The following is a 72,089-nucleotide window of genomic DNA, read 5'->3' as shown; positions in this document are numbered from 1 at the left end:
TTTCCCTTTCCTCCCTCCCCCTACCCCCCTTAAAATTAGAAAATGCTTTGATTCTTAATGTTGACATCAGTAGTCTACAATTATATTTCCTCATGCATTTTGTTCCTATTTTCTGCTGGTGCCGCCTTGTTGTTGTATATCTTTTTATTCCAATAAAGCTTTCAAACCTAAAAAAAACAAACAGACATGTGACTCAGGACATTTGAACTAAACTTCCATGACATCTAAAAGTGCGTTGAATTGCACCTGCGATTTTTAAGTACTTGTGCTTGGGGTTGTGTGATAATGAGGCTATGGGCTTTACCTACCAGAAGACGATGCCACACCTTCTATTGAGGTTAGCGAAGGTGTAGTATCATAACATAAATGGTTATTGTGGGACCTCATAATCTATTGGAATAACACCTGAGGCCATATTGCAATGGGGGCGTAATGGACGTGTGTGCCCACTTTGTGCACACTAGGAACTTTGGTATTCTAAAATCGGCCGCAAATGCTTGTGTGACTCCTTCTGTAATACTGAAAGCGCTGGTACACGTGTGCCATCGCTATTGTGAGACACTGACAGTCTGCCATGAAAAGGTGGCATGCTGTCAGTGTGCCCCAGAGAGCAGCCATCAGGATTGGGGTGAGGGGGTCTCATGGACCCACAGATGCCCCTTGCAGGTGGGTTCAGTCACTCACTGCACCAGTGTGCAAGGGGAGTTCTCTCCTCTCATGAAAGTGCAAGTGGGTTGCTGCCTGCACAGTGAAACACGGAAAGGCTTGTAAACACCCCTTCATATTTCACTTCAATGCATTGCCCCCAGGGCAGCTCCAGTGTGATGCCCTGAGGGCAGCGCATTTACCATACTAGGGTGCACTTTCACCATTTTCATCCGGCGCACCTGTTTAAAGGTGCGATGTGCGCAAACAGAAAAAGTGTGCCCTTTTAGTAGTACGGGCTCTGTAGTTTGCAGCATGTTAGTAAGTGAAAAAACTTGACATTCGCTATGTTGTTCCAGGCATTTTATTGGAAACATTCTTCTACATATCTAGTTCTGCATGCCCTGTTAATGGCAGAAATTCGTCCTCCCTGAACGCTAGAGAAGGTACAATATTTGGTAGCAGTTTTGCAAGGGCTATATGGAGGTAAGCTGCCAGCTGACCTTTGAGGGTATATTATTGTGCGACCTGGGAGCATAAATGGTTGTACTGAAGCAGGATCTGATTATCAAAAAGGAGAACAGCGAGGCTTGGCAATCAGGAACAGTTTAAGTTTAATTAAAAAATAACGGCCGGGAACAGCAGTCACATCTCTTACAGTTGAATGCTGGAATTAAGTTTGCATTAGGTACATAGCATGGTTTATACTGTACGGTGGGTGCAATAAGATGAAGCTTGTCCCCCTTTGGGCAGGAAATACTGGTACAGTGGGTCATACATTGTGTGCTTAGATACTTGATCCCACTCTGATAGAAGAGGCCATCAGTACCAACTGGAGGTCACATTCTGAGGTGGTCCAGGTGGCCAGGTGTGTTATCTAGGGTGATGCTGACTATAAGGTGGTCACTGTTGGGGGAAAGCATTGTCTGCTGCATTTTACGCTGCATTTTTAAACTTTGTTTGTTGCACTTCTGCTGCACTTTTAAAACTTTGCTGCTCTACTGGCTAATTTTAATTCATTGCTCTGTTGCACTCACCTGTTCAAAATTCGCTCGTTGCACTGATCACTTTGTTTGCCAGCGCCCCAATCCACCACGGGTTTTCCCGCTTGCTGTGGAGGGCGCCGGCACAGATTGTTGGTCTCCTTCTCATTGGAGACTCAGGGTCACGCGCTAGCCTCCCCTACAGGCGCCGTCCTATTTAATCCTCATGACTTCCTCCGTGCTCAGCGGACGCGCGCAGCGGGCGTGCGCCGAAGTCGCGCCAAAGTCCAGCCCGTCTGTGCCCGTCCGCGCTGAGCCCGCGCCTGGGGCCTGGGAGGCAGGACCCTAAATGGTCGACGCTCAAGTAGGTTTATGCTATTCTAGACAATTTATGGATGCCCTTAAACCATTACTAAAGCCCTGCCATCATTCATTTACACCTGAGGCTCTTTTAAGCGGGACTGGCTGTGGATGTTGTAGCAGTGGGTACAGAGATGATAATTGTCGGTCTGCACCATCCTGTTTGGTCGTCCCTAAGCCCTGTTCGAACACTATCTCGGAAAGAGGTTTTCTTATCAACGCCAGGTCTCTAATAAAAAACAATATTGCCTTCAGTGATTTTATTTCTGCCAGGAAACCCACTTGGGTTTTTATCACAGAGACCCTTGGCGTCTGATTCTTCGGGACCAGATCTGACAGATGCCATTCCCACTGGGTACGCCCTCGCTAGGTTGGATAGGATTGGTCGTCGTGGAGGAGGCCTAGGAATCTTATATAAAGATACTCTCACATATCGTACTGAGGCTCTGTCTTCCCCTTCTGACGCCTTTTAGGCTCTGTATTTTTCTATCAATTCCACCCCGTCCATTTCTTTCTCCGGCCTCCTGTGTTACAGACCTCCGGGCCCTAGATCCTCCTTTAGTCAGGATATGATCAAGTTGTTAGAGCCATTTGTTGAGAGGTCCAATATCACCCTTCTTGGTGATTTTAATTTTCATATGGAAAGCATGGAATCCAGTGATACTAAGATTTTACTGGACACTCTGGGCTCCTTTGACCTTACGCAGCGGGTGGTAGGCCCAACCCATTTGGCCGGGCACACCCTAGATGGAGTCTTCTCTAATGATCCCAGGTTGGAGGTGGGCTCTCCTGTCCACCTTGCCTGGTCTGACCACTTGGCTGTCCCTTTGGAGCTGTCTTTTTTGGACATATCTCCCCTTTTCCTGCACACTAAGAAGTGGGAACCTAGGAGGAACCTTAAAAACATCAATAATGAGTCCCTCTTTCCTTACCTGAACAAACTTAGGCCCGCTGAACTGCAGGATGACAATTCTGCTGCTCTCAAACTGGCAAGCACCTTCTCAGGGGATTTAGAGATCCTGCCCCCCTTTAAGAAACATTACTCTGCGAGAAAGAACCACTCAGCCCCCTGGGTCTCAGACAGACTTAGGCTGTTGAGACAAGGGTGTCGTAAACAGGAGAGGCGCTGGAGGACTAAGTTGGATCCCCTAGAGAAGGAATCACATAAACTCCTCCTAAAAGACTATAAATTAGCTGTTATGGAGGAAAAGAGGGATTATTTTTCTAAAATTACCGTTTCACTCAGCTCTTCCAGAGATCTTTTTAAAATCATAGATTCCCTTTCCTCCCTTCAGGGAGCCGATCCTATAGTAGAATCCCAAGATCTGTGTGATAACATCTCGGTCTTTTTCCACTCTAAGATCGTGGATATTTATAGTTCCCTCGAATTATCTAATCAGAGTATGATTCCTGCCGACACTCTAGCTTCACCCAGAGCTCCTAGCACATCTGGTGGACCCCCACCCAGTTTCCTGTCCTTTCCCCTACTCACTCCCGAGATGACAACTCAGCTCTTGGACAACACCAAATCGGGGTCCCCCCTGGATCCTTGCCCGCTTAAAGTTCTCAAAGCTTGGCGGGATGTTGTGACTCTCCCTCTCATGAATGTCATGAATCGTGCTATTTCTGAAGGAGTATTTCCATCCTCCTGGAAAATGGCGATCCTTAAACCTCTACTTAAGAAGCCCACTCTAGACCCAGGAGTTTTGAAAAATTTCCGCCCCATTTTTCTCCTCCCTGCCCCGGCTAAGATGTTGGAATTCCACCTAAATCGACATCTTAGCTCCTTTCTTCAGAATTCGGCCCTTCTTGATATCTCCCAACATGGTTTCAGGAGTTCTAACAGTACTGAGACGGCCCTAACAGCAGTGGTTAACAATATCCGCTCTCAGGTCGATAAGGGCCACACCACCCTTTTGATCCTACTAGACCTGACGGTGGCTTTTGACACCCTATCTCCCTCTATTTTGATCTCTCGCCTTAGGGAGATTGAGGTTGGAGGCCCTGCCCTGAGCCTCCTGTCTTCTTTTCTTACTGAAAGAGAACAGAGGGTGAAGCTGGGCCAGTTTCTTTCCACCCCGAAGCCTGTACATTGTGGGGTCCCTCAGGGCTCCTCGTTGAGCCCTACTTTATTTAATATCTATGTGACCCCACTTGCCAGGATAGTTGGATCTTTCGGGGCTGGAAGTACTTTCATATGCCGATGACTCCCAAATAATGGTCTCTCTTTTGCAGCCTGTGAAGGACTCTGCTTTGAACTTCAGGAACTGCATGGAGGCGGTGTCTCAGTGGATGATTCAGAACTTCCTGAAACTGAACGGGGAGAAGACGCAGGTGTTGATCTTTGGGAGTAGTCAGGATGTCTGGTCTAACGACTGGTGGCCGGCCTCTTTCGGGGACTGCCCTCCCCCTCGTCAGTTTGCTAAGAACCTAGGGGTTCTGATGGACTCCACACTTTCCTTTGACCGTCAGGTCAGTAGGACTGTCTCCACCTGTTGTGGCATCATCAGGGTCCTCAGAAAAATTGCTCACTACCTGTCCCCTGACGCCCGGAAACTGGCCACTGTGGCCTTAGTCTCTTCGAGACTTGACTACTGTAATGCCCTTTACGTAGGCATTAACAAGAGTCTTATTCATCGCCTTCAGATGGTTCAGAACGCGGCCGCAAAGATGGTTCTTAACCTCCCTAGATGTGCCTCGGCATCGGCAGCCCGTAAAAGGATACAATGACTTCCAATCCAGTCTAGGATTTCCTTTAAGATTCTTTGTCTTGCCTATGGGGCTCTCCATGGCACAGGTGCTGAGGGTCTTAGGTCACTTATACATCCGTATGCTCCCTGTCGATCTCTTCGCTCCTCTAGCAAAAATCTTCTTGAGGTACCTAAGTTCAAAAAGGCCAAATGGGGAGGTAGAGCGTTTTCCATGGTTGCACCCAGATTATGGAACACCCTCCCCCCCTGAGCTCTTGAGGCAAACCTCTCTTGCACTGTTTTGCCGAGCGTTGAAAACCTGGTTTTTCTCTGAAGCGTAAGATCTCCCCTGGTTCACTACTCTCTATCCGACCTGCTTATGCGCCTTGACGCCCTTGGGCAAAGTTGCGCTTTAGAAGACTCCATTCATCCATTCATTCAAGGTACTGTTTGGGCTTTACCTGAGGAATGCAACTGACTTGCTGCTCTGGCATTGTATCCTTGGGCTGAATGCAGGCTCTCTGTTGTGCCTTTATTTCTGTTTATGAGTGTGTACATCTGACTCATTTCTTTAGGTATTACATCCTGGGGCCAAATGTGATTTACTGCTGCAGTTTTCCAGGTGTGTTTGAGGCTTGTTCCATTTCTGGTGTTTCCATCACAGGAAGTGCCAGGGGTGAACAGGTGGCAGCTGTGTTATGCTGATCTGATAAAGGGTCACTCAGAAATCGTTCTGTGGTATGCTGAGCTCCTGAAAGTGGGACTTTTCTATAAACTGATCTGATGCTAACTGTTGCATGGGAACCCACACGTGCCACCCATGGAATGCCACCTTGAACACATGGGCACTCTAAGTAGCTCATGAAGCATCATTGCATTATTTTGGCCAACTTACCAACACAAATCTTGATTTTGCGATGGAAAGTAAATACCACCAAAACATTTTGTGCTGGGTTTGTATTATAAAAGTAGTGGAACCAGAGCAAAATGTTAGTAAACCTTGGCCTTTGTGTATAGTAGATCCCTAGTCCAGCTGCACTACAGTAGCTGAACAGTATTTGCCCAAGTGGCAAGTACATAGGCAAATTACTCTCTTTGTAGAGGGGTTCATATTGGAGGTGTTCTCACTGGTGTTCTCACTGGTGTTTTCTCACTGGTGCTCAAAAGTGTCCCATTTCTCTTCCATACTGGGTGTTTATTACCATCAGGATAAGGAGGTCCAGTGTATGGGTAGGGCACACCAACCTTGGCACCTTTTCCAATTCAAGTTGGATGATCTCTAAAACATTACCAGGATGTGAATGTCCACTACCCCATTCAGCCAATAAAACAGTCTATCATACCTCAACAAGCAGTGATTCAGTGAAGTGTGTCATCCTGGTGTGAAATGTTCTTTTCCTTACTGATAACCCTGGGCGGAACACCACGCTACGCTCGCGTAGTGTGCGTATTTTGTACAACTACGCGCTAGGCAAATTGCACGTAGCACAGTGAAAGGTCGGTACACTGTCAGTAAGTAACCCTGGGCGTATAATGGATAACTGTGGCTCACTTGGTGCCCTTCTGAATTCCCAACTATTCCCTAGGAAGCATTAGGACTAGATTTCAGGTGGTGCTTAAACATTACACCAAAACCAGCACCTGCTCTCCCTGGGAAGCCTTAGTTCAAAATCCATGCCATCACCAGCATTTCAATTTTTTAATACCCAAAAATTTTGGGGTACCTTTTAATTATGTTGGAATTTTTGCAAATGATTTGTTTTCTTCTGTCTGTATATTTGAGTTGCTGAAAGCAGGTCAGTGCGTGTTTGATTAATCGTTTTTCACACTCATGAGTGACACACTCTATTTGCTCTCGTTTACGGGCGACCTGATAGTTTGTGCGGTAAGTTAGACTTCATGAGCCTCAGTACCTACCTGGCCTCTTCATTGTATGACACCTGTGCAAACCACTGTTTGGTAAGTCAGCTTTTATGACTGCTGGATTTTCACCCTATAAGTTTCGGTAGATCAAAGCTGCTGATATTTATTGGGTAAAAAAGGTTTGGTAAACTCCAGGACACGTAGGTTTTTTTGTGCCAAAATCAGCCTCTGGGGGAAATTCGTAATTGCTGTTATCACATAAAAAAAATTACTTCCCCAGGTTATAATTTTATTTCAGGTACGATAAATACCGATGCACAGACTGACTCGCAATCGAGGCCACGTCTCTTATTACTGCATTTGTAACGCGATTACGCCCCAGTACCGTAAATCAGCCATGTCGATAAATCATCAAATTAACGTCCATTTAGCCCGTTTTTAGGTCTCGACCTGCGTAGGCTACGCATGCGCAGTCTCGCCGGCGAGATCATATGTTTCTCAGTGTGGGGCTTGAACCCGCCCCTCTTCTCAATTGGCTGGCTTCCTGAACGGAGGCCAGCCATTGGAGGAGAGGGGCGTCTGTCCATTTAAGCCCTGTCTTTTTGGGATTCGGGGTGTGTTTTACATTCCAGCCAATAAGAAGAGGAGAGAAAGAAAACCTGCCCCAGTTGGAAAATGACGGGGCGTTTCTCCGAGGCATTTCTGCCTCACCTCGGAGAAACATGGTGGTGTGCATGGCGTTGTCCGTCGCGCTAGGAGCCGCAGCTCTCTTTAGTATTATTTTATCTGCCTGCTGTGCCATCGAAGCGCTTGCGCTCGTGTCTGTTAGCCCCCTTGCACTCACCCAATTTCTGATTCCGGATATATCTCGCTGTTGCTGCGGGCCGAACCCTACCCCACGTCCCGCTTTGGCAGCCAGTGCATACAGCCCAACAACATCATGGGCATCGAGAACATCTGCGAGCTGGCCGCCCACATGCTCTTCAGTGCCGTGGAGTGGGCCCGGAACATCCCCTTCTACCCCGACCTGCAGGTCACGTACCAGGTGGCCCTGCTGCGGCTGACCTGACTTGAGCTCTTCGTGCTCAACGCCACCCAGTGCTCCATGCCCCTGCACGTGGCGCCCCAGCTGGACGCCGCCTGCCTGCACGCCTCACCCATGTCCGCCGACACGCCTCTGTGCCTGAAATCCCAGGTTCCGGGCCCCTTTTCCCCAGTCCACTCTTGCACTATGAGGCCGGGAGCCAGTGGTGTAGTCAGAGCACCCCTCAGACAGGACCCACTGCAGCGGGACAGCCGGGGGAGCCGGAGCACACTGCCGGTGCCTGCCCCCACCTCTTCTGTCGAGGGAGCCAACCAGCGAGGAAGGGAGACCGGCCTCGCAACAGACAGAGACTCCCCCCCCTGAGCCGGTAAGTTCATTCACACATCAGAGCAGTCATTGGCATCTGAACACACCTTCCTCGGTACCGCTTCAAATATTCTGATTTACTCACTGCGTAGCTCGATCACGCTAGTGCCAAGTTGGTGGTGTTGTGTGTGTGTGTTGGCAGAGAAGTGAGAAGAAGGAAGGGGGTTAATGGGGTGTAAAACAGCACATGCAACTAGTAAAAGGATTGAAATTGCAGGGCAGCAGGAGCCGAAACAAAGCAAACCGCAAGTGCCCCGGAAGCGGAAGTGTCGGCGGGGGCGAGAAGGTCCTCGGTGAAAGTGACAGGAAGACACCGGCCTACCGGAGCAGGCGCCGCCGCCCGAGAGAGGTCAGGACCGGGGGGAGGAGGCGGTCGCTGCCAAGATGGACGGGCGGTGTGCAGGGAAGAGGAGGCGGACTCCCTCCATCCTGGGGGGGCATGGTGCATCCGAGAGCCCGGCGGCACCCAGAGACTGGCTGTCTCTAGGGGGACAGCGACTGGCCTGCTAGGGCCACCCTGGCCGTGCACAGTGCGCCCTGTCCTGCAGTGAGGGGCGTCTGCCAGGGTCATGTGCACCGCGCAACCTGCTCATTTAATCTGGCCTCCAGGGCATGTATGCTGTCCTTCCCGGGTCATGTATCCTGCCCTCTCTCCCTGTCATGTAGACTGCCCTCTCTCCCTGACATGTAGACTGCTCTCTCTCCTGGTCATGTATCCTGCCCTCTCTTGCCTCTGTTCCCTGGCTGTGCTCGTGTTTTCTTGCCTCTGTTCTCTGACTGTGCTCGTCTTTTCTTACCTCTGCTCTCTGGCTGTGCTCGTCTTTTCTTGCCTCTGTTCCCTGGCTGTGCTCATTTGTGTGTGTGGCTCTCTGTGTGTGTGTGTGTGTGTGGCTCGGTGTGTGTGTGTGTGTGTGTCTGTGTGTGTGTGTGTGTGGGGGGGCTCTCTGTGTGTGTGTGTGTGTCTGTGTGTGTGTGTGTGGCTCTGTGTGTGTGGCTCTCTGTGTGTGTGTGTGGCTCTGTGTGTGTGTGTGTGTGTGTGTGTGTTGGGCTTTGTGTGTGTGTTGGGCTCTGTGTGTGTGGCTGTGTGTGTGGCTCTGTGTGTGTGTGGGTGCAAATGCAATAGGTCTCACATTTGTGAGAGATTAAGCTATTGGCATTGTAAATATCGGTTTTCAAAACCAACACATAAATAAAAATGTTGTCATTTACAATGCCTATAGCTCTAAGTTTTACAAAGGCGAGACCGTTGCATTGTAAATGCTTGTTTGGTCAAGCTAAACGAGGACTGCAGCGGGAGATTAAAGTGAAGTGAGGTGGGTGGGGCACTAGAAAGAGTGCGAGAGAGAGAGCGGAAGAGGGCGGGGCCAGGAGTGACAATTGGGAGAACCAAGTGAAAAACGAGAGAGCAGGTGTGGCATAAACCTATCATTGTTAGTAGTCTTTATGTTTGTTGCATGTCTTGTATCTATGTAAATATAGTAAGACGCCTCTTGAAAGAGTTAACCTAGACATGCCGCGTGCGTCAGGGTGACACTGAGATGGTTAATAATTTACATGGATGTGGTAAGCTCCCGTCCCTCCTCCACTGTTCTTTTCAGTCTTACCCAAGAGGGAAATTCCTACGGAAGACGTGCTCAGATGTTTGTTCCAAATCACCATGACCCCAAGTCTGACATCTGACCTCATGGCCTACCCTGGCTGGTATGAGATTCCATTCCTTTCTTTCCCACAACGTTTCTCTCTCTCTCTCTATTGAACGAGAAGGGTGTCTCGAAAGTTCTGCAGACAGCCCTCTTCTGAATTATTTTGGGAGTGCCTTTGAAGAGGCTTTGGCGGCTACCGCGCGCTTACAGCTGCCAACTCTTCCAACCCACGGGTTTACAAAGAGGCGCCGGCGACGCCTCGACTTCCAATGAATCACATCTGCAAACAAACCCGGGTGACAGGGAAGCCCCCTGAGGCCGCGCACCCCGCAGCTCGACTGTCACGTTGTGTTCTTTGCTGTCTCATATCACATTTCATTTTAATTATCATTATTTATTTGCTTCAAAGTGTACAAATATAAGTTAAAAGCTGCCTAAGTAGCTAACTGAGTTAAACGTCCTTGTCTGTATCGTCTGTGACCTGCACATCAAACTTCTGCAAGGCCAACTCAGCCCTCCATCCTTCAGCATCATAATACTAGCATTTGTAAATTAGAGTGCTTAGAAGCACCAGATTGCATACAAGCACTGGCAACGCTAATAGACTGGGCTCAAAAGTGAAACTGCTCCTTTAGGGATCATTTGCTTTGTGGATGGGTGAGTGGATTAATGTGAGAATGGTACCATGTATGGATGAGTGAGTGCCTGGATAAATGGATAGATGAAGAAAATTGATTGCGTGTGCTGATGCTTTTTTATATGACATTTTTTGCCTTAACACAATTTTAAGACCTAGACACGAACATTTTATTTTTAGAGAAAACATCCTTTTACGTTTATACTGACAATGTTTAACGTAAGTGTGAATTTAAAGTGGCTAACGTTGGTTGCCGTCTTGCTTTGTAATGCGTGAACATTTTATTTCTAGGTGAAGCGGAAGTCCTAATTACCAAATATAATGTTCTTCTTCTTTTCCTAAGGAAGAATTGTTTTATTTTCCTTGTGATAATAATGGAATATTTTAATGAGTAGCGCATTCACAATGACGCCTGCAGAGCTCAGGCTGGTCCCTGTATTGCATGCTGTTACAGAACGTGTAAGTTTGAAGGACGCTGAGAGAAGCTGTGTTGTGAGGAGCCCACACAACCTAACTAGCATATCATTGTATCATCTTGCTTTAACCTGATTGGACAGTCTCATGAGATCTGTGACTAGATGTGTGTAATATTAGACTTGTGTGTTTTAATATAGTGCATAGGTGTATTGAGTAGATTCAGAATCAGACTTAAATTAGATTACATTAATCGAAGCATATGCAGTTTGATCTTTAAATGATACTAATCTGATTTTCACCTTCTGGAAACTTTGAAACTTTAATAAACCTTCATGGTTTCTCTTTCTTGTGGAGCCTATTGTGCTTCACATTTATTAAATGTATTGTTTTGTTGACCAAACTCAGTTGTGAAAATTGATTCATCTAATCACGCTTTATGGGCCCCAAAATGTGTACAATAAAAAGTGCTAGCAAGTACATGGAAGGAAGAGTTAGTGCATACATGGATGCTTGGATGGGTAAGTCAATAGATGGGTGGCTAGATGACTGTATGAATGGATGAAAGGGGCAAGGGCAGTGTGTAGAGGCATTTGAGGGAGGTGCGGCTCAACAGCAAGATCAGTTTTGTGTTAGAAGGAGTAGAATATGTTCTTGAGACAGTATATGGGTGGACAATTGGGTGCTTGATTGTCACAGTGAGTGCATTGTGTGTTGTGCGAGCATGTGGTTGTGTGGCAAGCGAAGTGGGTGAATGCATGAATGGATGAGAGAGAGAAGGTTGATGTGGGATGCTAGGGTAGGGAGCATAGGGTGGCAGCTCAATGATGGGACCAGTGAGGTAGAAAAGGCGGCGGCGGCTCCTCCATTAGTGCAGCGGAGCATCGCTCCCTGTCGCGAGCTCAGCAAAGTTGAAAAATAAAATAGTCGTAAAATTAATTTATTACCATTTTATTTTTCTTTGCTCCTAGCCTGAGTAAAGTGTGTGGGCGGGGTGGGCCCTTCCAGCTGATTGGCATCATGGAGAAGTGGTGCCCATTCCAGTTTGAAGTGTGCATTTCACTTTGACTCACTATCTTGCGATGGCCAGCTTGACATGCACACTTTAAACCACTCCAACGAGCTGTCTTAGATAGATGGGTGGAGAGCAGACGCAGGCCCCCAGTGCCTGAGGGAACATCGAGCCAGGATGATTCAACTAATCCTCTCACTTCTTTCATGCTTCTTAACTTTATTAACAGCATGAGAGCAGTGTCTGGAATCGTTTGGGGAGCTGACTCTGAGACCACGTGCTGGACGGACTGCAAGAATGCCGAGGACCAGCGGAGGAGAGTCAGTGGGTAAGTACACTTCTGTAGTAGGGAATCTCTGTGTATAGTCATAATCTGTGAATAGTCCCACCCATGTGCAGGGACCCCGGAGTAGTCAAAATAGTCTCTTAAGTCGTCTTCTTCTGCAGTCCTTAATAGACACTTAAGAGAAAATAAAAGACAAATAATGTAGCCTGACATTAACAAGGCTACATTGGCCAGCACTTAATCCTGAAGTGAAAAGGATAGCCAAATAATATCATTACATTTTACACATTTTACAGAGTTTCACCGCACATATAGAAACTCCCCTTCACAAAAATCCTTTTCATGTTAGAGGGGAAGGGTTGGACAGGCAAGCCTTATAGGCTGCCATTATGTGTCTGGAAAAGGAATACTGTGCCTTTAAGGAACCCTCTAGAGACCCTCGATATCCCATGATGCACAGCCAAAGGCAAGTTACTTTCAGGTCTTTTTTCCGGCTCCTGCTAGCAGGACCCTGGAGCATTGAGCTCTACCTTTTTGGGTATATCTTCAATTTTTGGATATTTTTCAGTGAGATTTGTGTTTCACTCGACTCCTGGGGTCTTCCTCTTCCAGTTGCTGTCTTTTTTGACCAGTTTTACCGCCTCTGTCCTGTCGAAATGCCAGCTTTATTCGACAAGTGCCCTGAGTGTGGTAGGAAGAAGGCCAAGTCAGATCCCCACAGAGTGTGCATACTCTGTCTGCCTGCTTCTCACGTACCTTACTCCTGTGATATTTGCCATTCTTTCTCCAGGAGGACCCTGCGTGACAGGGAGAAGATTCGTCTCCAAGGCCTGGAGCAGAGGAGACATCAAGAAGCAGGTGGGACCTCTGGGCATGGAGGGACTCTATCTTCATCCTCTGCCCGTGCATCGGCCTCTGGGGGGCTCCCTGGTCAAGAACAGGCCCGGAAACGGCACCGGTCCCGGTCGGCGTCGAGAGGTATGACTACCATCTGTTCCCCATCGACCCAGGGCTCTGGGTCGAAGTGACGTTGATGTTCAACGTCGAGGGGAAGGACGTCGAGACCTCGGACGAGGTCGACGTCAAGGACTTCACCGGCGTCGAGACACCATCGTCGTCGTGCTGAGTCCTGAAGAGGCAGGCACTCGCCGTTACGGCGACACCGCCATTTGCCTTCAACGTCGATACGAAGATCGACGTCGAGGGGACGAAGATCGACGTCAAGAAGATCGACGTCAAGAAGATCAACGTCAAGGAGAGCCACGTCGAGGAGATCGACGTCAAGGAAGGAAAAGTCGATGGCGAAGAAGGAAAAGTCGATGTCGAAGAGGAAGTCTACTCCCTGGACGAGGTCTAGTGTGGTGAGCGTCTCTTCATCAGTGAGTTCCCGGTCGCGGCGGCGCCGGCGTTCCTCCTCAGGATAGTCTACCTCCAGAGCATCCTCTCCGAGGCCTGCTCGTAAGAAGAGGAGAGTACTTAGATCTCCGGACTCTGATATCTCGTGGACCTACTCTCCCTCAAGGCCTAGGACACCTACTCCCCCACCACAACAACTACCTCCTCCTCCTCCTCCGCCTCCTCCTCCTCCGCCTCCGCCACCTCCTCCTCCTCCACCGCCTCTTCCTCCACAACTTCCACCTAAGCCTCTACATCTGAGGCCTTTGATTCCTGCTCAGCCACCTCTTCTTCCACAACAGCCGGTGCCGGTGGGTCCGGCGAGACCCAGGAAACCGAGGCCACGATCACAGGGGAGGCATCGCTCTTGCAGTGAGCGTATATCTTCAACCAGGTCACGAGAGAGGTTGCGATCCAGGCATACCAGATATACGGACTCTTCCAGTGACAGGAAGTATTCACCTACTTTGTCTGACTCTCCTCCAACGAGGGTGTCGCCAGTGGATGACATCGTGACGTTTCAGGATGTGCTGTTGAGGGTGGCAGCGAAGTTGGGGATAGCACTGACGGTGCCCAACCCTTCTATCTCTGTCATTTTTGAAACGCTACAGCGTAAGCACCTGTGTCGCCCTTTGCTGCCTTTGGTACCAGGGTTGGAGGAACCGGCCATGGAACTGTTCCTGACGCCGGCCTCGGTGAAGTCTGTCCCATCCAGGCTTCAGAAGAAGTACAGGCCGCCGGATTCGGATCCGGCGTTTCTGAGAACGGATCCTGCACCGGATTCGGTTATTGTTACAGCGGCAAAGAAGCAACACTCTACTGCTCCTTCGTCAACGGTCCCTCCGGACAAGGAGAGCCATCAAATGGATTCGGCAGGGAGAAAGGTCTGCAGCACGGCAGCCACTTCTATGAAAGCTGCGAGTTCGACAGCACTGCTGGGTCGGTATGACCGCTCATTGTGGGAGTCCCTGCAACAATTCATTGAGCTCCTCCCGAGGGACAGAAGGGAAGATTTTCAGGAAATCTTGAATGAGGGTATGATGGTTTCCAACCAAGTCATCAGCGCGGCTGCGGATGCCTCTCTCCTGGCTGCTCACAGGTACTGCCGTGGAGTAAACTTGAGACGCCACTCCTGGTTGCGCCTTACCTCTCTTAAGCCGGAGGCGCAGCAGCGTATTGCCAACTTGCCCTTTTCGGGCACTACCCTCTTCGGGACTCATGCGGATGAGGAGATGGCGCATGAAGGCAGAAGTTGAGACGCTGAAGGCGGTAGGTTTGGAGAAACCAAAGGACCAGCGAAAGTCTTTCCGCCCCTTCCAGAGGCGCTACTCCTCCCAACGATTCCAGCAAGGGCAGGGTCGCCAAGCTGGCCAACAGCAGCAGCAGCAACAACAATATCAGAGGCCGCCCTTCCAGAAGCGTCAGAGGGGCAGAGGCGGTCAGCAGGCCTCATCGGGGAATAAGGGCACGGCTGGGTCGTAGCCCTGAGGGATTACTTCCCCCTCGTCTGTTACCCACTCCGGTGGGGGGAAGCATTCAGAATTACCCGGCAGAGTGGAGAAAAGTTACTCCGTACAAGTGGGTGCTGAATATTGTTTGCAATGGATACAGTCTTCCTTTTTTCAGTTCTCCTCCAGCTATTCCACTGGTTCGCTCGCAATACCAGCTGCGCGAGCTCCAAGCGGAGGCCGATACCCTATTAAGAAAAAGGGCGATAGAAGACATCCCTCTGTCTCAAAGGGGAAAGGGTCTATACTCCAGGTTCTTTCTGGTGCACAAAAAGGACAAGAACTAGTTCAGGCCCATTCTGGATTTGCGACAAGCAAACAAGTGGATCCGCAGGGAGATGTTTTGCATGTTGTCCTTGCACCAGATGTATCCTCGGCTGCATCGAGGAGACTGGCTTTGCGCAATAGATCTGCAGGATGCGTACTTCCATGTACCCATTGCACAGAAACATCGGAAGTTCCTACACTTCCTAGTCGGCACCAACCACTATCAGTACACCGTACTTTCGTTTGGTCAGAAGTCTGCACCCAGGACTTTTTCGAAATGCATGGCAGTGGTGGCGGCGCACCCGAGAAAGCACCCGTACCTGAATGACTGGCTGATCAAAGCCTCCACCTTCCAGGAAGCACAATTGCATTTCAACAGGACGGCTGTTCTGTTGTGCCAACTGGGTCTACACATCAACATGTCCAAGTCTGTTCCGACTCCTGTTCAGTGTCTGCAGTACTGGGGAACCTCCATCAATACTCTCAGAGCAAGCGTGTGTCCTTCGGAGGAGCGACGCTTATCGATCCTTCAGAAGGCTCAGACTCTAATGTCCGTTTTATCAACGACGGTGAGGACAGTGTCGTCTCTCCTGGGGTCGATGGCTTCTTGCATCTTCCTAACACCACATGCACGCCTCCACATGAGATCGCTGCAGGAATGTCTGGAGGATCAGTGGGACCAGAAACGAGGGAGCTGGGAGGACAAGATCACACTGACCCAGCACACTCAGCAGTCACTGAAGTGGTGGTGTTCAGCAGAGAATCTCCTCGAGGGGGTTCCATTCCACAAGGACATTCCAATACAGACCATTGTGACGGATGCTTCTCTCCAGGGCTGGGGAGCGCATTCGGACCATCTGCAGATTTAAGGAACGTGGTCCCAGGTGGAGTACACGTACCATATCAATTTTCGGGAACTCAGAGCTGTTCACTTGGCACTGAAGGCCTTTCATCCGTCCTTCCAGACCAACTCCCTGTGTAAAAAAGGGTCAGGAACAACCAATAAACAAAGATCCTTAAGTATTGCCCGGCGGTGTCGCCTCTTTAACCCACAAAATATTAATCAATGAAGAGGCAGGCGCTGGAGACTGGAAGGCAGGAAACAAGGGTTTATTCTCTCCGGAGGAGAACACATCAGTTCGGACAGCAAGTATCGTCACGAGGTGCTCTAACCGCATCTCTGAGGCCTGGCCTCTTATACACAGGTTTATGATCTTTATTGCATGTAACACATTCTTGCAATGCTTTGAAGTATGAAAGGACATCCTCGGAATCTCCCCTTCAGGCCCGTTCCCACACACATTTACAGTTGAAGTCCCCACCCCGGTCACAACAGGTGATGATTATCGCGCAGCTGGACATTCCGCCGATTCACGGAATGTGTGGGGTTGATCGGATCTCATAGGGTGGGGGCTTTGATCAATTCGAGGGTCCTTTAATGGGGGAAGCTTCCTATTGTACGGGGGGGGCAATAAACAGTATCCGCAGAGCCAGGTGGCGGCCTGGGAACGAGGAAGACAAACGGGCACACAGGAAAAGGGGGTTTGTATCAAAGGGCCTGGGACCATGAAAGGAATGAAGGGAGGTGTCGCGCTGGGAACAGGATGGGATTCTGGGGCAGAGCTGCGCTGAAGAGGGGTTTACGACCCAAGGCATGTGAGAGCGGGGGGGTTGTCAGCGTGCGGGGGGGGGTGCCTGCGAGGTTGAGAGAGACGCGCTGGCTATCAGCGAGGGGCAGGGAGGCCATGGTGCTCAAAATGGCTGCCGCTTACGTGCACGAATGGGTTCAAGAAGAGCAAGATGGCGCCGATAATGTTGACGTTTGCAGCCTAACTTTTAACAGTCCTCCCTTTTCAACATATCTAGCCAACTTGCCTACTCAATGTCAATCTTCATCAAATTCCTAACCTCGGCATCATATAATGCTCCCATGCGTTCGTTTCCAAAGTCCACAGTCTTAGGGCAAATACAATTTGTACATAATGAACACAGAGGTGGCAGACATTGAATTCCTAAGCATAGACCGCATATTACAACTACAGGAATCAGGATAATGGTGAACAGTCTCCAGCCCCAGTTCTTAACGGTGTTCCAGAACCAACCACCAAGCGACCATTCTTCCTGATCCTGGTGGACTTCCGAAGAGAGTCTGTGAAGATGTTCGATGGCTTTGTACACTGAGGGTGAGTTGTCCGGTATGTATGTACAGCAGCTGGACCCAATAATGCGGCATGCTCCACCACGGTCCGCAAGAACCACATCTAGGACAAGGCGGTTCTGCGGGGCCACCAAGCGGACCGCTTGAAGCTCGGCGGTGTTGTTAGCAAAGATACCAGCTGTGATGTTCATTGTTGTCTCAACTGCCTGAGTCAGATGTCGGATGGCACGGCTGTTTGCCATCGGGCCCCAGAGGGGAACAAGTCCCTTAATAGCATCGAGGAACTGCGCTCCTGTTGAGTCGGCTTGTTCAATGTCCTTGGCTCATTTTTGTCTATGATGATTCGCCGGGGCCACATAAGTCGGAGGAAGGATGAAGGAGATGAAACAAGTGCCCCCCCAGCCTTTGGGGAGCCAGGTGTAGGCCTTTGTGCCGCAGACGAAATACATGTTTGGGGACGACACAAAGGCAGGTGGATCCGTGGAGTCCAAAGTCCTGGTAAAACGGCAAGCACTGCGGCCCACCAGCTGTGTCCCACGTCCTTCTATGCACATGTGGCCTGTGACGTTGATGACTGACAGGGCCACAGTCAGAGTGGTAGCCGTTCGTTTCCGCAGGTAGGAGAAGGTGGGTCTGGTTGGATTGTTGAACACCTGCATTTCAATTCGTTCTTTAGCAGGGATGTCCATGTGGATTGAGTCGTTGGAGGTCTGCGGGCAGAAGTGTGTCTTTGTTTTGTTTCGCCAGACCCCGTGGAAGAAATGCGTTACGGTTTTGCTGGAGGTGGCATTGTCCTTATAGCTTTCTTGTAGGAGGATCAGCCAAGCAAGGCAGGAGCCATGAACTGAGAAGGGTGAAGGGATGAATGGTATCGAGTGTCCAGTGGCATGGGGTAGCAACCCGCAGATCCAACAGTTGGTGGCATTGGTGGCGAGATTGTGCTGGTGAAGTAGTTGTACGAAAGAGTTATTCCAAAACTCCTTTCGCCTCTCTCTGAGTTGAGGAGAGAGCGAAATCAGATAATGTTCCTTCATGGTGGTAGGCTGAGCAGTGGTCAGGAATGTTTCGTGAGCAGGTGCATTTTCTTCCACAATCCAGAGTGTGGTCATGAGGAGAAAGCAGAAAAGGATTGTGATGAAGAGTGCAATTGTCTTTGAGCTGTGGAGTCTGTCTGTTCTTGGGTTTCTGTAGTGGGTATTTCCTGTTGCTTCCATCATCTTCTTATTTGGCGCTTCCATCATCTTCTTATCTGGCGCTTCCGTCATCTTCAAGGTGCTCGGTAGCGGGCAGAACCACAGACTTCGTTTAGCTTCTCTCCGGGTGACCCTTGGTGGTGTTTAGGTTACCGTTCTGAGATTTTTTTAACTTAGTCCGTGGTCTACTTAGCCGAAGCTCCCTCCTTTCAACGCAGGAAATACCCTTCTCTGGATGGCACAGTGGGATCAGAGAATTGTGAAAGTTCAAGTGCTTCGGTATCAGGATAGCAGGTTAGTGACGGTCGGTCCTTGTTCAGGAGCTCTTCTTGGTTGTCGATGTTTTCTGTCGTGGCCAGGGTCGAGGAGACCTTCTTACAGTGGTGCGCGTGCAGCCAGTGCCGTTTCCCCTCCACACGAAGAGCCGTCCGGGTGGTGATTAACACTTGCCAGGGGCCCGTCCACCGGGGTTCCAAACTCTTCGACCGCTGAAAGTTTCGGATCAGCACGAAATCTCCTGGTTGGATGGCGTGACCCGGACCCCTGGAAGCATCGGGGATGGCCTGCTGCACCTGCTGATGAATGACAGACAGAGTTTCAGTCAATTTATACAGATAATCAGACATTAGGACGTCCGGGACGTCATGAATGGAAGTTGGTTTCAGTGCTGACCAGACACTCATGGGTCGGCCGAAAACAACTTCATAAGGTGTTAAGTGATGTTTGGTGGGGGTGGAACGCATTGATAGCAATGCCAGTGGGAGGGCGTCTGGCCATTTCAGACCCGTGGTAGCCACTATCTTGGCCAGTTTAAGCTTTAGTGTGGCATTGTGTCGCTCAACAAGTCCAGCAGACTGGGGGTGGAAGACTGCGTGGAACTTCTGTTTGATGCCCAACCCCTTTAAGATGAGCTGGATGACTTCGGCTATGAACTGGGGGCCATTATCGCTCCATAAAATACGACAAAGGCCGTAACGGGGGAACAACTCCTTTAACAGTACTTTTGCAGTGGCCATAGCAGTGTTGTCACGGGTTGGGTATGCTTCCACCCATTTGCTAAATGCGCATACCACAACAAGTACATATTTCAGGCCTTGGCATCTGTCTAGCTGGATGTAGTCCATCTGCAGGACTTCAAACGGGTGATTTGGGACCCCAAATCCCCCCCGGGGTACTACAGTTCCTTTCCCGGGGTTGTGTTGCAGGCATATCAAGCATTGTTGGACCAGACGTTTGGCGGAGTCTGTGATTTTATCATTGTGCCAAACTCTGGAGACAAGTTCAATCATGGGGGCTGATCCTATGTGGGCAGGGGAGTGTGCCATAGTCAGTATGGGAATCAGGTACGAGTCAGGTAGCAACCATTTGTTTGTGTCTCTTGTCCGCCAGCAGCCTTCGTCATCTTTTAATCCCACCCGTGTCCATTCAGTCAGTTCGTGCTGTGTGCTCGCCATTTGAATGTCTCTAATAGTGTCCCTAGCGTCAGTCCATTTTTCTGCTTGTGACCTGGTCACGTACATATGTGTTGTCGTCCTATTTTCAGCTGTCGTTCGGGCAGTGATGTCGGCTAGTGCATTTCCCTGCCCAATAATGTCTGTCACCTTTTTGTGTGCCTGGCATTTGACGACTGCAAGCTTTTTGGGGAGAAGGACAGCTTCGATCAAGGCGGAGACTAGATCCCCGTGCAAAATGGGGGTGCCGTGTGAGGTCAAGAATCCCCTTTCCCTCCAAAGGAGCCCAAAATGGTGAACCACCCCGAAGGCATACTGGCTGTCGGTGTAAATGTTCGCTGTGGTTCCTGCTGCCAGAATGCAGGCTCGTGTCAGGGCAATCAGTTCCGCTGCCTGGGCAGATCGTTGCGTGATGCGGGCTGTCTCGACTACAGTTCGAGCCGTGGTAACTGCATAGGCAGCGGAAGTGGTGCCATCGGGGAGTTTGATGCAAGAACCGTCCACCCACAGCTCTCCGTCAGGGTCAGGAAAAGCCGTGTCTCTGAGGTCAACTCTACTTCTAGTCTGTTCGTCCGTAAGAGTCACGCAGTCATGTACAGGGTGCACATTGGGATCGTTCTCTGGTAAGGGTAACAGAGTTGCCGGGTTCAGTGTGGTGCATCTTTTCAGGGTGATATGGGGTGCAAGCAAAGTCAGTTCGTACCCAGTCAGTCGTGCACTCGTCAGGTGTTGCGTCTTGGTTTGGTTCAGGAGGGTGTCAACTGCATGGGGTACCAGTACCGTGAGGGAATTCGAGAGCACGATCCCCTCACTCTGTCGGATAGAGATTGCAGCAGCAGCTACAGCTCGAAGGCAGGCAGGCAAGGCTCTGGCTACACGCACACGGTCGTTGCTTTGGGCCAATGGACTGGGTCAGGACAGATAAAGCGCACCCCTCCCTTTCGTGAGTGTAAAGGGAGAAGGGCTTTGTGTAATCGGGGGTACCTAGGACAGGGGCCGAACAAAGGGCATCTCGTAATTCCTTGAAGGAGGTTTGACACTCAGGGGTCCAAGGGAGTGGGAAGGGGACGTCTTTAGCTAGCAGAGAAAGCAGCGGTTTCACAATGAGGCTAAAGTTTGGTAACCACTGTCGGCAGAAGGAGGTGAGGCCTGGTAGGGAGCGAACCTGTTTCTGGGTTTTAGGGACAGGAGTTTCGAGAATGGTTTGGATCCGGTCGGGAGTGAGTTTCCTTCCTTCTTGGGACAAAAGGTGGCCTAGGTAAGTGACCTGGGGTTGGCAGAATTGCAACTTCTTTTTGGAGACCTTGTGACCATTTTCCGCAAGGAAGTGCAGGAGTTGAATGGTGGCTGTAACTGCTAATGGAGTGGTGTCGGCTGCCAAAAGGATGTCATCGACATATTGCACTAACACCACTCCATCGGGTAACTGGACTTGATCCAGTTGTCTCTTGAGGGCCTGGCTGTAGATGCTAGGGCTTTCTGTGTAACCCTGGGGTGCTCGGCAGAACCTATATGAGCGGGCTTTTAGGGTGAAGCCGAAGAGATATCGGCTGTCTGGGTGGATGGGGATGGAAAAGAATGCGTTTTTGAGGTCAATGACAGTGAAGGTGGTGGCAGTAGAAGGAATCAAAGTCAGGATGGTGGTGATGTCTGAGACCACGCGGTACTGGGGTACCACCACTTTGTTGATCTCTCGAAGGTCAATGATAAAACGGTATGCTTTCTCATCTCCCTCTCCCTGTTTCTTGATGATGGGCAAGATAGGGCTGTTGCAAACGTTGCTAACCACTTCCTCTACCACTCCTGCGTCTATCAGCGACTGAATAATCTTTACCAATGCCTTCTCGCCCTCGGGCGATATCCGATATTGTGGAAGTTTTGGGAGTGTTGCGTCTGGTCGGACAGTAATGTGCACTGGGTCAATCAACATGCGCCCTACGTCCGAATCTGCCTTGGCCCACAGATACGGAGGCAGAGTGTCAAGCAGGGATGTGTCAGCGTCGGTGATGGAAAACATGCGTCGGGGAGGGCAATGTCTAAGCAGAACGGGGTTGTCGTAAAGGAAAACTCGAACTCCGTCTTGAGAACATCTGATTGTCGCTCGGAAGTGTTTCAATAAGTCAAGTCCCATAATGGCGTCAGGGCTATTGGAGGAAAGCAAAAACGTGGTGTCAGTGGTGTTGTTTTCTAAGTCGAAGAGGATCGGGGCGGACAAAGGGTTAGTGGAGGGCGTTCCATCGAAACCTGTCGATGTTATAAGTGAGCCAGACAAGGGTGCCCTTGGAATCAGTCGTTTAGATAACGCACTACGTGTTGCGCCAGTGTCTACCAGAAATGGAGACTTTGTACCCAGGACCTTAGCAGTGACGTAAGGGCCTTGCTGGTCAACATAGAGCTCGACTGGATCCCTCCCTTGCCCTTGGCAGTCCTATGCAAAGTTGTGGGCGTCATCGTAGTCAGATTGCTGGCATTGGTTTTGTCTGGGTCGATCAAATGTATTTGGTCTGCCTGATCTGTCGTTAGTCGCGTCATTTGGGGGCCCTCGCTGTTGTCCCTTATTTCTCAGTCCACTTGCTATGTCCTTGGGGTCTTTGTTTCTGATTATTTCCAGAAGAACTGGGCACTGGGATTTCCAATGGCCAGTTCCTTTACAGAAAGCACACTGGTCCTCTCTAAGGTCTGTACGTCCAATGTGGGGAGTCAAAGTGCGGTCCTGGGGAAGTGCAGTCTTAGGGACGTTCGTCTGAAAGTTTCCCCGGTATTGGTCTCGTCCTATAGTCACCCCTTGCAGTTGGGCAATCATCACCCTCTCTTTCAAGTCCTTCTTCTTTTTCTCTGTTGCTCTATCGTTTTCATTTTTCTGATGTTCATAATATTGGGCCATCTGGAGGATAGCCGTAGGTTTGGAGGCTGCCCAACTACTCTCGCTAGCCTGCAGTTTCTGGGAGACCTCCGGTGACAGACCCTTAACATAATTCTGGACAAACAGATGGTGTCCGGTTGCAGTGGTCATGTCCTGGCCGCTGTAATCGGAGAACACCGTTTCAAACCGGGAGAAGTAGTCCGATACATCCTCCTGGGGTTTCTGGCGACAGGCCGTTACTATCGACCAGTCCACTTTCTTTTCTGGAATCAGGGTTTTTAATTTCTGTACGATTTTATCTGGAAGGTCTAGAATGGATTTCAAAGGCTTTTGTCCAGGTCCTCGTTGTTTATCAATGTCATCGAGTTGTGACCAGGTATGTCCAAACAGCTCAAGGTGGTCGACTTTCCGGATTTGCTTCCACACATCAGCTGGTAGACATAACCCGAAAAACAAGTCGATGTCAGCCAGGGTCATAATCGTTGAACCTAGGGCTGTACCCAATTCAGTGTAGAAGGCAGTGGGGTTTTTACGTAGGTCAGGCAGAGATTTCCGGAATGTCAGAATCTCTTGCCGGTCCCATGGCTGGTAGACCCAGTTGTACACTACCCTTCCTTTTGCATCTTGGTGGTTTGCATCATCGTTAGTCCCTGCACCTCGCGGAGGAACCCAGTAAGGGGCAGCCTCTCGTATCGGCATCATGGTGTTAGATTGCTCAGTTTGTGGTTCGGTCGCTACGGATGTCGTGGGTTTAGTTCCCGATTCTCGTTCAGTGAGGTGGCGGAAAACCTCAAGCGTACGCGTAAGGAGGTCCGTCACATCACACTCGCCCTCATCCCCGATATCGACCTTCCGGTACAGAGTCGTTAGGCTCTCGGGACCTTTGTCTCGATATCGGTCCTCGTATGCGTTCAAGACATGGTAACACAGTCGTACGGTAAAATGTCGCCTGTGACTCCCTGTATACGAGTTAAACATATCCGTGATGTACTCTTCATCTTCCTTCCTTTCTACCAGTGTCCTTGCTATCTTGTCGATCCCTGCTCGCTCATCTTTGCTTAGTCTGCTTGTTCTTGCAGAACCAACCCTTCGGGTCTCAGGGTCGCCTAACGTGGTCGTTTGCGTAGTATTTAATACAAGGAGTTCGGCCGGCACAGAGGCCATGGGGGCCGAAGCTGTGGCGCTACCCTCGTTTGTACCTGGGGGTGGTGGGTGCTGTGCTAAGTGTTGGGAAGGGGCATATGGAGGGGGCATGTAGATGATCGGAGGACCTAACAGCAGATCATCGTTGGCTCGTTGTTTCGAGGGTAAATCAGGGTAGAGCATGGAGGACATTCTAACCGGACACTGGCTTGATGTCTCCATTTCTAGTTTCTGTTTGGCTTTCTCTCTTTCCTTTATCTCTTCTTCTAGTTTCTGAGCAGCTAGGTGGGCTGCTTTTCGCAGCTCTTTTCCCAACCTACTCTCAGTTTTCTTTTTACGTTGTTCAGTTTCTTTGCGCCACATGCCGAAACTATCAAGCATAGTGGGCGTTGTCTTGTTTTTACCAAGGGCTGTTTCTAGCGTGTTTATTTTGTCATCATCGAAGGATCCTATCAGTGGCCACTGACTTTCTCGATCCTTTTTCGTATATTTATGCCACAGTTTGTTATAGGCTATAGCGATCAATCCATGCTTCATGAACATGTCCTTATTAGGGGTGCCTTCCAGTGGAGCCGGATGGTTCATCTCTAATAAGCGGTCCGGGCTAAACAGGCTACCAATCAGTGGGGAGAAGACAGACATGACGGATCACAACGGGGACAAAAGTCAGCACTGCCTATCTTATCACTGCGTGCAAAGACTAGACAGAATATTTCTATTCTACGTTGTTTGCAGGTAGTGAATACCTCATGAACCAATATCGAATAGTCAACGTTCGGTCAATCAAACAATTCAGTGGGGAGAATAAGTAGGCCCGCAAAGGTCTGCGTTACCTACCCTTTCACTATCTGTAAAGGGGGGGGGGGGGGGGCTGCTCTTTCCTGTTTGCAGACAGAGAATCTCCAGAAAACAATCCGTGAACAGTAGTTCGGGTTCAAATAATTAATCAGTGGGGGAGAAAGATAGGCACGACGGCTGCGTTACCTATCCTTCACTGCTTGCAAAGAGAGAGCCTGTTGTTTCTCCGTTTGCAGACAGCGAATCTCCAAATAAATCAACAAAGAGTAATACTAGTATTTTCCAAACAATCAAACAATCATTTCGCAATTCGTCGTGTTTACACGCCCTTACCCGGACCGCATGGACAGTTTCTTGTCTTCCGAATCCAGCGCCCGATCGTCCTCTTTTCTTCGTAATCCTCGCGGCACTCCTGATGGTTCCCAGTCAGGACCGTAGATCACTCGAGAGAGGTCTGTTCGGAACCAGTGAAGTTCGGATGATCGGCTGTCAGACGAGGGTCTATCGGACAGGTGCACTTCCCGATCGTTGCAGTCGTTCACTCTGTCGTCAGGACCTCTCCCACTGGATCCACGAGTCACTGATGGGCCCCACGTATGGGACGCCAATTATAAAAAAGGGTCAGGAACAACCAATAAACAAAGATCCTTAAGTATTGCCCGGCGGTGTCGCCTCTTTAACCCACAAAATATTAATCAATGAAGAGGCAGGCGCTGGAGACTGGAAGCCAGGAAACAAGGGTTTATTCTCTCCGGAGGAGAACACATCAGTTCGGACAGCAAGTATCGTCACGAGGTGCTCTAACCGCATCTCTGAGGCCTGGCCTCTTATACACAGGTTTATGATCTTTATTGCATGTAACACATTCTTGCAATGCTTTGAAGTATGAAAGGACATCCTCGGAATCTCCCCTTCAGGCCCGTTCCCACACACATTTACAGTTGAAGTCCCCACCCCGGTCACAACAGGTGATGATTATCGCGCAGCTGGACATTCCGCCGATTCACGGAATGTGTGGGGTTGATCGGATCTCATAGGGTGGGGGCTTTGATCAATTCGAGGGTCCTTTAATGGGGGAAGCTTCCTATTGTACGGGGGGGGCAATAAACAGTATCCGCAGAGCCAGGTGGCGGCCTGGGAACGAGGAAGACAAACGGGCACACAGGAAAAGGGGGTTTGTATCAAAGGGCCTGGGACCATGAAAGGAATGAAGGGAGGTGTCGCGCTGGGAACAGGATGGGATTCTGGGGCAGAGCTGCGCTGAAGAGGGGTTTACGACCCAAGGCATGTGAGAGCGGGGGGGTTGTCAGCGTGCGGGGGGGGTGCCTGCGAGGTTGAGAGAGAGAGAGAGACGCGCTGGCTATCAGCGAGGGGCAGGGAGGCCATGCTGCTCAAAATGGCTGCCGCTTACGTGCACGAATGGGTTCAAGAAGAGCAAGATGGCGCCGATAATGTTGACGTTTGCAGCCTAACTTTTAACACCTGCTTGTACAGATGGACAATACGACCACGATGTATTACTTCAACAAGCAGGGAGGCTCGAGATCGCGCACACTGTCTCAGGAAGCGCAGGCGATCTGGCACTGGCTGCTAGCCAGAGGACTGACGATAACGGCTACCCATCTACCAGGTGTGCTGAATGCTCAGGTGAACGCACTCAACAGGCTCGTTCAGGAGAACCACGAGTGGGTTCTAAACGATGATGTGCTAGGAAACATCTTCGAAAGATGGGGCACTCCAGACGTAGATCTGTTCGCCACCGCTGAAAACAGCAAATGCTGAGACTTCGCCTTCAGGTTTTACCAACCGGGTACTCTGGGGAATGCGCAATGGATCAGCTGGACGAACAGCTTTCTGTACGCTTTTCCACCCATTCCCCTGATTCCGGCAGTGCTCATCAAGCTGTCTGAAAGCAGAGCGCGAATGATCCTCATTGCTCCGGAGTGTCCTCGACAGTGGTGGTTCACAGACTTGCTCCACCGGTCTCTCCAACCCCATCGGCGTCTTCCATGTCGGCCGGACCTTCTAACGAAGTTCGGGGGGCAGATGGTGCACCCCAACCTCTCATAGTTGAGTTTGGCGTCATGGCTCCTGACATAGTACAATATGGACACTTGAACTTGCCTGACAACTGTATGGAAATACTTAAGGAGGCGAAAAGGCCATCCACCAGGACTTCCTATGCCTACAAGTGGAAGAGGTTCTGCATTTGGTGCACATCCAAGAACGCTGACCCTACCTTCTGCAAGGAAGATGTCATCCTTCCATACCTCTTGCATTTATCTCAATCTGGCCTTAATTTCCATTCTATTAAGGTTCACCTCGCAGCATTAGCTGCATATAGGAAATGCCCTTCACAAACATCCTTTTTCCAGATAGCTGTAATTAAAGATTTTTTGGAGGGTTTGAAGAAGGTGTTTCCCTCCATTAGGCATCCTTCGCCTTCATGGGAGCTGAATGTCGTGCTGTCCATGTTGATGAAGGAGCCTTTTGAGCCTATTCATAAGGCTTCTCTACAGCATTTGTACTGGAAGGCGGCTTTCCTTGTGGCTATAACATCAGCATGCAGGGTGAGTGAGATTCAGGCTTTGTGTTGTCAAGAGCCCTATACAGTTTTTCATGCTTCCAAGGTTGTCATGAGGACTCACCCTAAATTTCTCCCTAAGGTGATATCTGATTTCCATGTCAACCAGACAATCACATTACCGACGTTTTTTCAACATCCCTCCTCTCCGGCGGAGAGGTCCCTTCATTCACCGGATGTGAGGCGGGTGTTGGAATTTTACTTAGATAAGACCAAGGACATTCGTAGGTCAGATCAGTTGTTTGTGAATTACCGTTCAGTCAGGACTGGCCTTGCCACCTCCAAACAATCCACAACTATGCTACCAGAAGGCTAACAAGACTCTAGGGGGTAAGCCTAAGGCTCATTCAACTAGAGGCAAAGCGGCTACTACGGCTTTGCTACGTAACGTTCCCATTGCGGACATCTGTAGGGCGGCTACGTGGAAGTCTGTCCACACCTTTGCGAAGCATTACTGCCTGGATTCTGATGCCAGGACAGATGCGCAAGTTTGTCAGGCTTCGCTGAGGAATTTATTTGCTCAGTAAGGATTTTTTCATTAGTTTTCTTCCACTGCTGGATTTGGTTTTGGGATGGGCTTGCCATTCTATTCACAGATTATGACTATACACAGAGATCCCCTACTACAGAAGGAGTAGTTTCTTACCTGTAACTCCAGTTCTGTAGTAGGGGTATCTCTGTTATAGTCATAAGCGACCCACCCTCCTCCCCGGTGGAAGTAAGCGTTTTTTTCCTGGATGCTACAGGCCAAGCTTTAAGAGACCTTCAAAAAGAACTGAAAGTAACTTGCCTTTGGCTGTGCATCATGGGATACCGAGGGTCTCTGGAGGGTTCCTTACAGGTACGGTATCCCTTTTCCAGACACATAATGGCAGCCTATGAGGCTTGTCTGTCCAACCCTTTCTATCATGCAAAGGATTTTTGTGAAAGGGAGTTTCTATATGTGTGGTGAAATTCTGTAAAATGTAATGATATTATTTGGCTATCCTTTTCACTTCAGAATGAAGTGCTGGCCAATGTAGCCTTGTTAATGTCAGGCTGCATTATTTGTCTTTTATTTTCTCTTAAGTGTCTATGCAGGACTGCAGAAGAAGACGACTTAAGAGACTATTTTGATTGCTCCGGGGTCCCCGCACATGCGCGGGACTATTCACAGAATATGACTATAACAGAGATACCCCTACTACAGAACTGGAGTTACAGGTAAGAAACTACTCCTTTTTATTTTTTACTTTATGACCCACTGACATGCACTGTGAGAAACTCGCACTGCCTTCAGCCTCAAACCCAGAGCTTTCAGCTGAGGTCTGTTATAAACACTGTTCATAACATCCCATGATTGAGAGCTTTGGTGTTGATCTCTCACAGTGCTCATCAGTGGGACAATATATGATTTGCTTGCCTCACCACTTCTTAATGTCACCCACAGCCATGAGAAAAGGCAAGTCAGGCCTAATGAGTCAATGATATCAAAGTGTGGGCTGGCGGCACAACCGCCTTGTTCACATGGACTGACATCTTTTTAAATCTATTCCAGTTCTGTCTCTACTCACTGTGAGTTCCAAGCTCTTTCAAGGTACATTGGCAATTCACCCTTTCATGCATGTTTTCCTGTCCATCCTACACTATGCTATCCATCCCATCTCCATTGCCTTGTGCACTATGGTCCTCCTCCCTAAACAATCCAACCCTCCTCGCATGACTGGTTGATCTTACCTCCCCTGGCTTCTCTGTTTCTCACCTCCAGTTTGTGTCTTCTTCATGTCCATGTCCTCTTGAGGTGAGAGAGAGGAGGCAATCACAGGTCTACAGATGAAGAGACATTTAATATAAAAAAATAGAAAGTGGATGACATATGTCCAGGGAAGTTGTCGCTGGAACAGTGCTTTCTGGCGGGAAACATCCTTTACAATGGAACTTTTACCACGCAGTGCCTTTACGACGCAACTTTTACAACGCAAACCATTACAACGCATTACGCTGGGGGGGCACTCTAGGATAGGGAATAAGTTTAATTTACTGTCCAACACCTTCCCTAGTGTCCACGGGCACTGGAGTTGTAATAGTAAATTAAACTATTCACTATCCAGCACCCCAAAGCGCTATGCGTTGTAAAGGTTTTCGTTGTAAAAACCGCGTTGTAAAGGCATGCGATGTAAAAGTATGCGTTGTAACGTCATACATCCCTTTCTGGCTTTTAAAGCACCTATATCCGGAGCATGGCTTTTTAAAATTAGGGTAACATTGAAGACAAACCCATTACATGCATCTTATGTTGGGCACAATTACTTATATCATGACTAAACTTCAGTTGGTCTAATCCTGTGGGAGTGCAAATCCCTGCCATGTTCAGCCTGTGTAGTGATCCTCTCAAGTGACTGTTGGCTGCCCACTAACAAATTGAACCAGCTACCATACCAATGTCTATGTATTGATGGCAGTCCAACAGTGACTGGGGGAACACTCTGATGTAGTCCCTCTTGCTGCCAAACCCTCTAAATTGTGAATGCCCACAATCTCAGCTGTGAATCCCTAAGCACATGGGAAGCAGGAAATGCATGATGCCAGCGGGCAAGAAACAAGCAATATAGGCCCTCCAACAGGAGACAGATTCACATGAAAGTACTAGCCATGAGTGCTAGTCTTTGAGCATGGCAAAGATATTGTGTTGTATTGCAAAATAAATATAGCGCTAAATGACCTTCAAACACATAGTATGCGGAGTGCCTACTGACAGAGAGGTGAAAAAGGAAAAGGGTGACCTCCGGGATGAACCACTTTTTATGAGATGTGTCTAGTAGGATTAGTTAGGAAAAATATATGGGGTGTGTAAGTGTGATATTAGTACACTGTTGTAGCACTTGACTCTCTCTGGGTAGCGAGGCACAGCAATCCAAGGCCTACTCAGGAGAGGTGGTGAGGACTAGTAACCCACTATGCAAGCATGTAAAAAAAAATACCCAATAAATCATTGTCCATTCTGTACTTTGAATCCTAAAAAGGACTTTATTACACACACATTACTCAATACTACCATTAATTTACAAATATGTACAAGTAGGCAGGTGGTGTAAATTCACAATGACACTCGTTAGGGAATGTAATGACTTGTTAACTTTGTGATTGTCAGTAAAGCATTTTATGTGATCTTTAAAATGTAATCATTTACTGTCAACTCTGTAATTTTCAATAGAGCAATTCAATTACAGTCATTAATACATGTACTGCCTCAGTGTTAACTTTGTCAACATTGTATTTCAACATCAATAACTTGTGTGCATGAGTCTCTCTTCTACATGTAATCAATCATTCAGCATTTGCAAAGTGCAACACTGTCCCCCTAGGGGTATCTGGGCACTGTGTATCTGTCAAATAGCCAGTTCTTGAGTCTCTTCTTAAGTCTGCCAGCAAGGTGGCTCTACGTAGTTGGGGGTGGGGGGGATCATTCCAGGTTTTGGCAGCAATGTGGGCGAAGGAGCAACCACCGCTATGGCTGTGACGGATGTGGGGGTGTGCGAGGGCAAGTGAAGAGGAGCACAGTTGTCTAGAGTGTTGGTGGAAGTTCAGTCGATGGTTGATGTAGGCAGGTTCTAGGTCGCGGAGGACTTTGTAGGCGTGTGTGAGGATCATGAACTGGCATCTCTTCTGTATGGGGAGGCAGTGGAGGTCTCTCAGGTGGGGGCAATGTCGGTTTGTTTGGGGAGGTTCAGGATGATGCCGGCTGCGGAGTTCTGTATGGTCTGGAGTATTCTGAGAAGCTTGGTGGAGATGCCGGCATAGAGGGCATTTCCGTAGTCGTGGTGGCTCATGACGAGGGCCTGAGTGACGGTCTTTCTGGTGTTGACTGACATACATCTGAAGATTCTGCAGAGCATGCGAAGTGTGTGGAAGCAGGAGGAGATGGCTGCGTTGATTTGCCGTTTCATGGTCGGTTGACTGTCGAGGATGATGCTGAGGGTGTGTGCATGGTCGGTCAGTGTGGGTGTAGGTCCGAGTTCTGGAGGCCACCAGCTGTGGTCCCATGTGGAGGCGTTCTTCCTAAAGATCAGTACTTCAGTTTTGTCGGAGTTGAGTTGGAGTCATTTTTTCCTATCCATTTGGCTATGTTGGTCATGGCGTTGTAGAAGATTTTTGGCATTGGAGGGATCATCGGTGAAAGAGAAAATCAGTTGAGTACCATCTGCATAGGAGATTGTTGAGTTCATAGGATCTGATGACTTCTGCGAGAGGGATCATTAGATGTTGAACAGGGTGGGGCTGAGGGATGATCCTTGTGGTACACCGCATATGATGTTTTTGGGGGCGGATGTGAAGGGAGGCAGTCGGATGCTCTGTGTGCATCCTGCAAGGAAGGTAACAATCCATTTGAATGCATCTTGCTGTATGCCTCTATTGTAGAGTCGGATGTATGACGTTACAACGCATACTTTTACAACGCATACCTTTACAACGAAATTTTTACAACGCAAATACTATTACAACGCATGTATTTACAACACATGTTTTTACAACGCAGGTACCTTTACAACGCATACCATTACAACGTAAGTATTGGTAAGTATATATTAATTTTTTTATTGTAAATTAATTAAAATTAATATAATTTAATGTAATGTAATTTAATTTAATTTCATTTCATTTCATTTAATTAATTTAATTTAAATTTAATTTTACTTTATTTTTACCCTGTACCCCTGTACCCCAAAAAGCCAAAACTGACCCTGAACCCTAAAAATACCCCTTTACCCAAAAACCCAAAACTGATCCTGAACCCTAAAAATACCCCTTTACCCAAAAACCCAAAACTGACCGTGAACCCTAAAAATAACCCTTTACCCAAAAACCCAAAACTGACCCTGAACCCTAAAAATACCCCTTTACCCAAAAACCCAAAACTGACCCTGAACCCTAAAAATACCCCTTTACCCAAAAACCTAAAACTGACCCTGAACCCTAAAAATACCCCTTTACCCAAAAACCCAAAACTGACCCTGAACCCTAAAAATACCCCTTTACCCAAAAACCCAAAACTGACCTTGAACCCTAAAAATACCCCTTTACCCAAAAACCCAAAACTGACCCTGAACCCTAAAAATACCCCTTTACCCAAAAACCCAAAACTGACCCTGAACCCTAAAAATACCCCTTTACCCAAAAACCTAAAACTGACCCTAAACCCTAAAAATACCCCTTTACCCAAAAACCCAAAACTGACCCTGAACCCTAAAAATACCCCTTTACCCAAAAAACCAAAACTGTCCCTGAACCCTAAAAATACCCCTTTACCCAAAAACCTAAAACTGACCATGAACCCTAAAAATACCCCTTTACCCAAAAACCCAAAACTGACCCTGAACCCTAAAAATACCCCTTTACCCAAAAACCCAAAACTGTCCCTGAACCCTAAAAATACCCCTTTACCCAAAAACCTAAAACTGACCATGAACCCTAAAAATACCCCTTTACCCAAAAACCTAAAACTGACCCTGAACCCTAAAAATACCCCTTTACCCAAAAACCCAAAACTGACCCTGAACCCTAAAAATACCCCTTTAAAAAACCCAAACATATAACATTTTAAATATAATTATATACTTACCAATACTTACGTTGTAATGGTATGCGTTGTAAAGGTACCTACGTTGTAAAAACATGCGTTGTAAATACATGCGTTATAATAGTTTTTGCGTTGTAAAAGTTTCGTTGTAATGGTAGTGCGTTGTAAAAGTTGCGTTATAAAGGTTGTATACCGTAGAGTCTGTTGATAAGGGTCTTGTGTGAGACACTGTCAAACATTCCTCAAGTACATTCTTTGGGCCCAGATACAGGAATCCCCAAACTTCAAAGCCATATGTCAGAAACCCAGGGTCTCGGAGTGATTGCAAATAAAACAACTTTTTCCCAATGTCATTAATGATACCCTATGGGAGACCTAGGGTGACAATTTTAGAAAATGAAAGAGGTTACTCTTTTGGGGGCTGCTGCGCTCCTGGCAGTTCTCGTACTCCTAGGGATAGGTTGGTGGTGCCCCTGTCCTCTTGGGAGCACCACAAGAGTCAATATGCATATATTTCTGAAGCCTTCCTGAGGCTTCAGGGCACTCCCTGCCTGGAGGTAGGCATATTTTGGTATCAGGTTTGCAGATGGTAGAATGCTTTGCTGTTAAACTAAGCAGCATTGCCACAACGCTCTCTTTTGTAACAGGTGCCCTGGGCCTATTTTAGTCACCCACATCCATTATTCTCATTGAGGGTGAGAGGGGAACTCCAGAGCCCCCATGGTCCCTGCTGGCTCCATAGCTCCTGGCCAGACTCCACAGAACTTGCGCAGGAGCCTTCAGTTCCATAAACACAGGAGTTCCTGACAGCACCCATCTTTGCCTTCAGGGCTCTGATCTGGCCTGGGAGCCTCAAGGCCATCTTTTATACTCCGGGAGATGGGGACCCCAGGGAAAATTGGATTCCATGGGCGTGGTGGCACTCTTTGTGTTTTTTCAGCTTTGCACAGTCCCTGACACCCGGTGCTCCCCAGGGGCTAATTTACCAGTAGGAAGTGAGCTTCACATATGCATTTAAGGGGGCCCCCTCCCTTCAAGTAATCAGCCATGGAGATGGGCTCCCCTTGCCCTTTAGAGGCTCGGAAAGGAGTGGCCGGGTGGCCTCCCTCTCCATTTTCAACAATTGTGCCATGTAACGCACTGACAAACTATAGCAGCAATCTTATTTTGTAAGAGCTCTGATATAGCCTCTCTGATTATGCCAGGGTTCAACCATAGTAGGGTTTGAATACTAGCCATTCCCTTACGTTGCCACATTTCCACAGATCTACCTTCTGGGGCTGAAGGTAGAAGCAAGCAATAGTTCCAGGGTTGGAATGCCCTTCTGAATCTGTGCAAACCTACTAACTTGCATGTTTTAAGGGTTTTCACCAACTATTCTTTAATCTTTTCCCACACTGAGAAATGTTGGAACTTTACTCCTGACAATAGCAGATGTGAAAGTTCTTTCAAGGTTGGCAAAAGAATGGTTGAGGGAAAGTGAACTTGCAAACAAGATTTTCGCATGAACCAGTCTAAGCATGCATATTTGCTCATGGTAAAATGCAGCTCGCAAATATTTTTTAGGAATACTATTTCTTTGCCTACTTCTGTAAATTCCTGCGAATTCACAGAAGTTGTATATCTGCACTTAATGAAGGGACATATACCATGGGTGCACTTTCGAGACTTTCTTTAATAATTGGGCCCCTAATTAGGTCTGGCGTTAACCATGGCTTTTGTGTTTATTAACCTTGTAATCACTCTTTTGGTCTATCGGCTTCCTTCACTATGAATGACAGCATTCTGCTACTTCACAAGGAGCATATCAGAACACCAAGTAGTTTTTAGGGCTCACGAAGTGAAAAGCCCTTTTGAGGGGGGTTTGAAAATGGACCTGCAAATTCCTCACGCTCGTGCGTGTGAGTTTCCATTTGGGCCTGCTATTGCCCTTTCATTGCTTGTTCTGTAAAATAGACACCAATAGGCCAGAGGCGAGCGCATAGCTCCGCCCCTGGCCTATTGGTGTCTATTACGTGCATTTCCTGACATATGCTTTAAATTATCGTGCCCAGACAGGGGGCGCGATAATTAGAAGCATATGTGCGCGCGCGCACCACTTGTTTACAATAGCATTTCAGTGCCTGCCTTCGGGTGATGCTTGTTACGGGTTGCGGGTGTGTTGTAACGAGCCCCCATTTGAGCTAACGCTGTCAGAAACAGAACGGTGGCAAAGAATTAAGGTCAGAAAGAGGTGAAAGAGAAGGAGGTAGTGTCCTGTTTGGAAACCTATTTCAATTAGTGCAGCTGATGCCGGTATCAGCCACTGAGGCTAATACCCAAAACAGCTCCATCACTATGCTTCAATGCATCCAACTGAGACTGTGCAGAGACTGATAATAAGGTTGTGGCCTAATGGCCAGAGCTGCCCACTTTAGAGCTGGGGAACCACGTTCGAGTCTCGGTGTCACCTCAACATGCTGTGATTGTGGGCAAATCATTCAATCTTCCCACGCTTACAATAAAATGGACGTGTGCATGTGAAGCGCTCCAATACCTTCTGGTTGAGTTCGCGCTATATATATAAAACTGCACACAAAAAAACCCTCCTTGCATCGACTCTGGCCTTCCATGCAAACTGTCTTTTCTGAACATCTAAAGCATGCAGTCTGTCGTAATGGAATGTGGGTTGTCGGTCCTCGTGGGCTCCCCTTACTGCTCATGCAATTATATCTTTTCAAGACCCGGTAGTTGTAACCTTCCGGTGATTCATCATGAATGTTGGCCTTCCACTGTGACCACTTTTAGGTAAGCTTCTGAGCTGTATAATCTCGATGCAGATTCGTTTTTCCCGCTCCACTCTTTGTTGTCACTTTTTCTTTTTTACCCTATTTATCATGTTTGTAGGGAGCATTGCACTGGCATAGTTTTATTCCCAAATCTGCACCGTATGTGCAAAGGAAGCGCAGGAGTATCACTAAAGCACTTTGGACAGATGTCAAACACCCTTGCTTCTACCGGGCATCAGGGTCAGTTCGAAGTGGCATCAAAAGCAGAGAGCATGGAAGCAAACACCGAACCTGCTATCCATCTACTGCAAACCAAGACAATTCCAGAAACAAGAGCAATGAAAGCAAAAGGCTGTTACAGAAAACATGCGCGGATTGTGCAAGAATAGAAACCAAACACAGTTTAAGACTAACAGTACAGAAACAAACACCGTCCCTGCAAAATAAACTTTTAATTTCCAAGCGATATAGCACTTTAAATAGTTCCCTAAATGAAATGGAACAAGGCGAGAAAGGCGTGCCTGTTGACTAATCGTGACAAAAAGCTAAAAGGGAGTGTAAAGTCTCTATGCTCGTGGGCCATACACCAAATACCCGGGAGAGAAGACCCCCGGGGCGCAGCAGCGGCCCTCCCCTGGATCATTTTCCTTCCCTAAACGGATGGTCATTAACACATGGATGCTAATTAATCCTTTGCAGTGACGCTTTGTTACCATGGTTACAGATTCAGGGCGCTGTCAATTAAGGCGCCTGCATTGCACAAACGCTGCAACAACAAAATGCAAAGCTCTCTTTTACCCCTGCCGTGTTTTATTGCTGATATAATACATAGTATTAGTATCTTCGGCACCAAGAGAAATACACAAATGATCAAAGGATAGTATTAAATGAAAAAGTGACTGTAAGAGCAGAATAGATATAGCACGAACTGCACTGCATCTTGGCGCTTTAATAAAAGCAACGCGTGTGACATTAGTACAAACCACAAATCCGTTGGGCTGTGATCTGCTGGCGCCCAGAGCGGTTCGACCTCCTAAACTGGTTTACTGGTACTAACCACACGCTGCGCGTGTCACCGCGCGAAGGGAGGGGGGAGCCAACGATCTAACAGGGAGAGCTGAGCCAGGGGTCTGGCTCTCTCTTAAAGTCTGTGCACGAGCCGAGCCCTGAAAATATTTCCTATGTAAATCATACAACAATCATCACTAAGACATGATAAAGTCTCTTCAAAGTTAAAAAAAAGTGTGTTTATTTAAATCGTATAAGCTTTGACATTAAGAGGGTACATTATAGCAGTGCGCTGAGAAGAAGGTATTAAAAAGTGATAGTTGTGTTCAACTGGTGTTCTGAACTCACATATTTGAAAGCGATCTTGTTGGACTTGGCCCTTCTGGCAGGTTCACCCCTGAACTTTTTGCTTTTAATTATGACCTGGTGTTAGTGATTTTTGGTTTCTGCGCACTTTACCACTGTGTCCCAGGGTAAAGTGCGGGCGTGTGGTAAGGTTGGCCTGCCCTCCCATAGGAATTAATGGGGAATGTCTGTGTCCCTGGTAATTCCTGATGCGTGGGGAGTGCAGGTGCGAGTTTGGTATGTGCGGACTCGTGTGATTAAATGCTGTGCGATGATGTGTGCGGCGTTATTGTGTCTAGTGTGGAAGTGCCACTTCTAGAAGTTGGCCTGTCTGTGCAGTGGGTGTGCTGGCTTGTGATTGGCTGGGGCTGGCTGGTGTGCCAGGCTCCTGGAGTCAGGATGGGTCTGCCCCGGTGGTGAATGGGAGATCTGCATGTTGATGGCTGGGGAGGAGTGCACCTGGGACCTGAATAGGGCTGGGCTTCCCCCCACAATGCTGGCTCCACCCCCCTGTGGTGTGTCTCATGTCCCTGACCCATCCTGTGAATAGAGAGAGGGGCTGAGCAAAACAAAGTGCTCAGGAACCAGTTGTATCTGGTTCGCCCCTCGCCTGCACCTTTAGACGAAGGAATTTTGTGTATAAAAAGAGGCTCTGACCTCTTGTAAAATGTTCTTGTTTCCTGACTAGAATCTACCAGGGGCGTGCTGCTGCTGGGGCCCAGGGGAAGGCTTGCCTCCCTGGGCCCTGCACAGCCCCTGGATTGCTGATGGACTTTGGTTTGGGACCCCTCTGCCTTGCCTGGGTGCTGGAGGACTTCTTTTGGACCCCTCTGCACCTAGGAGGACCTTGTTGCTGGGTCCCTGGTTTCTGTAGGGGTCATCCCTTAGGGGCCAGGTGCTGTCTGTGCCCCCAGCGCCGTGGAGCGCTTTATCTTTTCATCCCTGGGCAGAGCGCTGTCGTTTTCCCGAGGAGGGAAGCGCTCCTGCCCTTTGGATGCCCCAGAGTGCTTCACGTGCATTTTATGCTTATTTACGGGTGCCCACCCCGTTTATGTGCGGCTTAATTGTTTTATAATCGCGGGTGCCCACCCCGCATTCTATTTCTTAATTTAGAGGGAGCCCACCCCTCATCGATCCGCTGCCTGCCACCGCGAACCATGGCCCGCCTGGTTGTGGGTGGGGCCAGCGGGACAGAAGTGGGAGGAAGAATGCAGCCGGGAGAGGCCGGCGTGAGCTTTGGCGCGTGGCTCCCATGCTCTAGGGAGAGCCCCACGATTGTGGCTGGTAAGAGAAAGCCCCTGGTCCCAGGAGGGGGCCCGGGTGAAAAGAGGCAGCGGCCGGTGTAGCCAACAGCAGCGCGGGGCTCCCGTAAGGACAGGGAAGCACCGCAGGTGCTGTAGACCGCCGCCGGAAGTGCCCGTGTCCGCCCCAGGTCTCGAGGACAGAGCAGCCTGGTGAGTAGGGCTGGCCAGGGGGGAAATGTTGTCCTTCCCGCTCCCCAAAGGGGGGGGGAGGTAGACAGTGTTGGTGGTGCCGGAGCGAGGCACCAAGTTCGAGCGGCCCCATCTGCCAGTGGGCCGCTCCACCGATTGGGGGTAATTAGTTCTTGAAGGGCCAGAGTGGCCCAGGGACCGTTCCAGGTCCCACCATTGCCCCAGAGCCTCGAGGGCTCCCATGTTTGTCACGGAGTTAGTAAAGGGCCCAGTGGGGTCCTCAGGGTCCGTGTCACCCCAGTTCACACACCAGTTACGCAGAGCCTAGAGGGCTCCAATCCTGGGGACACCTTACTGTTAGAGCTTGATGGCTCAGTTTTTCCCGCTCTTTGTGTTTGAGGAGCCAGAGGGCACATGTATTGTTTTAGAGCCTAGAGGGCTCCAACCCTTTGCACAGTTTTGTCCCTGAGGGCTAGCGAGAGCCCCTATCGCAGTTTTGTCCTCAGCTGCCCAGCAAGTAGTGGGCAGCTGCACAGTTTAGGTTTTGCTTTCTAAGGACTTGTTCCGTGGACTCAGGAGTGAGTTGCACTCCTTCGCCCCTACTCCTGCCTTCCCCAGCTGCGCAGCACTTAGTGCCAGCTGCAGCGTTTAGGCCCTGTTTTGTCCCCTGCTGCCCAGCAAGTAGTGGGCAGCTGCTACGTTTAGGTTTTGGCGCAGTGGCGCAACCTGGACTTTGATGTGAGTTATGGGCTACATGTGATTTCTGCGCGAAATGTGATTTATGTGCTTCTTAGGGTGCTAGGAAATGTACTGTGTGTAGAATGTTTTGCGCACCCTGTTCTGATACCACTAGACATATGTTTATGCTTAGGAGGTTGTTTTATCTAGTATGGGTTATCCTAGTGTGTTCATGGTTCCCTGCGTGACATTTGCCTTAAGTGTTTAGGATTGCGTAGGTGGTACTTACCTGTTGCCAGTGGTTACTGGTTGTGGTCTACAGTTGCTATTTGGCGCTAAAGTTATTATATGTGCTATGTGCTAATTCTACTAAGTGCTAGTTCTAAAAGTGCTTATTCCTGACAGTGGTCCATGTGGCCCTGTCCTGTACGTATATCCCCTGTAAATTCCGCCCGTGCCTATGGCACATTGTAAAGTGTGTGTTTCTTATCTAATGTGTTTGGTATAATACAAAGGCTATTTTTATATATAACCTTGTGTGGAGTTCCTTTTGTAGGGGGGCCTGGGATGTTGTTGCTGGGGGTGCATGCGCAAAGACGTAACCTACATTGCCTCCGGGATTAGCCTTGCTGCTCGCGTCACGTTACATAGAGGGTGAGCAGGGGTTATCTTTGGCGTGTAACTCCCTTGCCCTGACTAGAGTGGTGGTTTCTGCCTGGCTTTGGCGCAAGCCTTAGCCAACCGGAAATCCCATTTCTAACAGATCTCATATGGGACAATGAGAATGTATTTCTACCCAAATTAAGCTTTTTTTGTAACAAGAGGACAATAAAAGACTGTGGAAAAACTTAGCGTTGTAACCTGTACCATGCAGTTTGCATGCAGCTTTTTGATGACAGTTCACAGGCCACTGTGCTATATTAGGATTCCAACTTATGACTTGCAAATAACAAAAGGATCTCCGTGACAAAAGCAGTAACCCACTGAGCTAGCCACATGGAATACAGTTCTGTGATCTCCATGGTATACATTCTTTGCAGCAGGCGTATTAACCCTCGGTGCTACTTTAGTATGAGTCAAAAATGTATTAGACAAACTCCAATCTCTCTCCAGCAGAAACATTAATGCTCAGAGTTATCTTGACACTTTTATTGTTGACTGACAACTGCTGGACACTCAAGGAGCTCTGCATCTGGTGCTTTCAAACCTATAAATGATCTCTAAACACAGCGCCACCCAAGATCAGCGCCAGGTGCACTGATCACACCGCCCTAAAGCCGGCCTGCGCCTGGACATCAGAATCAGTTAACCATGGGAAGCAATAGTGCATACTGCCTTATCACATTCCACATGGCCAAGAGAGATGTGTTTTTTGTAAAATTAAACTAATAATGAGATAGACAGACCAATTGATTTTTTGACACATAATATTACTATAAAAACAAAGTCATCTATTTTATTATTAATGTTCAATGAATAACATTTTGATTAGCCCTGCAAATACTGAAACAGAGGTACCCCCCGCCACGCAATGCAGAGAGCTTGTTTTCTTTGAGAGAACTTTTCACGAGCGCCATTTACAATGTGCTTTTTCCCTATGTCCTTCACTTCACCTTGCCTTATATCAGTCTTGCCCCTTGCCACTTTACGCATACTGGTGCACATTAAGCCTAACTCAGGCAGCACTGCACTGTTGTAAATAACACCTAGTGTTTTATTTAAAACACAAAAGTATTCTCAAGATGTGCTTCAGCGGGTATACTGGGGAACATCTGACTGGCTCGAACATGGCCAATATTGTCTTAAATTCGGATCACGGCATCCATTGTTTATTGTATTAATAAGAACATCACGAGATCAACATTCAACAAAGAGACAGAATAACAGTACTGCATACAACAGCACAAATATTGCTTTTTAATTGTTCGACTTGAGCGTAATTTAGAAACATTATGTCACAACAGACCTAATTTCCCCTCCACCTAGAAATATGTATATTTAGTACTCTGCATTTATTAATAGTTCAATTTAAAACAGTGAGCACTTCTACAACCCCCCACACACAACCCCACACACATACAAACAACCCCCACACACACACACACAACCCCACAACCACACAACCCCACATACACAACCCCACAACCCCACACATACAGCCCCACAACCCCCCCGCACACAACCCCACACAAACAACCCCCCACACACAACCACAACCCACACACACAAAACACCACACACACAACCAAACACAACCCCCCACACACACAACCACACACACACAACCACACACACATACCCACACACACAACACACACACATATCCACACACACATCCACACACACACACCCACAACAAGACACACACACAACCCCACACACACAACCCCCACACACAACCCCACACACACACAACCCCACACACACAACCACACACACACACAACCCCACACACACAACACCCCACACACAACCCCCACACACATACCCACACACACACATACCCCCACACACACACCCACAACCACACACACACAACCACACACACAACCCCCCACACACACAACCACACACACACACAACCCCCCACACACACAACCACACACCACACAACTCCCCCCACACACAACCACAACCCACCACACACACACCCAACCCAACACCACACAACCCCCCACACACACAACCACAAGCCCACACTCACACAACCCACACACATAACCCCCTACCTCCCTCCCCCACACACAACCCCGCACACACACAAACACACACACGCAAACCCCCCACACACAACCCCACACACACACACTCAACCCCACACACACACACAACCTCACACACACACCACACACAACCCCCCACACACAACTATACACATACCCACACACACACACCCGCAAAAACACACAACCCCACACACACACAACCCCACACACACAACCCCCCCCACACACAACCCCCCACACACACACAACCCCACACACACACACAACCACACACACAAACAACCACACACCAGGATAGCAAAACAGCATAGCAAAACAAAACATAGCATAGCATAACAAAACATAGAATAGCATCACAAAACACAACACAACATAGCAAAGCATCACAAAACAAAGCATAGCGTAACAAAACATAGCAAAGCATAACAAAACATAGCATAGCATAACAAAACATAGCATAACACAACATAGCATAACATAGCATAGTATAATAAAACAAAGCATAGCATAACAGAACATAGCATAACAAAACAAAACCTAGTATAACAAAGCATAGCTTAACAAAACACAACAAAACATAGCATAGAATAGCATAGCAAAACAAAACATAGCATAAAACACAACAAAACACAGCACAACAAAACATAGCATAGCATAACATAGCCTAGCAAAACAAAGCATAGCACAGCAAAACAAAACATAGCATAACAATACAACAGCATAATAAAATGAAAACATAGCATAGCATAACAAAACAAAGCACAGCATGGCATATCATAACACAACACAACAAAACATAGCATAACAAAACATAGCATAGCATATCCCAACAAAACAGAGCGCAGCATAGCATAACTAAACACAACAAAACATAGCACAACAAAACATAGCACAACAAAACATAGCATAGCATAACATAGCATAGCAAAACAAAGCATAGCATAGCAAAACATAACATAGCATAACAAAACATAACAAAACCTAGCATAACAAAACAAAACCTAGCATAAAAACATAGCAAGCATAACAAGACACAACAAAACATAGCATAGCATGACAAAATAAAGCAAGGCATAGCATAACACAACACAACAAAAGATAGCATAGCATAACAAAACCTAGCATAGCATAACAAACACAACGAAACCTAGCATAACAAACCATAGCATAGCAAAAACAACATAGCATAGCATAACAAAGCACAGCATAACAAAACATTGCATAGCATAACAAAACACAGCATAGCATAACAAAACATAGCATAGCATAACAAAACATAGCATAGTATAACACAACAGCATAGCATAACAAAACATAGCATAGCATAACGAAACATAGCACAGCATAACAAAATAAAGCATAGCATAACAAAACACAACACAACAAAACATAGCATAGCAAAACAAAGCATAGCATAGCATAGCACAACAAAACATATTACAACACAACAGCATAGCACAACATAGCATAGCTAAACATAGTATCGCATAACAAAACATAGCATAGCATAACAAAACACAACAAAACATAGCATAACAAAACAAAACCTAGCATAACAAAACAAAGCATAGCATGGCATATCATAACAAAACCCGACAAAACATAGCATAGCATAACAAAACATAACAAAACACAACGAAACATAGCATAGCATAACAAAACATAGCATAGCATAACATAACATTGCATAGCATAACAAAACACAACAAAACATAGCATAACAAAATATAGCATAGCATAACAAAACATACCATAGCATAGCAAAACACAACAAAACATACCATAGCATAACAAAACACAAAAAACACATCCTAGCATAGCATAACAAAACATAGCATAGCATAGCAAAACACAACAAAGCATAGCATAGCATAACAAAACACAACAAACAGAACAGCATAACAAAGCATAGCACAGCATAACAAAACATATCATAGCATAACAAAACACAACAAAGCTTAGCATAGCATAACAAAACATAGCATAGCATAACAAAACATAGCATAGCATAACAAAACACAACAAAACATAGCATAACAAAACATAGCATAACAACAAAACAAAGCATAGCATAACAAAACACAATAAAACATAGCATAACAAAACATAGCAACACACAACAAAACATAGCATAGCATAACTCTCTCACTAACTGACTCTCCCACTCTCTCACTCACTCACTCACTGTCACTAACAGACTCTCACTGACCGACTCGCCCATTCTCTCTCACTCACTGACCGACTCTCCCACTCACTGACTCACTCACTGTCCAGACTCTTACTGACCGACTCGCCCATTCTCTCCCACTCACTGACTGACTCTCCCACTCATTCTTACTCACTGACTCACTCACTCACTCTCAACACATATTGCATTACAAATACAATAGGTGTCACATTTGCGAAAGTTTAAGCTATTGGTATTGTAAATGACAATGCTAATAATGTATCTATTTTCAAAACCAACACATAAATAAAAAATGTGTACTTACAATGCCAATAGCTCAAACTTTCCTAATGCGAGACCTATTGCATTGCAAAGGCTTGTTTTCAGTGCCAGGAACTACTGCGGCAATGTGTGCTTTTTGAGACCATAAATAATATTTGCTTTTGTCAATGTTTGTTATATTTGGTAGGGCCTGGCAACTCCCACACCAATAAGGTTTTACAAAAACCATGCCAAAACATGTCGCACATTGACAAAACCAAAAGGCTAACCACCAATTTCAGACCTGCTGGCTTTGCCAAAGCTAGTTTATTTTTATGTTTCTCATAATCTTATTGAAACTGGTTACAATGACTTTCCATTATGATTATCTTTGGTAATTACTAGCATAGATCAATACATTTTACCAAATGACGCTGCAAATAAATGGTACCTAAAACTTTACAGTAGTTTGGATAAATGTTTTTTTGTCCATTTTTTGTGAACATTTTATTTTGAAAGCAAAGACTCATCAATCTTGCTTTCAAGCTTCTGCAAGTATTTGCCTCTAATCAAAGAGCATTCTGGGTGTATTATACATAACCTCATATTGCTAAACTTTGAAAATGTGTGTACACATTTTTATACTGGAACCACTGTCAGTAGTGCAGTCCGAGCTTACAACATTGATTTAGAGCGTTCTCCCTAATATTAAAGGCTTTGCATAATGAACCACAAATACAAGTTTGAACAGCATTAACACATGGGCACAAATATTACCTTAACTGCATACAATGCCCTTTCCTGATCCATAATGTGTTACTGTAAACTGACAGCCAAAGGTATTGTGCTGTGGGGGGTTGAGCGAGCCTACTTGTCCCAAGGACAAAATACACATTAAAACTTGTTGTTCCTGACCCCAAACAATATGTCCTGGGCCTCCCTGCTCTGGGAGGGAGACAGTGCGCCCCCTCTCCATTTTTACAATTTCGGCCCTGGGTTGGGCTCCCTGGGGCCTGTCAGGGCTCTGGGAGTGCAGCTGCATGGCCCACATTCCCTTCTTTAATGATTTTAGCCCCAGGGGTGGGCTCCAGGGGGGCTTCCGATGGCTCATGGCGGAGCTCCGCACGTCCCACCTCCATATACATAATATTTTTGGCCCTAGGGGTGGACTCCACAGGGCCTCTAATGGCTCGGAGAGGGGAGCTGTGTATCTTCTCTCCTCATAAATAATATGTTTGGCCCCAGAGGTGGGCTCCCTGAGACCTCTGGATGCTTGGGGAGGGGGTCCATGAAGCCACCCTCCCCTTTATGAGTACAGGCATGGGGTTGGGGTCCCTGGGGCTTATAGTAAATATATGCAGCCCAGCTGCCTTTCTTTTTTTGATCCAGTGAGAGTCTTGTGGGATCGAGGCATTTTTTTGCCTATTTTGTTTTACTTTTCTACCCCAAGGGGGTCCATCTAGGTCCCGTCCATGGGGCTCACAGGGTCAGGGTATGCCTACCATACCCCCTTACATATATATATTTTTTAAACTTCAGAACCGTGGACTAAGTTCCTGAGTCCTGTAATGGCTGACAGCAATATTGTTCTCATGTTGCTGGCAGCCCATCGGCGCACTCACTCTTGCAGGAGTCTGACTCTTGTGGGAGCGAAATGGCCCAAGGGAAATAAAGCTCCCTGGGCCAACCAGAACACTCCATTTTAAAGTGGCGCTCCAATGAGAGTCTCGCAACACTCTCACAGACCCAGCTGCTAAATCTGAATGTTAGAAAGGCGACCCCAGGGGAGACAGAAGATGTCTGACTGACCACCCTGAGATCCACCAATCCTATGGAATAGGCCGAGCGCCATCGAGAGGCCTCCTTGGCGAGGTTCCTCTCGTACAATCGTACCTGACGAGCAAACACACCACTACAGAGGGACACCACACGAGAGTAGATTCTTAAGAGTCTTTATCTTTATAAAGGCAAGTTCTAGCAGCAATCGGTACACAGGGGTCGAGGGACCCTTAAGGTCTCGGTTTCTGGGGAACGGGGTAGCGGGACAGTCTTGGTAACAATGGGCACTAGGATGCCCGGCGCACAGCTCTCAATCCTCGAGCTGGGGGGAGATAAAAAGAGCCGCAACAGCGTCAGCAGGGCTCCGAGGATGGTTCGGCGTGGTCGGGCCGCGACAGCGTCAGCAGGGCTCCGATGATGGTTCGGCGTGGTCGGGCCGCGACAGCGTCAGCAGGGCTCCGAGGATGGTTCGACGTGGTCGGGCCGCGACAGCGTCAGCAGGGCTCCGAGGATGGTTCGGCGTGGTCAGGCCGCGACAGCGTCACCAGGGCTCCGAGGATGGTTCGGCGTGGTCGGACCGCGACAGTGTCAGCAGGGCTCCGAGGATTTAGAGAGGACGAGCCGCGACAGCGTCAGCAGGGCTCCAATGGTTTACGAGTTCAGCTCGAGCCGCGACAGAGTCAGCAGGGCTCAGGTGGTTCAGTCCTTGTTGCGAAGAGGGAGCCACGACAGCGTCAGCAGGGCTCAGCGTTCCGAGGTTGAGTTCTTCTCAGGGTCAGCCGCGATCAGATCAGCAGGCTTCAGGTCCAAGATACAACTGCCGTCCCAATCCAGGGCTCGCCCAGATATAGGACTGGAGTCCTTTGATGTCCAGACCCTCGCGCCTGGGGGTCAGAGGGGCCGGGATGAGTGTGTCCAGACACCCAGCAGGGGTGTGGAGCCAGCGCCCAGGGAGGCCGGAGGGCGATCGAGACCAGGCGTCCGGGGACGGCTGGAGGGCCATCGAAACTCCCCTCCTCCTAGATCCATCGAGTAGTCACTCTACCACCTAGGTGGATCTTAGTGCCTCGATGTCGGGCTCCGCTGAGGCCGTGGCCGGGGTCGGGCCGAGGCCACGTGCTCGGGACGTGATGGGCCCAAGATGGAGTCGGGCCTGAAAGGGTGGTCCGGGGTGGTAGCCAGAACTGCAGAGTTGGGGGCGAGTAGGGTTCGCCGGGTTCCAGGGGGGAGAGCCGTGGGTTGTCAGGGTGGCTGCTCTTGTCGAGAGTTCGTGGAGAGTAGTGCCACTGGAGATGACAGCGGGTCGATGGAGGGCCGATGTCGTCCCGGGCCCGCCATGCGGGAGGGGTAGGACCACGCCACGAGGCCGGGTCTAACACACGTCCCCTCCAGCTGAAGGCAGGGAGAGTCACCCCTCTTCTTGGGGAGTCTCCTCGCCGAGGCGGAAGAAGCGGGACAGGCCGTCGGCGTTGGCGTGGTTGTTGCCAGGGCGATGCTCCACGGTGAAGTCCATCCCTTGGAGGGAGATGGACCATCGCAGCAGCTTCGGGTTCTCACCCCGCATCTGCATCAGCCACCGCAGGGGCCGGTGGTCGGTCTGGACCCGGAAGTGGGTGCCGAAGAGGTAGGGCCGGAGTTTCTTTAGGGCACACACGATAGCGAAGGCTTCTCTCTCGATGGTGCTCCATCGTTGTTCTCTAGCCAGCAGGCGCCGGCTGATGAAGGCCACAGGATGGTCAATTCCCTCGGGTTCAACTTGCGACAGGACCGCCCCGATGCCATGCTCCGAGGCGTCGGTCTGGACCACAAACTCTCGGCTGTAGTCGGGGGCTTGGAGCACAGGGGCGGTGCACATGGCAGTTTTCAGAGTCTCGAAGGCCGTTTGACACTGGGGGGTCCAGTGTACCTTCTGTGGTTGCCTTTTGGAGGTCAGTTCAGTGAGGGGCCCCACAATGCTCCCATTGTCTTTTATGAAGCGCCGGTAGTATCCAGCGAGCCCCAGGAAGGCTCGGACCGCTGTCTGGGTGACCGGGGGCTCCCAGGCCACGATGGCGTCAATCTTTGGTTGGAGGGGCGCTACCTGGCCGCTCCCGACTTGGTGCCCCAGATAGGTCACAGACCCTTGACCTATTTGGCACTTGCTGGCTTTTATTGTCAATCCGGCCCGTCGGAGGGCCGTCAGGACCTCCCAGAGGTGTGTCAGGTGCTCGTTCCAGTGGAGGCTGTACACCGCAATATCGTCCAGATATGCGGTACTGAACTCTTCTAGCCCCGCCAGCACCCTATTCACCAGTCTCTGGAAGGTGGCCGGGGCGTTTTTCATGCCGAAGGGCATCACCTTGAAATGGAAGTGGCCATCGGGGGTCGAGAAGGCAGATCACTCTTGGGCACCAGGAGTGAGGCCGATCTGCCAATACCCGGCCGTGAGGTCGAAGGTGCTGAGGTATCTGGCGGCCCCCAGGCGATCGATCAGTTCATCGGCCCGGGGGATGGGATGGGCGTCGGTCCTCGTGACGGCATTCAGCCCCCGGTAGTCGACACAAAACCTGAGTTCCGGGGGGGCGCCGGGGGCAGCGGCTTTAGGGACCAGGACAACAGGACTGGCCCAGGGACTGTCTGAGGGTTCGACCACCCCTAGGGCTAGCATCTTGGCAACTTCGGACTGGATGCAGGCCCGAACTCGGTCCGGAACTCGGTACGCCCGGTGTGGCACGGGTGGGCTGTCCCCGGTGTCGACATCGTGGACACACCACTGGGTGACCCCGGGAGTGAGTGAAAACAGGACCACGAATTGTCTCAGCAGTTTTCGGCAGTCCTGGTGCTGTTCGGGGGTCAGGGCGGAGGAGAGGGGGATTCCCTCGAGAGAGCCGTCCTTTTCGGAGCACTTCAGGAGGTCGGGCAGGGGCTCGGAGTCATCTTCGGCTCCGTCATCCGTAGCCAACAGCAGGCTCAGCTCCGTGCGGGCAAAGTGAGGCTTGAGCCGGTTGGCGTGTAGAACCCGGAGGGGGTTCCGGGGGGACTCCGTGTCCACCAGATAGGTGACGGGGCTCTTGCGCTCCACCACTTTGAAGGGCCCCGTCCATTTGTCCTGGAGGGCACAAGGTTCGACCGGGGAAAAGACCCAGACCTGTTGGCCCGGCTCGAACTCGATGGACGAGGCGTTCTGGTCATACCAGCGTTTCATCTCCTCCTGACTGGCCTCAAGGTTGGCCTCGGAAAGTTCCCGGAACTTCCGAGTCTGGTTGCGGAGGGTCAGGAGGTACCGGTAGACATCAGGCGGAGCATCTCGGACGTTGGTCTCCCAGCCTTCTTTGACCAGGCCGAGGGGACCTCGGACAGGGTGTCCGTACAATAGTTCAAAGGGGCTGAACCCCAGGGACTTCTGGGGCACCTCCCAATAGGCAAACAGGAGGCAGGGCAGCAGGACGTCCCATTTGCGGCGTAGGGGCTCTTCCAGGCCCTTGATCATCCCCTTGAATGTTCGGTTAAACCGCTCCACAAGTCCATTCCCTTGGGGGTGATACGGGGTGGTGAACTTATAGGTGACCCCGCACTGTTGCCACAGGGACCGCATATATTTGGATATAAAGTTTGTGCCCCGATCACTCACGACCTCTCGGGGGAATCCTACTCTGGAGAAGATCCCCATCAGCGCCCGGCCCACCACAGGGGCCGTTATGGTCCAGAGGGGGATGGCTTCTGGGTAGCGGGTGGCATGGTCCACCAGGACGAGGATGAAGCGGTGTCCTTGAGAGGTGCGGGGGTCCAGGGGTCCCACTATGTCGATCCCCACTCGCTCGAAGGGGGTGGTTACCACGGGAAAGGGTTGGAGCGGGGCCTTGCCTTTTCCCCCGCTCTTCCCGCTGGCTTGACAGGTCGGACAGGTTCTGCAGTGATTTTGCACGTTGTTGTGCATTTTTGGCCAGTAAAAATGGGTCACCAGGCGGCTGTAGGTTTTGTCCTGCCCCAGGTGCCCGGCGAGGGGCACGTCGTGTGCCAGGTTTAAGAGGAAGTCTCTGAATCGTAGGGGGACCACCAACACTCGGCTGGCCCCTAGTTCGGCAATTTTCTGTTCGCTGTATAGGAGGTCCTGGTCCCAGTAGACCCAGTGGGACCCCAGTGTGTCCCAGCGGCTTGAGCGGCGGCTTGCTGCCGGGTCCCCTCGAGGGAGGGGCAGGTCGTCTGTTCCTGCCGGAATTGTTCTCGGGTGGGACCACCTTCATGATACCATTGGACTAGTTCGGGGATGTCGCCGAGCTCGGGGAGGTCGTCACGGTGGGGCTCTGGCGGCCCGGACTCAGGGTCGGTTTCGTTCTCGACGGCGGGAGGCGGCGGCGCGGGCCATTCCTGTTCTTCGGTCGGGGCGGCTTCGGTCGCCGCCGGGGCCCGGGCTGCCATGGATCGGGTGGTGGCGCAGACCCACTCGGGTAGTCCCAACATCCCCAGGTGTTCTCTCCGCTCGACTTGGGCACAGGGGGAGCTCTCGAGGTCGTTGCCGAGGAGGCAGTCCACGGGGACGTCGTCCCGGGCGGTCACCTTAAGGGTGCCCGACACCCCTCCCCACTCGAAGGGGATTCGGGCCATCTGGCACAGGGTCTCGGAATTGTCGGCAGCCAGTACAGGGCATCGCACATTCGGTAGGATCTGTTCGGGGGTTACTAAGTGGCAGCGGACGGCCGTCACACTAGCCCCAGTGTCACGGAGTGCTTCGGTCTGTCGCCCATTAATGTTGACCCACTGACGATATTTTTGGGTGTTGCTCGGGAGGGGAGCTCGGGGGATCATGTCTCTTTCGCCTAGACAGACTAGGGCCATGGCGGCGGGCTCCCACTCAGTCTGGTCCTCGTTGTAGGCCTCTTCTTCTTCTTCCCCTCCTTCTCCCAGGGCGGCAGCCGCGATCTTGCGGTTTGGAGGTCCGGTGGTGCCGGTACGCTGGTTCAGTGGTCAGTGGGGGTCACTGGAAAAGTGACCTGGTCGCTGGCATCTGTGGCATGTGATGTTCGGGCGGGGCCCCGGCCGTGCTGGGGGGGCCCCTCTTCTGATCAGTGTTGGCGAAGTGTTATTCTGGGGCGACCCCCGGGGCGGACTCTGGGGTGGTGCAGCCGGGAAGTCTCGGCTCCGGTTCTGGCCTCCTCCGCCGCCTCACTGGCGGGGGTGCCCCTGGGGGTTCCGTCCTGATTCTCCTATCGGGGCCCGGGGGACCCGGGTGCTCACCCATCGAACGGCCTCGACGGCGAGTTTCCGTGGCTCGGTCAGTTTGCTGTCGAGTAGATGCTGTCGGAGCTCGACAAAGCAGTTGTTGGAGAGGTGTTCCCATACGATGAGGTCGAACAGCTGCTCGTAGGTGGACACCTTGCTGCCCTTGATCCACCCTTCCAGGGCCCGGCTATAAAAGTTTACGTACTCCACCCATGTGGTACCGGGGATCTTTTTACAGTCTCGGAATCTCTGCCGGTACATCTCAGGAGTGAGACCATAACGGGTGAACAGGGCGTCCTTCATGTGATCATAGGAGGACATCACGTCGTCGGCCAGTTCCAGCAGGGTGTCTCTTCCTTCGCTGACGAACTTCCCCCATAAGCCGGCACCCCAATCTTTTCGTGGTATGCGGTGCGTGGTCATGGCGACTTCGTAGGCCTTAAACCACTGCTGGATGTCGTCATTTTTATAGTACTCTTTGACGACATCCTTGGGGATGTGGACCTTCGTGTCGGTAGGAGGTGGGGGGCTTCGGTTCACAGCGGCGCCAGCTTCTTCGCTCTTGGCCTTGATCTCCAGTTCTTTGAGGCCACGCTCGTGCTCGAACGTGAGTTTCTTTTCTTCCAATTCTCTCTGTCTCCGTCTCTCCTCCAGGTCTCCTTGCAGCCGGAGTTGCTCGATGGCCATTTTCTTTTCCGCTAGTTGGAGTTCTCCGTCCAGCCGGAGTCGGGCGAGCTCCAACTCATGGAGCCGGCTTCTCTCTTGCTCTTGGGCGTCTTCGTGGGAGAGGCCCGGGTCTCTGTTAGTGGTTCTTTCTACCGCTGGGGCTGTTATGGTTCCCGGGGGCACGTCTGGGACCGTGTCACCTTCAGTTCGGGGTGGCGTTGCTTCAGCCTCCACCCAGGTTTGTAGCGCTTCTTTAAAATCTTCTTTGGTGCTTAGTCCGGTGGTAGCGATACCTAAGTGTTTGCGAAATTGTTTGAGTTCTTTATGGGTGTACTCCTCCAATAGTTCCTTTTGGAACTGTAGGGATGTTCCGGCTTCTTTAGTGGTCATAGTTGCTGTGGGTCTTTGTTAGTAGTGGGCGAGTTACTCGCTGTACGATTTGCGTCGGCTCGGATCCCGTCGCCTGCCACCAATGTTAGAAAGGCGACCCCAGGGGAGACAGAAGATGTCTGACTGACCACCCTGAGATCCACCAATCCTATGGAATAGGCCGAGCGCCGTCGAGAGGCCTCCTTGGCGAGGTTCCTCTCGTACAATCGTACCTGACGAGCAAACATACCACTACAGAGGGACACCACACGAGAGTAGATTCTTAAGAGTCTTTATCTTTATAAAGGCAAGTTCTAGCAGCAATCGGTACACAGGGGGTCGAGGGACCCTTAAGGTCTCGGTTTCTGGGGAACGGGGTAGCGGGACAGTCTTGGTAACAATGGGCACTAGGATGCCCGGCGCACAGCTCTCAATCCTCGAGCTGGGGGGAGATAAAAAGAGCCGCGACAGCGTCAGCAGGGCTCCGATAATGGTTCGGCGTGGTCGGGCCGCGACAGCGTCAGCAAGGCTCCGAGGATGGTTCGGCGTGGTCGGGCCGTGACAGCGTCAGCAGGGCTCCGAGGATGGTTCGGCGTGGTCGGGCCGCAACAGCGTCAGCAGGGCTCCGAGGATGGTTCGGCGTGGCCGGGCCGCGACAGCGTCAGCAGGGCTCTGAGGATTTAGAGAGGACGAGCCGCGACAGCGTCAGCAGGGCTCCGATGGTTTACGAGTTCAGCTCGAGCCGCGACAGCGTCAGCAGGGCTCAGGTGGTTCAGTCCTTGTTGCGAAGAGGAAGCCGCGACAGCGTCAGCAGGGCTCAGCGTTCCGAGGTTGAGTTCTTCTCAGGGTCAGCCGCGATCAGATCAGCAGGCTTCAGGTCCAAGATACAACTGCCGTCCCAATCCAGGGCTCGCCCAGATATAGGACTGGAGTCCTTTGATGTCCGGACCCTCGCGCCTGGGGGTCAGAGGGGCCGGGATGAGTGTGTCCAGACACCCAGCAGGGGGGTGGAGCCAGCGCCCAGGGAGGCCGGAGGGCGATCGAGACCAGGCGTCCGGGGACGGCTGGAGGGCCATCCAAACTCCCCTCCTCCTAGATCCGTCGAGTGGCCACTTTACCACCTGGGTGGATCTTGGTGCCTCGATGTCGGGCTCCGCTGAGGTCGTGGCCGGGGTCGGGCCGAGGCCACGTGCTCGGGACGTGATGGGCCCAAGATGGAGTCGGGCCTGAAAGGGTGGTCCGGGGTGGTAGCCGGAACTGCAGAGTTGGGGGCGAGTAGGGTTCGCCGGGTTCCAGGGGGGAGAGCCGTGGGTTGTCAGGGTGGCTGCTCTTGTCGAGAGTTCGTGGAGAGTAGACCCACACAGACTCCTGGAGCCAGGCTCCCCAGCCGGCTTCAGCCAATCACGCGCCAGCATACTTACTGCACATACACCCTCATGTCTAGAAGTGGCACTTCCGCACTAGACACACACACGCCGCATACATCATCACGCAGCATTCAATCAGACGAGTCCACACATACCAGACTCGAGCCTGTACCCCCCATGCATCAGGAACTACCAGGGATACACACACCTTCCCCATGCATTCCTATGGGAGGGCAGACCTCTCTCATCACACGCACTCAGAGTGGGAATCCCCATCCCCAGGTCACATATAACAAGCAAAAACTTCAGGGGCGGACCTGCCAGAAGGGCCAAGTCCAACACTATGCTTTGGTATGCTATGCTATGTTTTGTTATGCTATGCTATATTTTGTTGTGTTTTATTATGCTATGCTTTGTTTTGCTATGCTATGTTTTGTTATGCTATGCTATGTTTTGTTGCGTTTGGTATGCCATGTTTTGCTATGCTATTATATGTTTTGTTTTGCTATGCTATGTTTTGTTGTGTTTTGTTAAGCTATGCTATGTTTTGTTGTGTTTTGCTATGTTTTGTTATGCTATGTGTTGTTGTGTTTTGTTATGCTATGTTTTGTTATGTTATGCTATGTTTTGTTAGGCTATGCTATGTTTTGTTTTGCTATCCTATGCTTCGTTTTATTATGCTATGCTATGTTTAGTTTTGCTATCCTATGCTTTGTTTTGCTATGCTATGTTTTGTTATGCTATGCTATGTTTTGTTGTGTTTTTCTATGCTATGCTTTGTTATGCTATGCTATGTTTTGTTGTGTTTTATTATGCTATGCTTTGTTTTGTTATGCTTTGAATTGTTATGCTATGCTATGCTTTGTTATGCTATGTTTTGTTATGCTATGCTAAGCTTTGTTTTGTTATGCTATGCTATGTGTTGTTGTGCTATGCTTTGTTATGTTATGCTATGCTTTGTTTTGTTATGCTATGTTTTGTTATGCTATGCTATGCTATGTTTTGTTGTGTTTGTTATGCTTTGTTTCATGTTATGCTATGCTATGTTTTGTTATACTATGCTATGTTTTGTTGTGCTATGCTTTGTTATGTTATGCTATGCTTTGTTTTGTTATGCTATGTTTTGTTATGCTATGCTATGTTTTGTTGTTTTTGTTATGCTATGCTTTGTTATCTTTTGCTATGCTATGTTTTTTGTTATGCTATGTTTTGTTTTGCTATCCTATGCTTTGTTTTGTTATGCTATGCTAAGTTTTGCTATCCTATGCTTTTTTTTGTTATGCTATGCTGTGTTTTGTTATGCTATGCTATGTTTTGTTATGCTATGCTGGTGACGGTGTGTGAGTGTGTGTGAGGGTGAGTGATGGTGAGGGTGAGGGTGTGTGAGGGTGAGGGGTGTAAGGGTGAGTGTGTGTGAGGGTGAGGGTGTGTGAGGGTGAGGGGGTGTGAGTGAGGGTGTGTGAGGGTGAGGGAGTGTGAGGGTGAGGGCGTGTGAGGGTGAGGGGGTGTAAGGGTGAGGGGGTGAGAGTGAGGGTGAGTTAGGGTGTGAGGGTGAGTGAGGGTGTGTGAGGGTGAGAGGGGGTGAGGGGGTGTGGGGGTGAGGGGGTGTGAGGGTGAGGGTGTGTGAGGGTGAGTGAGGGGGTGTGAGGGTGAGAGGGTGAAGGGGGTGAGGGTGAGTGATGGCATGTGAGGGTGTGTGAGGGTGTGTGGTGGTGAGGGTGTGTGAGGGTGTGTGAGGGTGTGAGGGTGAGGGGTGTGAGGGTGAGGGGTTGTGAGGGGGTGTGATGGTGAGGGGGTGTGAGGGGGTGTGGGTGTGAGGGTGTGTGAGGGTGAGGGTGTGTGATGGTGAGGGTAAGGGGGTGTGAGGGTGTGTGAGGGTGAGGGGGTGTGTGAGGGTGAGGGGTGCTAGGGTGTGGGGGTGTGAGGGGGAGGAGGTATGAGGGGGAGGGTGTGGGGTTGTGAGGGTGTGAGGGTGAGAGGGTGTGAGGTTGAGGGGGTGTGGGGGTGAGGGTGACGGGGTTGCGGGTGAGGGTGTGTGACGGTGAGGGCGTGTGACAGTGAGGGTGTGTGAGCACCCCTAAAAAACCACCAGATCAAACAAGGTAGCAAAAATGCCCCCTGGTTCAACGATGACCTCAAGAACTCCAAGAAACTATGCCGTACTCTCGAAAAAACGTGGAGAAAAAAGCCAACAAATGACAACCTGACCACCCTCAAGGCAGCCACCAGCAAACACCACCAACTGATCCGATCCACCAAGAAATCAGCACTCAAGGATCAACTCGACAACAACGCCCACAACAGCAAGGAACTATTCAACATCGTCAAAGAATTTACCAACCCCACCGCAGCCTCAAACGACATTACTCCCTCCCAAGACCTCTGCGACTCGCTATCCTCTTTCTTCTACAACAAAATCGCCGATATACATAACAGCTTCAAGAACATCTCGAAAGAACAGCCCACCCCACCCATTTCCAATCCCGAACCGCTCTCTAACAACCTCAGCGCCTGGAACCCAATCACCACTGAAGACACCATCCGCCTAATGAACTCCATCCATTCAGGTTCACCAACCGACCCCTGTCCCCAGCACATCTTCAACAAAGCAGACTCAATCATCGCACCCCATCTCCGCGATGTCATCAACTGCTCCTTCAACTCCGCTACCTTCCCTGAAAGCTGGAAACACGCCGAACTCAGTGCACTCCTGAAGAAACCCACAGCAGACCCCTCTGAACTTAAGAACTACCGCCCCATTTCCCTCCTCCCTTTCCCGGCCAAAGTCATTGAGAAAGCAGTTAATAGCCAGCTCGCTGCCTTCCTTGAATCCAACAACCTCCTCGACCCCTCACAGTCCGGCTTTCGAGCCAAACACAGCACCGAAACCGCCCTCATCGCAGCGACAGATGACATCCGAACGCTCCTAGACAACGGAGAAACAGTTGCCCTCATCCTTCCCGACCTCTCCGCCGCCTTCGACACAGTCTGCCATAGCACCCTCATACAACGCCTCAGCAACGTTGGAATACAAGGAAAAGCTTTGGACTGGATCATCTCCTTCCTCGCTGGAAGAACCCAGAGAGTCCGACTCCCCCCATTCAAATCTGAGGCCACCAAAGTCATCTGCGGAGTCCCACAAGGATCATCACTCAGTCCCACCCTCTTCAACGTTTACACGAGTCCCCTCGCATCCATCGCACGACAACACAACCTCAACATCATCTCCTACGCGGACGACACCCAGCTGATCCTTTCCCTCACCAAAACCCTAACACCGCCAAAACCAATCTTCATGAAGGCATGAAAGAAGTAGCCGAATGGATGAAAAACAGCCGCCTAAAACTTAACTCTGACAAAACGGAAGTTCTCATCCTAGGACCTTCACCCTCTGCCTGGGACGACTCTTGGTGGTCATCGGCCCTGGGTACAGCACCCACACCCACAGACCATGCACGTAACCTGGGCTTCATCCTTGACTCCTCCCTCTCGATGACCAGACAAGTTAACGCCGTCTCATCCTCTTGCTTCAACGTACTTCGTATGCTCAAAAAAATCTTCCGCTGGATCCCCATCGAAACAAGAAAGACGGTCACCCACGCACTGGTCACTAGCCGACTGGACTATGGGAACACCCTCTACGCCGGAACCACAGCCAAATTACAAAAAAAACTCCAACGCATCCAAAACGCATCTGCCAGACTCATTTTGGACATCCCCGCCAAGCTCACATTACCGGCCACCTGAAAGACCTCCACTGGCTTCCCTTCAACAAGAGAATAACTTTCCGTCTCCTCACCCACGCTCACAAGGCCCTCTACAAACTAGGACCCGAATGCCTCAACACACGACTGTCCTTCTACACACCCTCCCGCCAACTAAGATCCTCCAACCAAGCGCTTGCCGCAGTTCCGCGCATCCACAGATCCACCATGGGAGGAAGATCTTTCTCCTACTTGGCGGCCAAGACCTGGAACTCTCTCCCCACTCACCTCCGCCTCACACAGAACCACATTTCCTTCAGAAAGGAACTTAAAACCTGGCTATTCGATAAATAATTCACCCCCTCCCACAAGCGCCTTGAGACCCTATGGGTGAGTAGTGCGCTATACAATTTCTAACTTGAACTTGAACTTGAGGGTGAGGGTGTGAGGGGGTGTGAGGGGGAGGATGTGAGGGTGAGGGTGTGAGGGTGAGGGGGTGTGAGGGTGAGGGGTGTGAGGGTGAGTGGTGTGAGGGTGAGGGGGTGTGAGGGTGAGGGTGTGTGAGGGTGTGTGTGAGGGTGAGAGGGTGTGTGAGGGTGAGAGGGTGTGTGAGGGTGTGTGAGGGTGAGTGGTGTGAGGGTTAAAGGGTGTGAGGGTGAGAGGGGGTGTGAGAGTGAGAGGGTGTGTGAGGGTGAGAGGGGTGTGAGGGTGAGAGGGTGAGTAAGGGTGAGGGTGTGTGAGGATGAGGGTGTGTGGAGGGTGAGGGTGTGTGAGGGTGAGGGTGTGTGAGGGTGAGGGTTTATGAGAGTGAGGGGGTCTGTGAGGGAGTGAGGATGAGGGGGTGTGGGGGTGTGAGGGGGTGTGGGTGTGTGAGGGGTGAGGGTGAGGGTGTGTGAGTGTGAGGGTGTGTGAGGGTGAGAGGGTGAGTGAGGGTGAGGTGGGTGAGGGTGGGTGTGAGGGTGAGGGTGAGAGGTTGTGTGAGGGTGAAAGGGTGTGTGAGGGTGAGAGGGTGGGTGACGGTGAGTGTGTGTCGGTGAGGGTGTGTGAGGGTGAGGGTGTGAGGGGGAGGGGTGTGAGGGTGAGGGTATGAGGGTGAGGGTGTATGAGAGTGAGGGGGTCTGTGAGGGAGTGAGGATGAGGGGGTGTGGGGGTGTGAGGGGGTGTGGGTGTGTGAGGGGTGAGGGTGAGGGGGTGTGAGTGTGAGGGTGTGTGAGGGTGAGAGGGTGAGTGAGGGTGAGGGTGGGTGAGGGTGGGTGTGAGGGTGAGGGTGAGAGGGTGTGTGAGGGTGAAAGGGTGTGTGAGGGTGAGAGGGTGGGTGAGGGTGAGAGGGTAGGTGAGGGTGGGTGAGAGGGTGAGTGAGAGTGAGGGTGTGTGTGAGGGTGAGGGTGTGTGTGAGGGTAACGGGGTGTGAGGGTGATGGGGGTGCAGGTGAGGGTGTGTGACGGTGAGTGTGTGTCGGTGAGGGTGTGTGAGGGTGAGGGTGTGAGGGGGTGTGAGGGGGAGGGTGTGAGGGTGAGGGTATGAGGGTGAGGGGGTGTGAGGGTGAGGGTGTGTGAGGGTGAGAGGGTGTTTGAGGGTGAGAGGGTGTGTGAGGGTGTGTGAGGGTGAGGGGTGTGAGGGGGTGTGAGGGTGAAAGGGGGTGTGAGGGTGAGAGGGTGTGTGAGGGTGAGAGGGTATGTGAGGGTGAGAGGCTGAGTGAGGGTGAGGGTGTGTGAGGATGAGGGTGTGTGAGGGTGGAGGGTGTGTGAGGGTGAGGGGGTATGAGGGTGAGGGGGTGTGAGGGTGAGGGTGTGTGTGAGGGTGAGAGGGTGTTTGAGGGTGAGAGGGTGTGTGAGGGTGTGTGAGGGTGAGGGGTGTGAGGGTGAGGGGGTGTGAGGGTGAAAGGGGGTGTGAGGGTGAGAGGGTGTGTGAGGGTGAGAGGGTATGTGAGGGTGAGAGGCTGAGTGAGGGTGAGGGTGTGTGAGGATGAGGGTGTGTGAGGGTGAGGGTGTGTGAGGGTGAGGGGGTATGAGAGTGAGGGGGTGTGAGGGGTGTGTGAGGGGGTGAGGGTGAGGGTGTGTGGGGGTGTGGAGGTGTGAGGGTGCGTGGGGGTGTGAGGGGGTGAGGGTGAGGGGGTGTGAGGGTGAGGGGGTGTGAGGGTGAGAGGGTGAGTGAGGGTGAGGGTGGGTGAGGGTGGGTGTGAGGGTGAGGGTGAGAGGGTGTGTGAGGACGAAAGGGTGTGTGAGGGTGAGAGGGTGGGTGAGGGTGAGAGGGTGGGTGAGGGTGAGGGGGTGAGAGGGTGAGGGTGTGTGCGGGTGAGGGGGTGTGATAGTGAGGGTGTGAGGGAGGGTGAGGGGATGTGAGGGTGAAGGGATGTGAGGGTGAGGGGATGTGAGGGTGAGGGGTGTGAGGGTGAGAGGGTAGCTATGCTAGGCTTTGTTATGCTATGTTTTGTTATGCTATGCTAAGCTTTGTTTTGTTATGCTATGCTATGTTGTGTTTTGTTATGCAATGCTATGTTTTGTTGTGTTGTGTTTTGCTATGCTATGTTTTGATATGCTTTGCAATGCTATGTTTTGTTATGTATGCTATGTTTTGTTGTGTTTTGTTATACTATGCTATGTTTTGTTGTGTTTTGTTATGCTATGCTATGCTTTGTTGTGTTTTGCTATGCTATGTTTTTTGTTATGCTATATTTTGTTTTGCTATCCTATGCTTGGTTTTGTTATGCTAAGCTAAGTTTTGCTATCCTATGCTTTTTTGTTATGCTATGCTACGCTGTGTTTTGTTATGCTATGCTATGTTTTGTTATGCTATGCTGGTGAGGGTGTGTGAGTGTGTGTGAGGGTGAGTGAGGGTGAGGGTGTGTGAGGGTGAGGGGGTGTGAGCGTGAGTGTGTGCGAGGGTGAGGGTGTGTGAGGGTGAGGGTGTGTGAGGGTGTGTGAGTGAGGGTGTGTGAGGGTGAGGGAGTGTGAGGGTGAGGGGAAGTGAGGGTGAGGGTGTGAGAGTGAGGGTGTGTGAGGTGTGAGGGTGAGTCGGGGTGTGTGAGGGTGAGGAGGGTGAGGGGGTGAGGGTGTGTGAGGGTGAGGGGGTGTGAGGGTGAGGGGGTGTGAGGGTGAGTGAGGAGGTGTGAAGGTGAAGGAGGGGTGAGGGTGAGTGATGGTGTGTGAGGGTGTGTGAGGGTGAGGGGGTATGAGGGGGTGTGAGGGGTTGTGAGGTTGTGTGAGGGTGTTAGGGTGAGGGGGGGTGAGGGGGTGTGAGGGGTTGTGAGGGGGTATAATGGTGAGGGGGTGAGGGGGTGTGTGGGTGTGTGGGTGTGAGGGGGTGTGAGGGTAAGGGTGTGTGAGGGTGAGGGTCTGTGAGGGTGAGGGGGTGTGTGAGGGTGAGGGGTGCGAGAGTGTGAGGGTGTGAGAGTGAGGGGGTGTGAGTGAGGGGGTGTAAGGGGGAGGGTGTGGGGTTGTGAGGGTGTGAGGGTGAGAGGGTGTGAGGTTGAGGGGGTGTGGGGGTGTGGGAGTGAGGGTGATGGGGGCGCGGGTGAGGGTGTGTGACGGTGAGGGTGTGTGAGGCTGAGGGTGTGTGAGGCTGAGGGTGTGAGGGGGTGTGAGGGTGAAGGTGTGAGGGTGAGGGTATGAGGGTGAGGGGGTGTGAGGGTGAGGGGTGTGAGGGTGAGGGGGTATGAGGGTGAGGGTGTGTGTGAGGGTGAGAGGGTATGTGAGGGTGAGAGGGTGAGTGAGCGTGAGGGTGTGTGAGGATGAGGGTGTGTGAGGATGAGGGTGTGTGAGGGTGAGGGTGTGTGAGGGTGAGAGGGTATGTGAGGGTGAGAGGGTGAGTGAGCGTGAGGGTGTGTGAGGATGAGGGTGTGTGAGGATGAGGGTGTGTGAGGGTGAGGGTGTGTGAGGGTGAGGGTGTGTGAGGGTGAGGGGGTATGAGAGTGAGGGGGTGTGAGGGTGTGTGTGAGGGGGTGAGGGGGTGTGGGTGTGTGAGGGGGTGTGGGTGTGTGAGGGGGTGAGGGTGAGGGTGAGGGGAGTGTGAGGGTGTGTGAGGATGAGAGGGTGAGTGAGGGTGGGTGAGGGTGGGTGTGAGGGTGAGGTTGAGAGGGTGTGTGAGGGTGAAAGGGTGTGTGAGGGTGAGAGGGTGGGTGAGGGTGAGAGGGTAGGTAAGGTTGGGTGAGAGGGTGAGTGAGGGTGAGGGGGTGTGTGAGGGTGACGGGGTATGTGAGGGTGAGGGGGTGTGAGGGTGAGGGGGTGTGCAGGTGAGGGGGTGTGATGGTGAGGGTATGAGGGAGGGTGAGGGGATGTGAGGGTGAAGGGATGTGAGGGTGAGGGTATGTGAGGGTGAGGGGTTGTGAGGGTGAGAGGGTAGATGATGTAATCAGTGATGCCATCAGTGATGTCATTTGAGATGTCATCAGTGACGTCACTGACCATGTCATGAATGGTGTATTATGTGACATCATCAGCAGTGGATTGCGGGCGCGCAAGATATAGTTAGTACAACTGACTACATCGGAGGAATTTCAATGGCCCTCAGGGACCCCCAGTAGTCAAGGGGAATTACTTCCCCCTCTGCAAACGCGCCAAGTGGCGCGTTTGCAGAGTGGTGCAGGGAGGGGGCGTGGTCTCCTCCACGATCATGGTGGCTTTTTAAAAAAAAGAATTGTTATGTTATGTTATGTTATGCACTTTTATTAGGCGTACAGATGCTCCAGCGAAGGAGCGTCCTGGCGCCGCGACAAGGTAGCAGCACAACACAACGTGACAACATACAGAAAATTAAAACTAAGGGAACAAGAAGGTTTTCACCGCACGGCGAACGGAAAACAAGTCCCTAAGGGCGCGAATCGCCGGGGGAAGGGAGTTCCAAAGCACCGCCGCACGGACTTGGAAGGAACGTCCGCCGGCTCTACTGCGCTTAAAGCGAGGAACAACAGCCAGTTCTAGATCAGCAGATCTTAAAGCTCGCGCTGGAATATAATGAACCAGAAGTTTGGAAAGAATCATGGCCGGAGACCCCTTAAGTATTTTATAGGCAACACAGAGGACCTTGAACTGAATCCGCTGAGCCACCGGGAGCCAGTGCAGCGAGCGCAGGGTACTGGAAGTGGGGCATGATCTAGGTAATCCCACCACCGCTCTCGCAGCGGCATTCTGGATCCGCTGCAGGCGACCAATTTCTGCCTGGTTCAGGCCTACCAATAGGGAGCTCGCATAGTCCAGCCTAGAGATGACAGTGGCTTGGATCACGAGTTGCCTGGTGGCGGCATCAAAAAACTTAAGCACAGGACGGAGCCCCCGTAGAATGCCAAAACAACAGGCCGCCGTACGTTTGGTGTGGCAGGCAAACGTAAGGGAAGGATCCAACCATACCCCGAGGTTTTTAAGCTCAGACACAGGGGTAGGTGTAAGACCCAAATCCCATGGCCACCATCTCCCTCTCCAAGCCCCCCTTCTTTTTCAATTTTTTGCGCCCTGGGGACCCCATCCCCCAGGGCCTGCCCCCTAAATTTTTTTAATCCCGCGATTTTTGTGGGATCCCCTAAGCAGGCCTAAGGGGTCAGGGTGTTTCTACCCAGCCCCCTTTTCTAGTTTTTCACTTTACTTTTTCTGTTTTCTTCTGCTCGGTTCTACCGAGGCACAAGATGGCGGCCAACACTTCCTGGTTTGGAGTGTTGACAGACAATTAGCATGCAGCTCGTGCTCAGGAGGGTACGCGTATAATCCTAGGACGGTACTTTGTCTATAGATATATCTATGATTTTACTTTTGATTTTCTCAGGAACTACTGCACGGATTTACACCATTTAACAAAAAGCGTCATCTGCAAACCAAACTCTACCTCTCTGCCAAATTTGGTTTAATTCCATTCAGCAGTTCGGGCTGTAGCCAGTCTTAAAGGTCCCTATGGATATTTGCATGGGAAAAACATGTTTTGGGACCCCCATTTTTTCTCTGCCCCCGCTTAAAGAATCACCACCAAACTTTCAGGGAAGGAGCGAAGCGGAGCAAACCATCTTCTTGGAGAATATCGCATGTATTCGTCGACCGGCACCAAAGTTATTCCAAATAGAATGATGCGGATTTCCTATGGAAACTAGGTCCTAACTATATCTACCTACTGGCGACCGCCAGTAGGTAATATAAAAAAAATATATATATATATATATATATATATATATATATATATATATATAAATATATCACTTTGAAATCCTTGTCTTTATTGTTCCCTTGAAACACTGAACAAACTGGAACGGACTCCACTTTCTCTGTGCAATTTTTCTTTATTTTTAGCTATCTGCCATGACGCGTTTCTGCCTTCACAGGCCTTGATTTTATATATATATATATATATATATATATATATATATATATATATATATATATATATATATATATATCTATCTATCTATCTATCTATCTATCTATCTATCTATCTATATATATCTATATCTATATCTATATCTATATCTATATCTATATCTATATCTATAGCTATATCTATATCTATATCTATATCTATATCTATATCTATATCTATATCTATATCTATATCTATATCTATATCTATATCTATATCTATATCTATATCTATATAGATATAGATATAGATATAGATATAGATATAGATATAGATATAGATATAGATATATATATATATATACCATCGTAGAGTTTAGCCCTTGAAGGAAGAAGCCACAAGATCGGTAAAATTTGCATCCATTTCATTTAGGAATCAACTGCAACAGGAGACACAGAGAAAACAGTTGCAGGCACTTTAAAACACAGTGCATGCTGCACTAAACTGTCTGAATGTGTGCATCAGTATGTCTGTTGTTGTGTAAGCTGCTGCATGTGTTGATCAGTAGCTATATGAGTGGCTATATGGGTTATTGATTGGTTGCCCAAGTATTTGAATGGGAGACTGAGTGTGTGTGTGGGTGGCTGGGAGGTGTGTGACTCTGTGCATAGATGTGTGAGCAGTTGATTCACTAGGTGTATGAGTTCAAGAGTGCATGTGGAAACAGCTATATGGGCGGTTGACTGTGTGCATGGGTGTGTTGGTGAGTGAATGGATATCTCAGTGCTACATGTCCAAGTAAGTACATATGTAAAACACAGTACATGTGAGAGTTGGCATATATAAATGACTATACATGAGAGCTAGTGAATGTGCGAGTGGCTGTATGGATCATTGTGTACTTGTATCAGTGATTGTATAAGAGAGTAAGTATGTGTTAGTATATGTTTGAATAAGTAAGGTGTTGTGTGTATAACTGTATAGTTGAGGAAATGGAAGTGTGATTGATTCTTTGCATGACTGACTAGGTGTGTGAGTAACTCCATGGATGAGTGGCAGTGTGTGAGTGTCTGTATAGGTGTATGAGTGCATATGATAGTGTTGTATTGATGAGTGACTGTATGTATGAGTGATTCTATGGGTGAATGAGTGAATGTGTGTGTAGACCTAGGAATCAGTGAGTGCGTATGTAGTAACTGGTATTGGTGTGTCAATGGTTTCAAGAATGGTAGTCTGTATTTAACACTAGGTGTATCAAAGGTTATATTAGAGTGTGAGGAGGTGCACCGAATTATCACATGAATGATATCATCAGTGATGTGATCAGTGATGTCAAATGAGATGTCATCAGTGATGTTATCAGTGATGTCATTTGAGATGTCATCAGTGATGTCATCAGTGGGACCACCAAGATTTCTTTTTTTAAATCGTGGGGTACGCGCACGGTACGCGTACCGTACGCGTACGGTGCGCCTACCCCGCGATTTTTTTGAATTTGTTTTTTTTTGCCCTTGGAGGTCCTTTTGGGACCCCCTGAGAAGGGCTAGAGGGTTGGGGGTCTCTACCCTGCCCCCTTTTTGTGTTTTCCACTCTTGTTTTGGGCTCTCTTGTGCCTCAGTTCTCCTGAAAAACAAGATGGTGGCCAACACTTCCTGGTTTGGACAGTTTGGAATGCTGACAGTCGACTGCCAGCCAATCAGAAACTCGCTCGCGCACGTAAGGGTACGTGCACCTACGCGTACCGTATGCGTACGGTGCGCGTACGGTGAGCGCATATAGATATATAATTTGCTCAAATTCAATTTTCTCAACAACTACTGGAGGGATTTTCACCAAATATAGAAAAGGCACTACTGCATACCTGTCCCTACCATTTTGCCAAGTTTAGTGTAATTCCGTTCAGCCGTTCGGTCTGTAGCCGTGTCTAAAGGTCCCATTGAAAATGCCATTTGAAAAATTTCAAATTCAATGTTCTCAAGAACTACTGGAGGGATTTACACCAAACATACAAAAGGCACTGCTGCATACCAGTCCCTACCATTTTGCCAAATCTGGTGTAATTCCGTTCAGCCGTTCTGGCTGTAGCCTTGTCAGAATGTCCCTATGGAAATTTAACATGGGGAAAAAACGTTTTGGGACCCCCTTTTTTCTCGGCCCCCGCTTGACGAACCCCCCCGAAACTTTCAGGGAAGGAGCAGAGCGGAGCGAGGCAAATTTAAGGAAACTTACAGGCAGATCCCTCAATCGGCGCCAAAGTTATTCCCAATAGAATGTTTGGAATTTCCTATGGTAACCAGGTCCTAACTATATATACCTACTGGCGACCGCCAGTAGGTAATATATATAAATATATATATATATATATATATATATATATATATATATATATATATATATATATATATATATATATATGGGGATATATGGATATATGGATATATATATATATATGGATATATATATATAGATATATATAGTTATGAATATATATATATATATATAACAATTTATATAGACATTAGACCTAATACAAATATTTAAAGGGCCATAATGTGTAAAAAAAATCCTTCTACTCGGTTCTGCATCTAGAAAAACAATCAGCAAAAAGCATTGTAGAATGATGCTTTGTTTGATGCTGTCTGATGGGCTTGGCAATATTGTCACTTCGTTCACTGAAAGGCCCTTTTAAACTGAATCGAAAAATGTTAAATTGTGTTATCATCCATCTTAAAGTGATTCAAGTTGAGGAGTACTGGGTCAAATACATCACAGCGTGAAAGGGTGTTTTAAGCTAGTATTTACCACATTTCGTATTTCCTCTTTCTAGACGCTGTTACATTTGGCGCATCGTCTATTTCAGTGAGAACCATTTACATTTTGCACATCTTTTTCTGGCACCCTGACCACATGATAAAATGCCCCTGTAACACATGCACTGCTCGCCAGAATTACTGGCAAGGGGCCGTGGTTTTTGTTTATTTTTTGCGTGCACGCTTTATTAAGAATTACTCTTTAATTGGGGTTTCGCAGCCAAGGATATCCTGTTGTTGTATTTGTGGAAGGAACTGAAAACCACAACCACCAAGTCGAGCAAACCCACCCTGCAGAAACTTTCGCCTTCGTTCCGGGAACTCGGACAATTACTGTACCAGATGGAGGCTGAATCACAAAAAAAGCAGTTTGAAGTATGCAGTCTATGCCTCGCTAGTTTCTAACTGTAGTCCTTGCACAGTGAACCATCCACACGAGTAAGTCATGCTTAGGTGATTCACCAAAATGCCTGGGGAAGCGGAAGTGACGTATACACATTTCCACCCCCTCCATCCTTGTCTCACAGTTAGCCTCCCGTTAGCTGCAGGGGGTTATATAAAGGGAAACATTGGCTTTTATGTCCCTCCCATGGCCTTCTTGACCTTTGAAGTTAGGGGTAGGTAGCCATGGATACCAAAGGGCAACCTGGGAGTGGCTACTGCTACCCCTGGCTGTACCTAATTCACCTGCATGATCTACGTGCTTCCTCTTTACCCCACCTGGAACCAGGCGTCTCCCCTAAACTCCAAAGAAGTTCGGGGGTTCGCCTATCCTTTGCACTCTATAAACACCCTCCTTACTCCTACCTTCTTTCCGCGTACATTTAAGTGTTTTTCCAGGTTGTAAATGACCACGCTCAGTGTTTGTAAGTACCCACAGAGAGCTATCTGGCTTTGTGGGTGTTCAGGAGTTTTGCATAACACTGCCACTCTGTCCTACCCATAAGAAGTATGCAAAAAATGCGACACAGTGGATGATTTTTATCAGTGGTAAAGTCAATTTGATGTCGCCCATCTGAAAATAAAACGTAGCTCCTAAAAGTGAATGTGCACAACGCTTTCTGACTTGAGCCCACTAAGCTAAGTGTATCATATAAATGGCAATATTTTTAATTACGAGAAAAAACGTGAATTACTTCCTATGCTTGGTTTGTCCTTCCTCGTTAAACAGTCCTATCTGCAGATTGCTTTCAAGTTCAAAAGGGAGAGTTAGACCGAGAAAAGTGGCAGGGCCATTTAAACCCACGCGGTAATAACAGGTGCCAAAATTCGATGTTAGGCATTGGGTGTGTTTTGCAGCCTTTGGATTGTAATAGGTGGTCTTCATTGTTCTGGCACTAAGGGGGCACAGGTTTATTGAGAAATGCACTGGCCAACTTGATCTCCATTCTTCTGTTGAACCACTTAGGTAATCTGGTTCTCGGCATATTGTGAGGTCTAGTGGGGTCTAGGCTGTGCTTAATTTATAAATAAGTGTCGGGGCACAAAATGTTGTTCAGAATTCCACACTGTGGAACCAAATATATGGCTGTGTAGTCTTGATTCCACCTCATGCCTCTTTAATCCACCACTAGACACTCACTGCATCCTTATCTCATGCTTCACGTCTTTTCCATTCCTGCTTTCTCCCTATGTCATGTTTTGACGCATTTCTCATCCTCCTTCTTTCCGCCTTTTGTGTTTTTCGCTGTCTTGCTCTGCATTAAAGTCTGTTGACGAAAAATAAGTGCTGGTCCCCAAAAGTGAGTGCCGGTGGGCCCCACCTTCAACCACCAGCTCAAACGAAGCACTGGGTCTAGCTCAACCTTGCAAACAAAACAACAGTTCTATTTTGTTTTTGGGTTTCTCCCTCCCTCTGTCCCAGCAAGGGCAATCTTACATTCAATGCTGGTTTCGGTACTATAGTTCAGATCATCCCACATTTTAGAAGATTACAATGAGGTTAGCAGACCACTTGACCCCTGGGGAAGTGACCCTCAACTCTTCTAGAAGAATTCCATGTGCCCACTAGACAACCTGACTCCAAAGGTCAATTCATGCACAGAAGCCAGTATGTCTTCTTTGTCGTGCGCAGCTGTGGTTGAGGCCTGACAATTCCTGAGTCCTTCATGAAGTCATGGCCTTTCCTATCCTATCACCATAGACCATTGGATGAATAGATGGGTGTACTCGGGTCTCCAAATTTCGAGTCCTGGAGCATGGATCCTTCTCCAGCACCGTGGGCAGACCTCACACCCTCCCAGCACTGACTTGGCAGAAGGCACCGGCCTGCAGCCAAGAATATGATCAAATTCTGGTCCTTGGGGAGAGGCATATCATAGAAGGCACAGGTAAAGCCGCCCTCTAATGTGTCCTGAAGATGAACTTGTAAGGGGCAACTCTTACTCTGTCAAATGTTGTTATTTAGTCACGTTCAACATTATTTGGCCAATATCTACCCTTGCTTCTTTCAAAATGAATGCTTTACCTCCAGCACCATTCTCTTTCTGCCTAGCCAAATGTTTCAGCATCCATCTTTTTAGGGCCATCTGCGCCTAGGAATTGTAGCTTTGGCTTCCCACGACCTATTGCTACCAATGCTTTAAAATATACATTAAGAGCCTAATTCACAAAGGTAAACGTACACTTTTGAGTAAGTTTCCTATTTATTTTGTATTCATTAACTATGAGTTTACATTTGCCACTGTGGAGACTCCGCAGTCAGGTTGGAGAACTCCACTCATAATAAGATAAGACACGAGTGCAGAGACTCCTCAGTCATAGAACTACTATTAGTCAAATTGAACTTGTAGTTTGTGCATACAAACAAAATTCTAAACTACACAAAATTGTGTTTACGTGTGTGAATCAGGCCAAGAGTGAGATTTCACTCCATCCAGAGGTGCATTTCTCTCTCACTCCTCTCGCCTCATGCTGTTAGCTGCATACTGGCTACTTCTTGCTTCAAAAATGCGTGAGAAGTGAGTCATTTAAGAGGGCTATCTCATTAAGGTCAATGGGGAATCAATACTTTTTGGAGGGTGATATATTTTTGAAAAGTGGATAACTCCATTGAAGTATAGGGAGGCATTTTGTTGGTCAAGCAGGTTAATAGAAGTAAAAAAAAGCGTAACACAACCATGCGGTGAGTTGTGAGGTATGAAGCTGTTTGGTGTATCATTCCTTCTCCTATAGAATGCTTGCTTTGCAACACATAAGACAATTTTTCATCTCATAAATCCACTGAATCATCACACATTACTTTTTTTATTTCCCAATTGCATTGAATACAGAAACAAATCTTTTTTTATTTGGTTTTCACTGCAGCATGATTTTCTTATTTAAAGATTTACTCAGAATTCAAAATGCGAACCAGTCCTATTATTTTGTTGGAGTGTCTTTAGCTGCAAATATAGCATGATTAATGCTGCTGTGTCAAGCATAATCATTTTTAGTTAGTCCTTGCTCTTTTTAAAGTGGTACTGACATTCTAGCTTGCTCGCAATATATTTAATTAATCATAAATGCCGTTATTATAATTTGTACTTACCCCGACTGCAGTTTACACTGACACAGCATTATGCTCGGTTGTTATCAAGGCAGACTGGAGATGTGAAACACGCAGAACTGACGAGAGATCACCTGATAGGAGGAGAACCACAGCTCTTGAAGTTCCCATTCGTCAACACAAGGATAAAGCCTCACGCCGATTGGTCACCTGGCTCTTCTTTGCTGCTGTGAATGGAGGCCAAGTATTAATAATAGCAATCCCATGAAGCACGTGGGGACATGTGGTAGAGCTCAGGCTGCTCTCAAAAAAGGTCAGCACGAGACAGTACCTAATCCATTCGATGTTTCCCACATAACTCCTTCCTCTGACCCACCGCACACTCGATAAACCTGGATTCTGGACTAGACACTCTGACAGAGAGGAAAGTAAATGGTAAGAAACTTTAATAACACTGTTATCAGAAACTGATGGGCCCATAACTGCATTTTCCGGGAGCAAGCCTTTCAAATCAACATTTTCTCAGAGGATGTTTGTGGTTTGCTAATGAGAGGGAAATGGCATACAAACCCCAGATACTGTTCATTTTGGGCCATATTATCAAGAAAGGGAGATACATTAAGAGGGCCTCTCTCATCGTCGCTGGAAGTTTCCCCAGATCTAGTGCCTCCTCCCAGCCAGATGAGGCAGAAGCAAGTCCGCATACTCTTTATAAAATTCAGACGGCAATCCATCAGTGCCTGCCGCCTTACCGTTAGGCAAAGCCGCAATCGCCTCCCTGAGTTCCCCCTCTGTTATATGATGCATTAAAAAATCCTGTTGCTCCTTCGAGAGCCAAACTAACGCTATATCGTCCAAATATTGCGCTATCTCGTCTTCACCCGCCGTGTCCCTGTGCTCATACATTTGTGCATAATAATGTACAAAACAGTTTAACATACCATCCGCGTCAGTCACTACTCCATCCCCATCCTTAATTTCTTGCACACCGCAATGTCTGGCCCACGGGGTTTTGATTCTGTCTGCAAGCCCGCGCCCCGGTCGGCCGCCCTCCCCATAGTACCGCGCTCGAGAGCGTTTAGATAGAAATTTTACCTCCTGCTCCGCCAAATCGTTATATTCCGAAACTTTCTAGTGTATGTCAGCTAACAGGTAGTCCACCGGTTGTTGTTCATATTGACGATCCAGACCCAATATCTCTGCTCCAATTTGTCCATGGAGCCCTTCAGTGACTTGAGTACGCCAGCCTGCATACCTATACACGCCCCGCGTATCGTCACCTTGAAGGCTTCCCATACAACACACATATCATCCACTGACCCCACATTCCTGACAAAATAGTCCTCAACCACCTCTCGCAAACTTTCACGCGTCACCTGATCCAGCAAAGCCCCAGGCGGTAGGGGCCACGTAAAAGGTGCAGGTACATGCAATGGCAACCACATCTCCATATGCACTGGTGCATGGTCCGAGAGTGTGCGGGGCAGATGTTCCACCTCCTGGACCCAGCCACTCACCTCCCTCATCCCTAGCCAGTAATCCAATCACGACCAGGTGTCAAGCGCAGATGTGTAACAAGTGTCCTCCTTCTTTCCCGGATGTCCAAGCCTCCACACATCCACCGGACCTAGCCCAGCCATACCGTCCCGTACTGCACCCACCGCTCTCTTAGCCGTACATTGCCGGTCATCCTTCTTAGCCAAGGCTTGCTCCAATGTCACGTTCAAGTCACCACCACAGACAATGGCAGATGGAGGCAAGACATACACCTTATTCCACAAATTGACATAAAACTCAGGATCGTGGACATTCGGACCATAAACATTGATCATCGTCATGAGCGTGCCACACAGTTTCCCATGCAAAATAATATAGCGACCCTCTTTATCAATTTCCTCATGAAGACTCACAAATGGAATATTTTTCTTTATCAATATCATGACTCCACGAGCATACGAGGAGTACGCAGTTGCCAATCTCGTTCCCGCCCATTGTCTAGCCACGGTCTCAGCTACCTGCCCCCCAAGATGCGTCTCCTGCAGAAACGCCACCTGCACATTATGTCTATTAAAATACGCCAGCACCTGCCTAGTTTTTTGTGGTTTATTTAGCCCCCTCACATTCCAAGTGATCCAAGAGACCTTACCTCCCTTAGTCATAGGGACCTCCTGGGTATAGGACCCGA

The sequence above is a fragment of the Lissotriton helveticus genome, chromosome 4_1 (genome assembly GCF_964261635.1).
Source record: "Lissotriton helveticus chromosome 4_1, aLisHel1.1, whole genome shotgun sequence".
Classification (NCBI taxonomy): Eukaryota; Metazoa; Chordata; class Amphibia; order Caudata; family Salamandridae; genus Lissotriton; species Lissotriton helveticus.
Note: the sequence above shows the minus strand (reverse complement) of the source record.